The sequence below is a fragment of the Neophocaena asiaeorientalis genome, unplaced genomic scaffold, assembly GCF_003031525.2.
Source record: "Neophocaena asiaeorientalis asiaeorientalis breed wild unplaced genomic scaffold, Neophocaena_asiaeorientalis_V1.1 scaffold209, whole genome shotgun sequence".
NCBI lineage: Eukaryota > Metazoa > Chordata > Mammalia > Artiodactyla > Phocoenidae > Neophocaena > Neophocaena asiaeorientalis.
This window is the reverse complement of record NW_020172366.1, coordinates 2176455-2248543: the sequence shown is the minus strand read 5'-3', so window position 1 is coordinate 2248543 and position 72089 is coordinate 2176455.

Sequence of the window (72089 nt, the reverse complement as noted above, 5' to 3'; positions counted from 1 at the left end):
GAAATTTGTGACAGAATTTGAGCTAATAAAGATGTTTAGCCACTGTGAGATGAGAAAGAAAACAAGTCAAGGACAAGAGGATTCCTGAATAATGATGAGCGCACAACAGAGGCTGGATATCGGACACCTGAAATAGTGCCACATGGCCCAACCATTAGTTTTGGTTCATTGCTTGCTAAGCTGGGTGTGTGAGCTCAAAAAAATAAGTTTGAATGAAGCTAGAGTTGGAGATTTACAGGGTGAGAATAGTAGAAGATTAGTAGGGCTGAGAAACTTGTGCTGGTGACCATGTCACATAATACTTAGCCATGGAACTCAGTTAGTAAGGGTGGTTAAAACAATAAGGGAATTAAAAGATCTTTGTTAGTGCTAGATACTGATTTAGCAAGGATAAGAAAAGTGGTTGACAAAAAGTGGTTGAAAGTTGTTTGTGGTTAGATAAGAGTAGTGACTGGACTTATCCAGACTGCCTGAGTTCTCATCAGAGCAAACCCACGTAAAACTTGGCAAATTACTTTGCCTCTCTATGCCTTCATTTTCTCTTTTTTTCTAAATTTTATTGGAGTATAGTTGATTTACAATGTTGTATTAGTTTCAGGTGTACAGCAAAGTGATCCAGTTATACACATACACATATTCATTCTTTTTTAGATTCTTTTTTCGTATAGATTATAACAGAATATTGAGTAGAGTTCCCTCTTGATATACAGTAGGTCCTTGTTGGTTATCTATCTTATATATAGTAGTGTGTGTGGTCATCCCAAGCTCCGGATGTATCCCTCACCCCTCCACATTTCCCCTTTGATAACCATAAGTTTGCTTTCGATATCTGTTAAGTCTGTTTCTTCTGTTTTGTAAATAAGTTCATTTGTATCATTCTTTTAAATTAGATTCCACATATGAGTGATATCATATGACTTTTGTCTTACTCTCTCTAACTTCCCTTCTCTCTAGGTCCATCCCCTATACCTTCATTTTCTTAATTGCAAAGTATAGTGAGGATTAAATAAGAATAGTTAATTATTTAATGAGTTCTTAGGATAGTGTCTATCATATAGTAAGCACTATATGTTAGCTATAATTATTACTATTATTATTAATGGATAATATACTTACTTTAGGAGGAAAGTATGGCTTTTCCATCCCTATATCCATAACACACATTCCAATTTCTCCATATTAATATTTAACTTATTCATTGATTCTGGATATGGAATACTTAAACATGGAGGAAACATGAGGATGGGTAGTTTTATTTATTTTACAAATTAAATATTTGAATGCCTACTATTTGTAAGGCATTATAGTAAAGCATTATGATCACGTAAAGAACTTTGATATAATCCATTAAGATATTCACAATATTAGACAATTCATACATGAAAATTTAAACAATGACAGCTCAAATAGTATACAGTTGTATTGATACCATATTTTAAAATTTAATGAAATTTTAAAGCCCTATCATTTGTCTTCCTTCCTCTTGCTCTTTCTCCCTCTGCCCCTCAGTACTATAAGTATTATCTTCTTTGAAGTAATGGAATTTAATTAGATATATATTCCTTGAAATTTCTCCATTGAAATATTCTAAAACTTGATAAGGCAATGGTTACACAATTCTATAAATTTATAAAAATATCATTGAATTATACATTTAAAAAGGTGAATTTTATGGTGTATAATTACAACTCATAAAGGTAGTTTAACAGTTTATCTTGCATAAGACTGTAACTAAGACTCTCCATTGAAAAGGTGGATCTAATGGCTGGCAAGTATCGGTATCCCAGTCTCTAAACTGACATCCACTTATTTCTGGATTAAATTCAGCAGAGGCAATGGCCAGCCAAACGTCCCCTCTACCACCTGCCAAGCCTCTCAGGGGACCCTGGAGGAAGAGAAGTTCATTCTGTCTTCAGACTCATTAACCCTCTCACCTCTCTACTTAGATGGCCAAGTGGTGAGTGTTCAATGTGATGGTGATTGTTACCACCTGGAAACCAGAGTGAGGTGAACAACTTTTCCAGAGATAGTATTTAATCGTTTTTAGGTGATAATCATTTTCAATTACTTTTGTCCTAAGTTGTATGAGAACCAGTAACATAAAGGTGAAAGGCTCTAATTTTTGTGGCAAATCCTCTGAGCATCTGGTCCTCTCCATTAGAATTTAAGCAATTTCCTTTTACCTCAGACCTACCCAAGAAAAACAGTCATTTTTACTTCACTCAAAGTACAGGCATCCTTTATGCCTTTATGTTATCTCTAGTGATTATTTTATATCTGAAAATTTCAGTACTTCTCAACTGTTTCTTATTTGAAAGTTTTGCAAACTTTCAGGTGCAAGATCTTGTAAGAAAGAATCAGGTAGCTGAGCTTATCGTAATGGAGTCATTCTGAAAAGATTGCAGCGATTCTTCAGAATAATAGTTAATAATAATAGCACACTGCTTTCTACAGTCTAGGAGAACTATTTTATACTGCCTTTCAGGAAGGTGACTATGAAGGATAAATGCAAGTTTTTTTAAAAGACTTAAAAATTAAACAAAAAAATTTAAAACAATGTATCTGTCAACTTTACCTAAATGAAACTCAGGTCTCTGGCAAACCTTGCCAGTCCAGAACCAAGCAGAGAGCCAGAAAATGGGGTAGCGGGACAGGGGCAGGGGCTTTTTTATCATATAAAATTTGTCACAAAGCCCATGGGTTAAAGCCTCTTGTAATATGCTTATAGGAAGTTACCTCCTACCCCCATCACCTATTATATATAGTAGCTTGAATGGTGGTCGCCCAAAAGATATGCCCATGTCCTAATCCTTAGAACCTGTGAATGTTACCTTATTTGGGGAAGGTCTTTGCAGATACAATTAGATTAAGGATCTTGAGGAGATCATCCTGGATAATCTGGATGGGTCCTAAATCCAATGAGAGTGTCCTTAGAAGAGAACTGCAGAGGAGATAGTCACAGAGAAGAAAAGGCAATGTGACTGTGAAGGCAGAGATTTGAGTGATACAGCCACAAGTCAGGGAATACCAACAGGCACCAGAAGGTGGAAAAGACAAGGAACAGATTCTTCCCAGAGAGTTCAGAGGAAATATGACCTTGCCAACACATTGATTTCAGACTTCTGGGCTCCAGAACTGTGAGAGAATAAATTTCTGTTGTTTTAACTCACCTAGTTTCTGGTAATTGGTCTTGACAGCCTTAGGATACTGATAGATCTATTCAGTTTTTTTAAAATGAGTTCTCAATGATTGCAGATGGGAAGCCGCAAATCACATGGCTGAGGGATTGCTTTAGAACAATAATTGGCTTATATATATACCACCTATTCAAAAATAGGATTTGAGGTAGTTAATAAAAATACTTGTGTTAAATGAAACAATACTTGACAAAAGCAAAAAAACAACAAATCAGAACAGAAAAAATCCATGACATTTGAGCTCAGACCTTAGTTCTTATGTTCCTAGAAGTAGCAAAAGCAAAGAAGGAAAGATGTTAGGTATTTATAATTCCATAAAGTTTGAATTGTTTTTACTAGTTAGAAATCTATAAATGATGGGTATTGAGTAACATTTTGAATAATATACTTGGAATCCAATTTTAGATTAACTACAAAGGGCTTTCCTAGATAGTTTTTTCCTATGGATAGCAATATGTCATTGTAATGAACATAGACCTTGGAAATAGGCTGCCTGGGTTTAGATCTCTACCTGCCAGTCACTTGCTGTGTGACCATGGCAAGTTAATCTCTTTGTGCCTTAATTTCCATTTCTGTAAAATGGGAATGATAATAGTGTCTGCTTTCATATTGAGAAGATTAAATGGCTCATTACATATAAGGTATTTAGAACATAGCATATAATAATCATTCAATAAATGCTAGCATTTCTATTTCTTCAAAGGCAAAACAATAGCAAAGGAGAGTGATGTGTTCCATATACAAAACTTTGCAATAATCTAGATTAGTACAAAGGTTCTGGTGGACACTAACACTGAACTGAGGTTTTCTAAAGAAACTCTCTAACCAGGAACCAATGTGTTCCTTGGATCAATGTTAGTAAACAAATGCTTGTTACCAATCCATAAAGAAAGATATAGGAATTGAGAGAAAGTGCTTAAAAACTTCAGTGTCAATTTGAATAATTTTATATCTGAAAAATATAATATAAAAAATATGGGCTTGTATTTGACATTTTATAATTTTTATTTCTCTAAAAAAATGATTTTAATTTTATTTTATGAAACTAGTGATCCATGACTGATTGTGGGGGAAATAACTTTTCCTTCATCACTTGTAGTTTGATAAGCTTTGTGCTAGACAGAACCAGAACTCTTCACAGAAAATTTGTTATCTGCAAGTACCCTGATGAGTACAAGCTAGATACTCCCAAATTCTCATTTTTTTAAAAAAGGGATTATACTGACTTGGAACATTTTAAAAATAATTAGAATTTATGTTTTACATGTTCAAGGTCAAAGCTAAATTATTCACATAGGGCCTTGTCAGAGATGCTGATCTATTCAAATTGCATTGTAAGATGACCATGCCAAGTTATTGAAGGACAAATTGTACAGGGTGGGGAAGTTGGCTAGGATACTACCCTGTTACATATTCTTTAGGTAGAAAGGTCTTTGGAGTTGCATAGGTTGAGCCCACTGACAATAAAGAAACAGGCAAAGGATGGCTCAAAAGACTATAAAATGCCTATTTACTAAAGCAAAATAATCTGGGTGCTTTAACCATAAACCTAGTCATACCATATTCTGCTGTAGGACATAAAGTTTTAACCTGAGAATAATAATTTCTCGTATTTTGGACTTTGAACATATTTGAATTCTAGACTCAAACTCCATCATTTATGAGCCATATGACCTTGGGCAAGTCACTCTCAAAACTTCAGTTTCATCTTCTATAGTATAGATTATAGTAAAGCATATCATTGGGAAGATATGACATTACAGTATGATAATATCAAGACCATCACTGGAAGGGTACTGGCCCAAGGCAACTCAATTAATTTAGGAGGAGGAGGCAGAATTGAGCTATTATGACTATATCTAATAAATGTTACAGCAGGTAGCCTTCCCAACTCTTCCTTCGGCCCAATAGAAGGACTCTCCTAATTGCCCCACCCAAAGGACAAAAAGCTCTGATAATATTGGGGTGGGTGAGTTATCATTATGATAGATTATAATGCTTTAGGATACTGCTTGTGTAAAAATTAATGACAGTTGTCTTCAAAATGAGCCTTTGCAATATTACATTTCTAAATTCCATATAGTGTATAATTGTGGGGTTTTTTTTCCAAGGAAGTTCTCTTTAAAACTAAATTATAGAGAAAAAAGAAGGTGACATAAATTAACTTTGGAAAACACTGTTTTGACTACTGTAAGGGAAAATAAAGAACTATACATAAACACTGTAATCTAATTGGTAAATTTATTTTTCACAAGGGTATGGGCTAGGAATTCTGCAATTCTGCTAGGCTACTCTGCATGTCCCACAATTGAAAAAGTAAGTAAATAAATTGTAGACAATGGAAGCCAGGTTTCTGGCTGTCAGAGATTGAGGTTATAAATAAGCAATGGGGAAAAGATAGCATAGACCCTGTGGTGCTAGAGTCAGAGATAGGAATATGAACTCAGGTACACACACACACACACACACACGTACACACAGAAATATCAATGCCAAAGAATGTGTATACATTTGTTTGTTTAATACATATATTTCTTAGCTCTGTCTGCTGAGAGGATAGGGAAGAAGTGACACCCCAGTAACAACAAGCATACCCAGCACCCAGATCTTAGTTTCTAAACACTATTCCCCAATAAAAAGAACCAGGGCTCCTTGAAGAAATGACTGATTCAAGGAGTGGCTAGGGGAAATTCAAGATAAGCCTGGAGCATTTTATAGTGCCAGAAAGTAAAACAATGATTTTTAAAAAAAGAATATGGGGGCTTGTCAGAAGGACCACAGGAGCCTCAAGTCGTCCTCAGAAAGAGTCCTCAAATGGTCAAAGCAGGAATCATTTGAGCAATAAAATAAATAAGAGTAGTATTGGACTCTTAGTAGTAGTAGTATTTATAACCCAAAAGAGCAAAGTAAATATCAATGAGTATACCCAAATGTATATAATTGATTGAACAAATATGTAAACGGGGAGAAGGGAAAAATCTTCCTTCAGAAAAGTTCCAAATAATTTATGTAGAGCCTCCTTACTCTAGGCAGTGGGGCTTAATTCTCCTCCACTGAAATGTGAGCTGGATTTAGTTACTTGCTTCCAAATTATAGAATATGGAAAGCAGAAGAATAAGAAATTTATAGTGGAGAAACCTGTCAGACTCCATCTTAACTAAGCAATCAAAATTAACACCACAAGTGACAAGACATGTTGATATGAGGTACCCCTTGATATGATTTGATAAGAAGCATACTTCACCTCTGAGAGTCTTTCCCAAAATCCACTGAGAATTCCTAATTATGAGAAAATATCAGTCAAAACCAGATTGAAAGATGCTCTACAAAATACCTGACCAAGTACTCTTAAAAATTGTCCAGGTCATGAAGTACAAGAAAAGACTGGGAAACTGTCACCAACTGAAGGATACATGATGACTAAAAGTAAAGTGGTGTCCTAGAATGGATTCTGGAATAAAACAAGATGAAATATTAATAAAATATCCAGTTCAGTTAATAGTATTATACCAAAGTTAATTTCTTAGGATTGATAAATGTCCAGAAGCTGGGTAAAGGTATATGGGAATTCTTTGTGCTGTCTTTGCAACTTTTCTATAAATCTAAAATTATTTGAAAATAACTGTTTTTATGTTTATGATGTTAACTAAGATAAAATATTAATATTTGTTGATTTTGGAGAGAAAATGCGTGCAGGTTTCAAAAACTATTTTTCTATGATTTTAATTTTTTCTAAAAGAAAAATTATTGCAATATTCATTTCCCCCCTTTTTTCCCCAGCGGTGTTTAGTGCTTACAAACCTTAATGTTAATAAAAATATATGCTAATATTTTAGTAATATCATAGTTAATCAAAAATTTCTGACTCTTATTGGAATTAAGTGTAATAGATTTTCTGAGCTTAACTCTTTGAGTTTACAAGGCTGCCACTTAGTTATCTGGTGGCATAGTGTTCTGAGAAATTTAAAGGAACTGCTACAAGTACCTAATTAATCCTTACAAAGTTGAGATAATCTGATTCATTAAAAGAACAATGTGTGCCTGTCACCGAACTAGAAATTTTTAATTACCATTTGTACTTTGCTGATAACTTGATCTTCAGTGAAAAAAAGTGACTGTGTTTATGTGATGTACCACAAAGTTTAAAGTACAGAACTTTAGGAAATATAGAAAATCACAGATAAATGGCCTAGATTTTAAGAATTTTTCTCCTTTTGAGATCATTTTCCCTATACTATTATATTTTTAAAATAATTTAATAGCAACTCCTCATTCTACTTGTCTTTCTAACTAGTTATTTCATTTTAGTAGCTAATACAAAAATTTCACACAACACTGAGAAGCGTAGGCCATTGAATACTTGGAAATTGCTTTACAGTTTGTTAATTCTTCCACTATTTGCTTCCGTCTATTTTCATTCAAATGTTTCCATCTTTTCTAGAAATGTCTTCTATTTTTCAAGATTTTCTTTTCTTTTTATTAGCAGTTGTAGTAATGCCTTTAAAACTTGAAATGACTCACAGTATTCAAAGACAATGCAATGAAACACAGGTTATTAACTTGATATTGGTATTAAAGGATTTTTTTTAACAAAGATTCTGTCCTTACATAAAATTAACAATCTAGGTATAAACTTACCAATGTCAAAACTTCTTTTGAGAACTTTCTTGAGATAATTAATCTTGCAGATATCCCTGCTTGCCCACATTTATGAACACTTCCTAAATTAACTATTATGTGGGAAGGTAACATTTCCTAGACCAACCATATTAAATTATTTCATGAGAGCGTTTATCATTTTACCTGACTCACTGTTCTACTAGTTATACTGTACTTCTGAGCTAAAAAAACTGTTTGACAGAGAAAGGTTGAAACTTTTCCTTAGTAGGATGAGGTCAGAAGATCTAAGAATAGCTCCAATATAAAAGGATTGTAGAGATGGGATTTGAGGTACACATTTCTGTGAAGTTATCACTACTTATTAAATGACAGATACTCGTGCAGTATCTAGGTTTGTTTTTTCTTTTTCTTTTTTTGTGAACAGTATTTGGAATAGAATTTCTTGCTCATTAAAATCGATACTTCTCCAGAGTATGGGGAATGTAGTTTAAATTAAAAATATATATATGTGTATGTAGAAAGAAACTTTGATTCAATATTTTACCATAAGCTGAATTTTCTACAAAAGAACTATGCATAGAGTTTCTTAATCTTCCTATCACCCATCTCCATTGTTAAGATCAACTGGGACTTCAGCCTCAGGTCAGATGGAGTAACAAGTACTGGATTTACTGTCCTATATGAAACAATAACAACAATAAAAATATCAAATCAAGGTGCTGGGCATCAGGCAACCAAAGAAAGTGATCCCTGAGAGATGGAAAACAAACGAGGTGAGCCTATAAATGTCCTAGCTTACTGCCACAAGAGAATTTCCAAGCCACAGTTCAGGGATGAGGAACATAGGCAGAATGTGGCCTGAGGAAGTGGAAGCTGAGGTCCAGAGAGAACAAGAAGGCTAGAGTTCATAGGACAACACCATAAAGGAGAGAACTGCACAGAGAAATAACCTAGAGTCATTCACATGGTCCCTGCTGAGTATTCCACAGAGTACTGATCAGTCTTTTCATTTGAGGAAACTGCTAGAGACGGTGAAATAACCATTCAAAAGAATTAAAGAGAAGAGTGCTTAACATTCACACAGGGCCAGGAAAAATACTGGTTCCCTTCAGCCAGACTAGAAAAACTCATAATTCATGTGGCATTGTGTAGAGTACTCAGGAAAACCTTGTCTCAGTAGTGGGGGATAATTAGCTCTTTGCTGGGTGATTTTCTGGAGCCAACTAACGACTCCTAAAAGCAAGACCCTAAGGATCTGTTTCCAAGTAACTTAATTGCATGTATGAAGGAAGCTTAAGAATATTTATAGGAATAAGAAAACATCCTCTCAACAAGTAAAGTTTACAAGTTCTGGCATTCAATCAAAGATTTGCAGACGTGCAATGAAGCAGGAAGACATGACATGTATTGAGGAGAATAATCAATCAACCAAAAATGACTTAAAACTGACACAGGTGTTAGAATTAGCAGACCCAAGGACAAAATAGCAGTTATTATACCTGGAATACTTATGTCTAAAAAGTTAAGTAGAAATATTGAAGATATGAGAAAGACCCACTCAAACTTCTTGAGATAAAAACTGCACTGTTTAAAATGAAAATTTAAGGTATTAAAGAAATAGCAATAGAAAATATGCAAAATTTAAAACAGAAAGAATAATTTTAAAAAAGAGAATGCAAAGAACACCAGTGAGCTGTGGAACAATTTTAAGCAAACTTTTATATATGTAATTAGATTCCTGAAGAAGTGAAAAGAGAAGGAGCATACAAAAAAATTTGAAGAAATAATGATGAAAATTTTCAGAATTTTATGAAAAGTAAGCACCCACATTCTAAGAAGCTAAATGAGACTTAAGCACAAAAAATGTGAAGAAAACTATACCAACACACTTTGTAATGAAATTGCTTTAAACCAGTCTCATAAAGGGAAAAATTTTCAAAGCAGCCACAGGAAAAAAGTCATATTGTGTACAGACAAACAAAAATAAGGAAGACAGCAGATTTCTCATTGGAAAAACTCAAAAAGTAGAGAAACATTTTTAAAGATGTGAAAGAAAGATTGACAACCTAGAGTTTAATATTCAGTGAACATGTTCAAAAATGAAAGCAATAAAAGATAGTTCATACATACAAAAGATGAAAGAATTCATTTTGAGAAGACCTACGCTACAAGAAATTTAAAATTTGTCAAGCAGATGAAAAATGATGCCAGATGAAAATATGCATCTAAAGGAATGAAGAGCATCAGGAAAAATAGCTACATGGGTAAAAAAATATGAATTTTTTCCTATAATTTAAATTTTATTCAAAAGATAACTGACTGTTTAAACAAAATAGTTGCAATGTATTGTGTGTTTTATACCAAGTAAAATGAGTTTAAAAATAGTATAAAGACTAAGAAGTAAAAACAGAAGTAAACTATCTTCAACTTACATATGGTGTATAAAATCACTTGATGTCATAAAGTGATAAGTTAAAGATATATACAAAAAATATTAATACAATTAGTAAAATAACAAAGAAAAGAGGTATAACTAATAATCCAACAAAGGAGATGAAATGGAATTGCTAAAAAAATACTCAATTCAAAAGTGGGCAATAGGGGCTTCCCTGGTGGCGCAGTGGTTGAGAGTCCGCCTGCCGATGCAGGGGACACGGGTTCGTGCCCCGGTCCGGGAAGATCCCACGTGCCGCGGAGCGGCTGGGCCCGTGAGCCATGGCCGCTGAGCCTGTGCGTCCGGAGCCTGTGCTCTGCAAAGGGAGAGGCCACAACAGTGAGAGACCCGCATACCAAAAAAAAAAAAAAAAAAAAAAAAAAGTGGGCAGTAAAAGGAGGGAAGCTGAACAAAGAACAGGAGGAACAAGAAGAAAACAAATAAGAGATTATAGACTTAAACCTAACCATACCAATAATCATATTAGATATAATAGGTCCAGATATTTCAATTAAAAGGGGATTGTCAGATTGGATAAAACAAAAAGACCCAACTCAATGCTGCCTATAATAAATTCAATTTAAATATAAATATACAAAAGAGATGCTACGCTAACACTATTCAAAAGGAAGCTGGAGCAACCATACTAATATCAGACAAAGTGGATTTTGAGACAATATCACCAGGGACAGAGAATATTATTTCATAATGATAAAGGGGTCTATTTATCAGGAAGACATAATAATCCTAAATCTTTGTGCATCTATAAACAGATTTTCAAAACACATAAAGCAAAAACTGATAGAACTGCAAGAAGAAATAGACAAATCCACTATTATAGTTGGAAATTTCAATACTCTTCTCTCAATATATGATAGAATAGACAGAAAATCAATAACAATATAGAATATTTGAACATTATCAACACATTTAGCTTAGTGAACACCACTAAAGCACTCCATCAAACAACAGTAGAATGCACACTGAGTACACATGGAAAATTTACCAGGAATTTATTTATAGAGACAATAAAATGTCTCAATCACTTTAAATGGATTAAATTTTAAAAAATGTGCACTCTGACCACAATGGAATTAAATGAGAAAACAATAAGAGATATCTGGAAAATCCCAAAATGGTTGATAATAAATAACACACTTCTAAATAAGACATGGATTAAAAAAGAAATCAAAATAGAATTAGAAAATATTTTAGACTAAATGAAAATAAAAGCACAATATGACAGAAATTTAGTGGGATGCCACTAAAGCAGTAATTAGGGGAAAATGTATAGCACTTAAAATCTGTATTATAGCAGAAGAAATTCTCAAGTCAGTAACCTCAGCTTCCACTTTAAGAAGTTAGAAAAAGAAAAGCTAACTAAGCCAAAGTATGTAGAAGAAATTAAAAGATCATAACAGGAGTCAATGAAATAGAAAACAAAATTAATGGAGAAAACCAAAGAAACCAAAACCTAATTTATTGAAAAGATTGATAAAATTGGTAATTTTTAGAAAGTTAGCAAATTCATTCCAACAATATATAATAAGGATTGTAATCATGAGCAAATAGGGTTTATTTAAGGAATGAAAGGTTGGTTTATCATTTAAAAATTAATATAATTTATCATATTGAAAATCTAAAATGAAAAGTAATGTGATTATTCTCCATAAACACAGAAAAAGAATTTGACAAAATCCAATATCCATTACTGATAATAATTCTAAGACAACTATAAAGAGGAGGGACCTTCCTCAACCTGATAAATACCATCTATAAAAATCCTTCAACTAACATACTTAGTGGTGAAAGACTAAATGTTTCCCTTTAAAATCAGCAACAACACAAAGATGTCCACTCTCACCACTTTCATTCAATATTGTACCGAAAATTCTGGACAGTTCTATCAGGTAATATAAATACATAAATAATCCTTCTAAACTGGAAAGGAAGAAGAAAGTCTTTCCTTATTCAAAAATGATGTGATTGTCTATGTAGATAATTGAGTGGAAACTTCAAAAAAGCTACTAGAACTAATAAGTGAGTTTAGTGAAATTACAGAATATCGATCAAAACACAAAAATTAATTGTATTTCTGGACACTAGCAACTCATGAGAGAGAATTAATTTTTTTTAACTTGCAACTATAATAGCATCAAAAAATATGAATTACTTAGGGATAAATTTGGCAAAAGTTGTACAAGGTCTGTATGCTGAAAACTGCAAAATATTGCTTTAACAAATTACAGAACACCTAAATGTAGACACATACCATGTTCAATGATAGGAAGAATCAATATTGTTAAGATGTCAGTTCTCCCATACTAATATATAGAATCAATGCAATCCCAATTAAAATCTCAGCAGACTTCTTTTTCAGAAATTGAAAAATTGACCCTAAAAAATTCATATGGAGATTCAAAGGACTTGGAAGAATCAAAGCAAGATTTAAAAAGAAGAAAAAACATGGAGGACTAATACTACCTGATTTACAATACTTATTATAAAGCTATAGTTATAAAGGCAATGTAGTAATAGGGCCAAAAGAGAAATATAGACTATAGGAACAGAATTGATAGTCTAGTAATAGACTCATACCTACGTGGTCAATTGATTTTTGACAAAGGTCCAAAGACAATTCAGTGAGGAAAGAATAATCTTTCAATAAATTATACCTGAACAATTGGATTTCTGTATGCAAAGGAAATGAACTTTGATCTATACCTCTCACCAAATATAAAAATCGTCAAATAGGATCAAAAAACCGTTAAACCTAAAACTGTATGAATTGTAGAAAAAAACATAGGAGAAACCCTTCTGACTTGGGTTAGGCAAATACTTGATTCAAAGGTAAAAGCATTGCCCACAGAAAAACATATTGATAAATTTAATGTAATACAATTAAAAATCTCTTCCTTGAAAGACATTCTTTTTTTAAGAGCATAACTATTCAGCATATTTATTTATTTTATATAACATTTGAAATATAGTCCTTTGCCTTCCTTGTCATTTCTTCTTTTCCTTTGTTTTTATTCAAACAGAAAGTCACAAAAATTATAATCATCCTCATCAGTTCACTCAGTCCCATGTAATTAATTTTTTTAATCTTTTGTTAGCACATTTATGAATTCATCAGTTTTCCATTAGAGTTCTTAAAATGCTTATTTATTCAGTTCAACAGTATAGTCAGTTACCAAAAACCTGTACTCATCAGAGTCTTTTCCATGAATTCGTTGAAGATGAAACCCTTTTATAGGAACATTTTGGCAAAAGCATCAGAGTACACCCAGAACTGTCTGTAAATGACAAAAGACTTAAAAATGACCACAGTTAAAGATTTGATGAAAGTTTATAATAATGCAATTGACAAGGAAATTTAGTTATTTCTGAGATATACATTTTAAAGTAATAACTAGAATTATGACTTATAACATTATACCAGAACATACAAGATTTTTAGAAATTTCATGTAATGTCTGAAACATTTATATTAACATATTTCCATACAAATAACCCAAAGAAAGTTTAGTATTAGTAGGTTTTTTTTTGGTTGTTTTTTTTTTATACTGCAGGTTCTTATTAGTCATCAATTTTATACACATCAGTGTATACATGCCAATCCCAATTGCCCAATTCAGCACACCACCATCCCTACCCCACCGTGGTTCTCCCCCTTTGGTGTCCATACGCTTGTTCTCTACATCTGTGTCTCAACTTCTGCCCTACATACCGGTTCATCTGTACCATTTTTCTAGGTTCCACATACATGTGTTAATATACGATATTTGTTTTTCTATTTCTGACTTACATCACTCTGTATGACAGTCTCTAGATCCATTCACATTTCAATAAATGACTCAATTTCATTCCTTTTTATGACTGAGTAATATTCCATTGTATATATGTACCACATCTTCTTTATCCATTCGTCTGTCAATGGGCATTTAGGTTGCTTCCATGACCTGGCTATTGTAAACAGTGCTGCAATGAACATTGGGGTGCATGTGTCTTTTTGAATTATGGTTTTCTCTGGGTATATGCCCAGTAGTGGGATTGCTGGATCATATGGTAATTCTATTTTTCGTTTTTTAAGGAACCTCCATACTGTTCTCCATAGTGGCTGTATCAATTTACATTCCCACCAACAGTGCAAGAGTGTTCCCTTTTCTCCGCACCCTCTCCAGAATTTGTTGTTTGTAGATTTTCTGATGATGCCCATTGTAACTGGTGTGAGGTGATACCTCACTGTAGTTTTCATTTGCATTTCTCTAATAAATAGTGATGTTGAGCAGCTTTTCATGTGCTTCTTGGCCATCTGTATGTCTTCCTTGGAGAAATGTCTATTTAGGTCTTCTGCCCGTTTTTTGATTGGGTTGTTTGTTTTTTTAATATTGAGCTGCATGAGCTGTTTACATATTTTGGAGATTAATCCGCTGTTCATTGATTTGTTTGCAAATATTTTTCCCATTCGGAGGGTTGTCTTTTCGTCTCGTTTATGGTTTCCTTTGCTGGGCAAAAGCTTTGAAGTTTCATTAGGTCCCATTTGTTTATTATTGTTTTTATTTCCATTACTCTAGGAGGTGGATCAAAATAGATCTTGCTGTGATTTATGTTAAAGAGTGTTCTTCCTATGTTTTCCTCTAAGAGTTTTATACTGTCTGCTCTTACATTTAGGTCTCTAATCCATTTTGAGCTTATTTTTGTGTATGGTGTTAGGGAGTGCTCTAATTTCATTCTTTTACATGTAGCTGTCCAATTTTCCCAGCACCACTTATTGAAGAGGCTGTCTTTTCTCCATAGTATACCTTTGCCTCCTTTGTCAAAGATTAGTTGATCATAGGTACATGGGTTTATCTCTGGGCTTACTGTCTTGTTCCATTTATCTATGTTTCTGTTTTTGTGCCACTACCATACTGTCTTGATTACTGTAGCTTTGTAGTATAGTCTAAAGTTAGGGCATCTGATTGCCCCAGCTCCGTTTTTTTCCCTCAAGACTGCTTTGGCTATTCGGTGTCTTTTGTGTCTCCATACAAATTTCGAGATGATTTGTTCTAATTCCGTAAAAAATGCTATTGGTAATTTGATAGGGATTACATTGAACCTGTAGATTGCTTTGGGTAGTATAGTCATTTTCACAATACTGATTCTTTCAATCCAGTACCATAGTATATCTCTCCATCTGTTGGTATCATCTTAATTTCTTTCATCAGTGTCTTATAGTTTTCTGCATACAGGTCTTTCATTTCCCTAGGTAGGTTTTTTCCTAGGTATTTTATCCTTTTTCTTGCAATGGTAAATGGGAGTGTTTCCATAATTTCTCTTTCAGGTTTTTTATCATTAGTGTATAGGAATGCCAGAGATTTCTGTGCATTAATTTTGTATCCTGCAACTTTACCAAATTCATTGATTATCTCTAGCAGTTCTCTGGTGGCATCTTTATGATTCTCCATGTATAGTGTCATGTCATCTGCAAACAGTGACAGTTTTACTTCTTTTCTGATTTGGTTTCCTTTTATTTCCTTTTCTTCTCTGATTGCTGTGGCTAGGACTTCCAAAACTATGTTGAATAACAGTGGTAAGACTGGGCATCCTTGTCTCATTCCTGATCTTAGAGAAAATGCTTTCAGTTTTACACCATTCAGAATGATGTTTGCTATGGGTTTCTCATATATGGCCTTTATTATGTTGAGGTAGGTTCCCTCTATGCCCACTTTCTAGAGAGTTTTTATCATAAATCGGTGTTGAATTTTATCAAAAGCCTTTTCTGCATCTATTGAGATGATCATATGGTTTTTATTCTTCAGTTTGTTAATATGGTATATCACATTGATTGATTTGTGTATATTGAAGAATCCTTGAATTCCTGGGATAAATCCCACTTGGTCATGGTGTATGATCCTTTTAATGTGTTGTTGGACTCTGTTTGCTAGTATTTTTGTTGAGGATTTTTGCATCTATATTCATCAGTGATATTGGTCTGTAATTTTATTTTTTTGTAGTATCTTTGTCTGGTTTTGGTATAAGAGTGATGGTGGCCTCATAGAATGAGTTTGGGAGTATTCCTTCCTCTGCAAATTTTTGGAAGAGTTTGAGAAGGTTGGGTGTTAGCTCTTCTCTAATTGTTTGATAGAATTCACCTGTGAAGCCATCTGGTCCTGGACTTTTGTTTGTTGGAAGATTTTTAATCACAGTTTCAATTTCATTACTTGTGATTGGTCTGTTCATAGTTTCTGTTTTTCGTGGCTTAGTCTTGGAAGGTTATACCTTTCTAAGAATTTGTCCATTTCTTCCAGGTTGTCCATTTTATTGACATAGAGTTGCTTATAGTAGTCTCTTAGGACACGTTGTATTTATGCAGTGTCTTTTGTAACTTCTCCTTTTTCATTTCTAATTTTACTGATTTGAGTCCTCTCCCTCTTTTTCTTGATGAGTCTGGCTAATGCTTTATCAATTTTGTTTATCTTCTCAAAGAACCAGCTTTTAGTTTTATTGATCTTTGCTATTGTTTTCTTTGTTTCTATTTCATTTATTTGTGCTTTGATCTTTATGATTTCTTTCCTTCTGCTAACTTTGGGTTTTGTTTGTTCTTCTTTCTCTTATTCCTTTAGGTGTAAGTTTAGATTGTTTATTTGAGATTTTTCTTGTTTCTTGAGGTAGGCATGTATAGCTATAAACTTCCCTCTTAGAACTGCTTTTGCTGCATCACATAGGTTTTGAATCATCGTATTTTCATTGTCATTTGTCTCTAAGTATTTTTTGGTTTCCTCTTTGATTTCTTCAGTGATCTCCTGGTTATTTAGTAACATATTGTTTAGTCTCCATGTGTTTCTGTTTTTTACGTTTTTCTCCCTATAATTCATTTCTAGTCTCATAGTTTAGTAGTCAGAAAAGATCCTTGATATGATTTCAGTTCTCTTAAGTTTACTAAGGCTTGATTTGTGACCCAAGATGTGATCCATCCTGGAGAATGTTCCATGCACACTTGAGAAGAAAGTGTAATATGCTGTTTTTGGATGGAATGTCCTATAAATATCAATTAAAGCTATCTGGTCTATTGTGTCATTTAAAGCTTCTGTTTCCTTATTTATGTTTATTTTGGATGATCTGTCCATTGGTGTAAGTGAGATGTTAAATTCCCCCACAATTATTGTGTTACTGTCCATTTCCTCTTTTATAGCAGTTAGCAGTTGCCTTATGTATTTAGGTGCTCCTATGTTGGTGCATATATGTTTATAATTGTTATATCTTCTTCTTGGATTGATCCCTTGATCATTATGTAGTGTCCTTTCTTGTCTCTTGTAACATTCTTTACTTTAAAGTCTATTTTATCTGATATGAGTATTGCTACTCCAGCTTTCTTTTGATTTCCATTTGCATGGGATATCTTTTTCCATCCCCTCACTTTCAGTCTGTATGTGTCCCTAGGTCTGAAGTGGGCCTCTTGTAGACAGCATATATATGGACCTTGTTTTTGTATCCATTCAGCAATTCTGGGTCTTTTGGTTGGAACATTTAATGCATTCACATTTAAGGTAATTATCGATATGTGTGTTCCTAAGACCATTTTCTTAATTGTTTTGGGTTTGTTTTTGTAGGTTCTTTTCTTCTCTTGTGTTTCCCACTTAGAGAAGTTCCTTTAGCATTTGTTGTAGAGCTGGTTTGGTGGTGCTGAATTCTCTTAGCCTTTGCTAGACTGTAAAGCTTTTGATTTCTCCATCGAATCTGAATGAGATCCTTGCCTGGTAGCATAATCTAGTTGTAGGTTCTTCCCTTTCATCACTTTAAGTATATCATGCCACTCCCTTCTGGCTTGTAGAGTTTCTGCTGAGAAATCTGCTTTTAACCTTATGGGAGTTCCCTTGTATGTTACTTGTCATTTTTCCCTTGCTGCTTTCAATAATTTTTCTTTGTCTTTAATTTTTGCCAGTTTGATTACTATGTGTCTCGGCATGTTTCTCCTTGTGTTTATCCTGTATGGGACTTGCTATGCTTTCTGGACTTGGGTGGCTATTTCCTTTCCCATGTTAGGGAAGTTTTTGACTATAATCTCTTCAAATATTTTCTCTGGTCCTTTCTCTCTCTCTCTTCTCCTTCTTGGACCCCTATAATGCGAATGTTGTTGCATTTAATGTTGTCCCAGAGGTCTCTTAGGCTGTCTTCATTACTTTTCATTCTTTTTTCTTTATTCTTTTCCACAGCAGTGAATCCCACCAATCTGTCTTCCAGGTCACTTATCCGATCTTCTGCCTCAGTTATTCTGCTACTGATTCCTTCTAGTGTAGCTTTCATTTCAGTTATTGTATTGTTCATCTCTGTTTGTTTGTTCTTTAATTCTTCTAGGTCTTTGTTAAACATTTCTTGCATCTTCTCGATCTTTGTCTCCATTTTTTTTCCAAGGTCCTGGATCATCTTCACTATCATTATTCTGAATTCTTTTTCTGGAAGGTTGCCTACCTCCACTTCATTTAGTTGTTTTTCTGGGATTTTATCTTGTTCCTTCATCTTGTACATAGCCCTCCCCCTTTTCATCTTGTCTATCTTTCTGTGAATGTGGTTTTTGTTCCACAGGCTGCAGGATTGTAGTTCTTGCTTCTGCTCTCTGCCCTCTGGTGGATGAGGCTATCTAAGAGGCTTGATGGGAGGGACTCATGGTGGGTAGACTGTTGCTTTGGTGGGCAGAGCTCAGTAAAACTTTAATCCATTTGACTGTTGATGGGTGGGGCTGGGTTCCCTCCCTGTTGGTTGTTTGGCCTGAGGCAACCCAACACTGGAGCCTACCTGGGCTCTTTGGTGGGGTAATGACAGACTCTGGGAGGGCTCAAACCAAGGAGTGCTTCCCAGAACTTCTGCTGTCAATGTCCTTGTCCCCAGCGTGAGCCACAGCCCCCCCTCTCCGCCTCTGCAGGAGAGTCTCCAACACCAGCAGGTAGGTGTGGTTCAGTCTTCCCTGGGGTTGCTGCTCCTTCCCCTGTGTCCTGATGTACACAGTAATTTGTGTGTGTCTTCCAAGAGTGTAGTCTCTGTTTCCCCCAGTCCTGTTGAAGTCTTGTAATCAATTCCCACTAGGCTTCAAAATCTGATTCTCTAGGAGTTCCTCCTCCTGTTGCTGGACCCCCAGGTTGGGAAGCCTGATGTGGGCCTCAGAACCTTCACTCCACTGGGTAGGCTTCTGTGGTATTAGTGTTCTTCAGTCTGTGAGTCTCCCGCCCAGCAGTTATGGGATTTGATTTTACTGTGATTGCCCCCATCCTCCCATATCATTGTGGCTTCTCCTTTGTCTTTGCATGTGGGGTATCTTTTTTGGTGAGTTCCGATGTCTTCCTGTTGATGATTGTCCAGCAGCTAGTTGTGATTCTGGTGTTCTCGCAAGAGGGAGTGAGAGCATGTCCTTCTACTCTGCCATCTTGGTTCCTCTTTGAAAGACATTCTTAAAAGAATGAAGTGACAAGACACAGGCTGAGAGAAAATATTTGCAAAGCATTTATCTGATAAAGGACTTCATCCAGAATATATAAAGAACTTTCAAAACTCAATTATAAGATAGTTTGACTTTGCAGCCCACTATCTGCTCTCCTGGACAGTACAAAGTGTGTTTTGGAGTCATCAAATACACCAACTAAGCTGCAGTGATAAGTTTATATAGGGAAACTAGGCTGCAACATCTAATTAAAGCATAAGGCATGCTGGAACCAGGAAGTAACACTGAAAATGGTGGAGAAAAATGATCCAGGATCTGATGGGTCAAGGGAAATTGTTCTAGTTAGATTGTGCAAATAGCTTGACCAGTCTAGCAAGGCTGTTCAAGGTTCAGGGCCTACAGGTTGCAGCATATATTTTAGTCCTGGCGTGTGTGAACAATGGTGCCATTCAGTGGACAGTGAGAGGCTTCACATAGAGAGTGTCAATAAAGAGTCAATCAGAGATGCATCATGGCTGTGGGGATCTGTGTATTCATCATGCAACCCCAGGCTGTGGAAGTTACAGTATGTAGCTCTACTGGAGTAAAAAGGTTTTTGCTGAGAGAATTTCCTTTAAGGGTCTTATTCCTAAAGGAGACTAAAGTAATATATGCAGATTTGGGCTCAGGTTTGAAGACTTGAACCAAACCCTCCCTTAGAGGGCAAGTGCAGAAGAGCCAAAAAAGGAGACAGAGGAGACAGAAGTGTTGAAAAAGGCAGAAGAAAAAGAAGAGTATTTACAGATATCAAAGGAAAAGAATGCTTCAAAACAGACTTAATTAAAAATTAAAGAGCAGGGCTTCCCTGGTGGTGCAGTGGTTGAGAGTCTGCCTGCTGATGCAGGGGACACTAAAAAAAAAAAAAAAAAAATATATATATATATATATATAGTCATAAGAAGAATATATCCACAAAAAATTATGTACATTCTTGTGATTATGCTATCTTATTGCCCTCAATCTTCTTTACCTTCACCTTGGTCTTCCACTCTAGCAATAGAGAGTAGGGAAGACACAAAAGTAAACATTCCCACAAATATTTATGCAATCACAATAAAATCTGATCAACTAAAGCTCTTCAAACAAGCAAACCTGGTAAATTAATCAGTTAGTAAGTTGGATTCTGGCAAATTGTGTTCTCTGCCTGCCCTTGGGTTCCTTGAGATTCCTTTGTATCCTTGTAAGAAATTTCCTCTCTTTTTATTTAAACTAGTTTAAGGTTAGTTTTTATTGCTTTCAAAAAAACCCTTGACTATCACACACTGTCACATATGGCTACTTTCCATATGCATGTAAACATGTTTCATATCTTCCCTTTAACTGTCAAACTTCTTAAATGAGTTTATATTCTATAATCCCATTACCTCCCTTCTCAGTTATTCCTGGTGCTTTCTACCTATGCTACACTGTCAAAACTAGTCTTTCCACGGCTGCCAGTGAGTACCATGTCAATAACTCCAGTAGAACAATTCTAGTTTTTATGTAGCTTGATTTTTCAGTAGCATTTGACATTGTTGATTTTCACTCTGGAAATGCTTTCTTTGGTTTCTTTAACAAGTTTTCTTTTTTTTAGATTTTCCTTGTACTGATTGTCTGTACCTTTTTGATCTCCTCTGTCACCTCTCTCTTTATTACTTGATCCTTAATGTCAGAGTTCCTCTGGAATTTTTCCCATTTTTGTTGTTTTCCCCCTTTTTTTGTTTGGTTTGGTTTTTGTTGTTGTTTTCAGAAATGGTATCACTACCTACCCAGTTGCTCAAGAGGGAAAACTGGCATTCATGCAGTCATCCTTGATGGCTTCTTTTTCTTCATTGAGCATATAAATCTTAAAAAGTCAACCTCCAAATTGCTCTCAGATTTATCCACTTTTCCCCTGCTTTCCTGTGGGTGCCAAGCACCCTTCTCTATTCCCAGCATGGTGGTCCCCACTGGTGTACTCCAATGGCTTTCTCAGTGGTCTCTTGCATTCAGTCAATCCCTTCTTTAATCTATTCTTTACTCTCAGCTAGAATATTAAAAAAGTAAAAAGTAAAAGCATAAAATGAGTTAAGTCTTGCTTAAGACAATTTAATATATTTCAATGTCTTTTAGAATAAAATCCAAGCTACTTAAATGGCTTACAGGGCCTCCCACAATGTGGGTGGTCCTCACCTAACATCTCAGTCTTGTCTCTTACATACCTTCTTATATTTCTTTCACAGTTAGTTTCTTCTAGCTTTAGTGAGGTACTGTTAACACTCTGGCCTCTGGGCCCTCAAAAAGACTGACTTTTCCCTGAGCCTGGAAGTCCTGCTCCATTCCCTACTTTCACCAAGTTACTATGCACCCATCTTTGAGGTTTCAAATAAGATGTCGTCTCCTTGACCCAACCCTAGGTTGTCAAACACTAGATTGGATCCCATAACATCCTGCATATCTCTTTTATAATGCCTACTACACATACAATTACTTATTTAATGCCTATACTCTCTACCGTACTATAAATTCCATGAGAGCAAAACCTAAATCTATTTTATTGCTATCTCCCTAACACCAAGCCCAGGCCAGGCTGATAACAGATGCTAAAAAAGATTATGAATGAGTAAATGAATGGCTTTTTCTCTAGAATCTACTGTATGACTATTATAAAGTTTTCTTTGAGATGAAGCAAAAGCTCTCCCTAAATCTAGGCTAGTCCTTGGCATTAATGACTTTAAGTTCTAACTATACACTGTGGATAGATGGAAGGTCCACCTTCCCCAAAATATCTTACCTGGTAACCTGTCATAATTTCTCTCCTTTGTTATTTGTTCTAAAACTGCCCTGCCTCTACCCAACTCACTTAAATCCCTAATTATAGGATAAAAACAAAATATTAATTGCTTTCCCAAAAGTCAGTGTTAAATGCATATCATTTTTTTTTCTGGGGGCAGAATCTCACTTCCCTCTCTTTGTCCAATTGGAAGGATAATATTATCAGATTTGCTTATTGCTAAAATGCTATCCCTAAGAATATAAGAGAAAGAACACACAGCTTTTAGTAGGAGCTGTGGGCTTTACCCAGAATAATAGGGCACCCTCTGACCTTTATGTTTTGGAATACTAAGTAAGAAAATTAGCCATCAGGAAGAAGGGTGACACTGAAGACTAACTTTTCCTCCCTCACAATTTTGTAGATCTTAGCCCAAATGCTTTTAAAATTGATATGTATTTTTTTCTTATTTAAACCTTTAAATATTTAATTTTAAAATATTTCAAAATCATTAAAAATTATAGAAACTAACATAACGAATGGCATGCTACTCCATAAAATTGATATGTATTTTTGAATAATTCTTTTAATCTGGGATAACAAAGTGGTTCCCAAGTACTGGACTCATGTGCCAGCTCTCTCTGATATCTGTGTCACTGGCCAACTGAAGGCAGAATAAATGAAATTAACTCTGCAGGAGTAAATAGTGCCAAGATCCATGACATACATTGGAGAGAACCCAAGCACAGGCCTTAAACTGCATCCTAAAATCAAGGCCATATCAGCAAAATTACTTGCACATAAATTTGATTTAAGAAAAGAAGAGTGAAAGAAGGCAGGTAAGTAAAATATCAATGTAATATGCTTGGTAGTTGACACTAGAAGTACAAGAGGAAAAGGCACATCAACATACATACGTTCACTACATTTCATCAATCTGTGGTGCCCTCCTTCTCCATGTCTTTCATCTATGAAATGGAGGTTCATCTTACAAGTGATGATGTGTCAAATTTAAATGGAAATATGTTCTCTTTCTTAGTGATGCATATAATGATGTGCCTTATAATCAATGGCTGACTGACTGATTAAAATACAGTCGATTGGAATAGATGATGAAATACAGTTACAATCGGCCTTCTGTATTTGCTTGTTCCGCATCCACAGACTCAACCAACCTCCCATTGATTTTCGATTTTCGATTTTTTTTTTTTTTTTTTTTTGCGGTACACGGGCCTCTCACTGTTGTGGCCTCTCCCGTTGCGGAGCACAGGCTCCGGACGCGCAGGCTCAGCGGCCATGGCTCACGGGCCCAGCCGCTCCGTGGCATGTGGGATCTTCCCGGACCAGGGCACGAACCCGTGTCCCCTGCATCGGCAGGTGGACTCTCAACCACTGTGCCACCAGGGAAGCTCCGATTTTCGATTTTTGATCTGCAGTTGGTTAAGTCTGCAGATGCAGAACCCACAATATAGGGGGCCAACTGTAGTACACCATTTTATATAAGGGACTTGAGAATCCGTGTATTTTGCTATCAAGGGTGAGGAAGTAGTGGTCCTGGAACCAACCCCCTGGTGGATACGGGAAGGGGAGCACTGTATTTGCTTGTAAATATGTACTGGCACTATATGTTCATTGCCATATTCTCAATTCATGTCACAACTGGCCATTCATTTTTACGTTTGGCAGAATTTCTGCATACCTTATAGCCTAAGAAAGAGAATGAGAAATGTAAGTAATAGATATATTTGATGGAGAGATATAATGTGTCAAAACCTCCACAGCTAGCAACAACCCAGAAAAGGCCAATAAACTCTGTAGCAACCATTACCATTGAATGGATCAGTAAAGACCCTGTATTCTTGAGAAAGAAGTCTTTAGAGAAATAGATATAGAAAGAAAGAGGGTGGAGGTAGAGAGAGACAGACAGAGAAGCACACAATATGCAGATATGTAAAAGCACCAATATAATTTTCTTCTATTTAAAGATGTCAGGAATATCTCTCAAGTTAGGCAGCAGGACTTCAAGGTTTTTTGTGCTTTTTTCTTACTTAGAACTTTCTTTTTTAATGTGTACATTGACTGATAACATAATTAGTTGAGTTGGAAAATGCCAAATGAAAATGAAAAATCTAACACATGCTGCATATGAATGTCTTCTCAGGAAATTCTTGTAGATACTTTTTTCTGTCAAGCAGTGTATGTCAGAGAATTGTACCTAAAGAAAGAAGACTATCAAACAATGGCACCAAAAATAATCAAAATATGCTCAGTGGTACTCAAGAATTGCAGAGGAAGAAAGAAGAGCTTTATGTTAAAAATTTTTAAAAAGAAAAAACTAATCCCTTAGAGCACACACACACACAAATAAGAACTAATCACAAAGAAATCTCTATATTGCCTTCCCACAAATGTTCCTTACGAGGTAGCACATTATTTTACAAGTCACTATCAATCAAAAGTCACTTTTAGTAAGGTATGGCTGTGACTGACAAAGGCTTACCCCAGTGGACTCAGTTATTTGTATTTTTTTTTTTTCCTGAAAAAATAGCAAGATTTTTAAAATATTTGTTCTTGCATGTTTCAGAAAGCTCCAGAGTAAGTCAGAGGAATTGAGAGAGGTAGAAAACAGCTTGCTCTTCTTCCCAAACACATCAGATTAAGCATTGAGCATAAGCTTTCAAAAGAGGCTCTATGTTAGGGCTGCAGGACATCAAGAAGAAAGTGATGGTGTACACTGTCCATTATCTCTAATGTTCCATAATTGGTTCCAAAGCATGATACTCTCAAAGTGTTTTCCTCTGCCTCATGGTGGATTTGGCTGGTGATTGCTTTGCTGATCATGATTCTTGGACCTTGGATCTGCTGCTTGCCTGCAGTTTATTTGCCTTTTTCTAACTCTTTTCCAGAAGAAAAGAGGGATCACCCTGCAGGGATACCACTTCATGACTGGGATAGCAATATTCAGTTTTTGTATATAGTTTTAACCCTAACTTTTCTGGTTGTCAGAGTGAGCTGCTCATCACAGATGCATCTCCCAGAATGTTTTAATGAGAAATGAGAGGAGAGAGAATTTATTCTCATTGACTTCTTTATTCCTAAGTAGCCTTTCCTGAACGTGGAGACTTAAATTTTATTTGTTGCCTCAATTGATGTATTTTAGCCAGTGAAGCAAAGTTTAGCAATTTTCTTTGTAATTAGTACTAGCCAACCCATACAAGGGTGTTAGTTTATCTTTTTTTTTTTTTTTTTTGCGGTACGCAGGCCTCTCACTGTTGTGGCCTCTCCCGTTGCGGAGCACAGGCTCCGGACGCGCTGTCTCAGTGGCCATGGCTCACGGGCCCAGCCGCTATGCGGCATGTGGGATCTTCCCGGACTGGGGCACGAACCCGTGTCCCCTGCATCGGCAGGCTGACTCTCAACCACTGCACCACCAGGGAAGCCCCAATTTATCTTTTTGTTTTTTTAAATCAAAGTGATTTTTATCCATAACAACTTGGTGTATATATATATATTCTCTTTTTCTCATCTCCATCAATGAAATAATAACAAAAAAGTTTTTAAATTCCTTGGACAAATGGATATTTTAAATTTCAAATCTGTTGGCATCAACAAAGATGTTAAATATTGTCATTAAATTTTGTAGTTTGATATTTTTATTCTAGCACAAACTTAGTAGGAATGTTAAACAAAAAATGATTTAATGTGTGGCTAATTTTTATTAGAAATAAGCAAGGTGATACACACATTCAGCTTTTTTGAAAAAATCATTTAAAAAAAATAAATTTATTTTTTTATTTTTGGCTGTGCTGGGTCTTTGTTTCTGCGCACGGGCTTTCTCTAGTTGCGGTGAGCAGGGGCTACTCTTCATTGCGGTGCGCAGGCTTCTCATCGTGGTAGCTTCTCTTGTCGCAGAGCGCGGGCTCTAGGCGCGTGGGCTTCAGTATTTGCAGCATGTGAGCTCAGTAGTTGTGGCTCATGGGCTCCAGAGTGCAGGCTCAGTAGTTGTGGCACATAGGCTTAGTTGCTCTGCCGCATGTGGGATCTTCCTGGACCAGGGATAGAGCCCATGTCCCCTGCGTTGGCAGGAGGATTCTTAACCACTGTGCCACCAGGGAAATCCCTGAAAAATTCATTTTAATGGCAATTATTAGTCAAGATTCTTACCTACTTCAGAAAAATTTCTTATCTCTTTCAATTTGCTAGGCTAACATAATAGGGCTAAGCTTACCTTCAGTCAGCTTTTGGATCTTTTACTTGGCCATCCTGGAACCCAAACTAGTTTTTAAGTATAGCACCACCTCCACATTAGTTTCCTGGATTTGCATGAATTAATGTGTCATTGCACCTATTTCTCAAGCTGTGTTTTTTCCATTTTTGAAAAGTAATATTCTTGGCCAGCACTGTATGATATAGACTAATGATAGGACTCTCCATCCTCTGACTGCTGTATATGTAACATAGCTCTTAATTGGCAAAGTATGCTTTTGACAATTGAAAACATAAGCATAACAGAGAGGATAATGATACCCACAAATCAATTAAACTGATTTGAGCCTGCAATGTTGGTGCATCATTTAGTTTTGCAGATGGGTATCCTTAATCAGACAGTATAGGAGATACCTCTGGTCCCAGAGAACTTTTACTTAAATCACTGAACCTCAAATACACTTTAGCTTTACATTCATTTTAATAGTCAGAGGTGATGCTTGGATTTAAAGAGTACTAACATTCAGTTGTAATTTTCTCAGTAATTTTAAAGTGCTTTGTGGTTTTTGCTTTTGAACAGAGGAAAGAAATATATCAGAGCTGTCACAAATCTTTCATACCCTGATATCCTACTCCCCCTTCAATCCACAGATCTTTTATTAAATTCCACCATGCCTCTGCGGGAAATGTGAATAGTCATTGAAACTCGTTCTAAGCCAGGATTTGAAAGCTGATACACTGAAAAATGTACTCAGTGTATGTTAAATGAACATCAAACTCCCTGACAATGAGATGACTAATATAAGACTATGACACAGTTAAATTTAGAAATAGGATTAAAAATAGTCCCTGGGTTTTCATTTCAAGGTCATTCACAGACACAATTCTCATAGTCCTGTGGAATTCCATCCCGGTTAGATTCCATTTCACATGTGGAGTAGTCTTTTGTCTTTTCAGCCTATTATGACTTTTGAAGAAATACAAGAAAGGTAACTAATATATATTAAGTATCCACTATATTACTGAGATTATGCACAATGCTTTCCTTTATATCTGATAATGATGATGATGGTGATGATGATGATATTACCTGATGTTTTTTGGACCTAAGTGTGCTAAGTATTGATAATTTCCATTCTTACTCATACTTTTTCCCATCAAAAGACTGTGAATTTTGCAAATGAAGAAATTGGTGTTTACAGAGGTTTCATAATTTGTTGAAAGTGGCTGCCACTTTTACTAAATGTAAAGTAAGATTTGGAACTCAAGTTTCTTTGTCTCCAAAGCCCATATTGTGAAAAAAATGTGAATGCAAAAGTTTGGGATTCAGACTGTCTTAATGTTTTTCATTCATGAATTGCTGATAATGATAATAATACCTACACCAGAGGATTGTTGTGAGAATACAATTAGTGAATACATATAAAGTTTTCATAATAATTGTACATGGCACATGGTAAATATTTAAGAAACATTAGCTGTTAATACTTATGTTTAATAATAAAAATAATTATTAGGTTGTTATATTCCAAAAGACAGCAATCTTTTCTTCATATATCTTATTTTATTATTGCAATACAATAGAATACAAAACACTAAAAAAAATCTATCTATAAACATTCTCCTTTCATTCTATTTTCCCAATACATTAAAATGGCAAAGTTTGAAATATTTATGCAAAGTATTATCTAATTAAATATTTCTGGGATCTGTGACCTATTTTGTAAAATTAGCATGTCAAAGATAAGGATATTTCGAAGCCAACATTTACTAAAAGCTTTAATATTTGATCCTCAACCACTGTTTCATTTTCAAAATGTTCATCATCCTAGAGAAATGGGAAATTGAATATGAGGCATTGTGTGAAACTAACTTTGTTTTTGGTTGTTCCCACCACACAGATAATGTTCAAAGGTTCAGACACTGCTGTATTTTTGAAACAGCCCTAAAATCCTTTTCTTTCATATCCTTGATGGACTGGGAAAATTTTTCCTGTATTTGAGACTTAAGTTTGTTTCTCAGTTTATTAGTAATACATTATCTAGTGACAGCCAGTCAATAAGCATTTTTGCAGGACACCTGTCCTTAAAATGGCTAAGTTTTCAGCAGGGCCTTGATGAAACAACTTTGAAGGCTGAGATCATTCTCAGTTTAAGACAGTGATAACAGCATGTAAGGTTATTCCCTTCTCCAGAAATTGGTTTCCCAGTGAGACAGATAGCTTGCCAAGAGCTCACCACTCTTGCTGAAGTGTTTTTGTAACTGACATCACTCAACAAAATAGCAGTTTTACCCAAGCTTACAATTAGTAGAAGGCTTTTGAAGTACACTGAAATCATAGCAAGGAATCCCAGCAGAAGCTGGCTCTTAAGAAGGCTTCTTTCACTCTTCTAGGCCAACAAAAATGGCCTTTTAATATTACTTTTTAGTCATGGTTGTGTTTCAAATGAGTTATTCAATCAATAATAGTTGCCTTTAAAACAGGTTGGTGCTGTATGTACAGTGTGGAAATCATTAGTGCAGTTCACCAACTGTTTCTGATCTTTGGCTGCCTGGTAGGATTTTCTTTTCTGATTTCCTCTTTACTTGGCTTCCTGAGGTGAGTCCATGTGACTAGTTCTGGCCAAAGGAGTCATGAACAGAAGCAACATGGGTCACTTCTGGGCCAAAACATTTAACTGACAGAGTGAGACTTTCATGAACTGTCTTTCCTGCTGTCACAGTGATTGGAAGCATTCCAGATAATGGTTGCAACATCCATCGGTCTGGTCTCTGAAAGACAATGAAGAACAATACCCTCAAATGATCTGCACCAGATGTACAGAGTGAGCAAAACAATAAACATTTGTTATGTTAGCCACTGAGACATTTAGGGTTGTTTGTTACCACAGCATAACCAAGCCTATCCTGAGGGATTCATGCAATAAGAATTACAAACAAAAATTTGTGGCCATTCAAAGAGCAAACTGGAAGAGGCAAGCTGGCATTTTTAGCAAGTTACTTTTACAGTCTTTAATGACATACTTATACATGTTGCAACAGGCAGTCAAATTTGTTTCATGGGAAGTTAGATCCTAAAACTGGAGCTGTGATTTCTGAAGTCAATACCGAATACCTAAGTAGTCATCATGAAGCAAATACTCACTATGAATTTTTGCAATATCTTAAACTTTATTTTAAATATACATGTGATTATAACATGTATATGTATATATATATATCTGCTTAGAGTGAAGAACTAGAGTAATTGTCTCATAAATCAGTTATTACTTATGTTCATTCGAAATATTACTTTAGATCATTTTTCATGATAGACTACATTGTAAAAATGTATTATATTCTCAAAGTGAAAAAACGAAACATAATAATTAGAGACAAATTTCTCATCTATGCAGTATTCTATTGCACAGGGGCACCAAACTTTGGTTGCTCTCCTTGCTTTGATCAGAAGTACTTGTCTCAAACTTCTTTATTTCCTGTAATAAGCCAATTGCATATCATCATTCATCACATATCTAAATCTTTCATGGATTATTTTGTATTTTTACTGTACACTACTTTCTAAGGGTGACAAATTGCCTATGTTTAGAACTCACTAGGAAAATCAGTGCTTAAAAAAGTGTCTTAAATTTCCTTTTCTAAATGTCTTATAACATTAAAGTTAGTGGAAACATCAAAGTTCAGCCTATCAAAACTTCCCTGTTTTAATGTGTTTCAATCTTATTTCCTCTTTTTTTCAGTTTTTCCAGGTGTAACCGCACCAGTAATTTTAGTCCATTCTATTATGGTATCACTTTTAATCCCCCATTATTTTCAGTATCCATCTTAGGTACTTCTCCAACATTGTGCTGTCACACATTCAAAACGTAAACAATGACCAGGTTTCAGAAACTGCATCTTACAATGATGCATGATTATGTTACACTGAGAATAAAGACCTAGATTGTTATTTCTAAAAGAACTCATAGGGCTTCCCTGGTGGCGGAGTGGTTGAGAGTCCGCCTGCCGATGCAGGGGACACGGGCTCGTGCCCCGGTCCGGGAAGATCCCACGTGCCGCGGAGTGGCTGGGCCCGTGAGCCATGGCTGCTGAGCCTGTGCGTCCGGAGCCTGTGCTGCGCAACGGGAGAGGCCACAACAGTGAAAGGCCCGCTTACCGCAAAAAATAAATAAATAAATAAAAGAACTTATAATTGTTAATCTTACAGTTTTATAAGGCCTATTGATTTAAGCAGTATTTTCATAATAACCTAAACTGAACTTTCCCTCAGGAAATATTTTAAAAGTTTGTAATTGTCCTTTTTCATCCATGCAATAACATGCTATTTTTGTCTGCAAAATGGTATAAAAACAAATTTCCTGTATTAATGGATTTCAGAATTTACTAAAGCTCATAACAAGGCACACTCTATGAAACAAACCATCTTTTTTTAAGGAATGAAATCACTCCATCTTGGATGACTCAAAATAAGATGTGTGAAATTAATTTATTGAACAAGTAAAATTTGAAGTAAGGTACTGAAATTTAGTTCTTTCATGGAAGGGTAGACAGTGATTTCTTTCAGAATATGTGTCTGACTTTGATTAAAATTCTTCTGTTATGCTGCACAGATGAAAGAACAAACTATATTTGTTTTAAATGATAGCACTGGATTCTGAAACTGAGCCCAGAAGATTAGATGCAGATTTTAAAGGATAGTACACATCTGTGCACTATTGCAGGTTCTTAAAACTCCACACCACAAGGTCAGATGAAAATACCAATGACCATTTGCTGTTCATTCTTGTGTGACAAAACAGATTGGCAATAGCTAATATTTCTACAATTTGTCCCTAGGCAAATTTAAAAGCATATGTTAACTTCAACACAAAAGCTATGTTGAAACAATGACTCATTTCTACTTTTGCCTGTTCATTAAAACACACACACGCACACACACACATCTACCCACCTTTATTATTTTTGAGTATACTTAAATAATCGGTGTGTATAAGAAATGGTACCCAATGTATACTCAGTTAGGATTTTGGAAAGTCGAAGCAACATAGTCCTAAATTACATACAACAAAAACTTTGTCATATGTTTTGAGTTGGATGAATTATCTTTTGTTTATATAGTATATGCCAAAAATAACAAAACGAAGCAACTCAGGAAAGTTCAAGGTAATCAGCCATATATGACAACATTATCATGGATAATCTACAAATTAGAAAATTTATGTACAAGTAGTTGTAAGTATAACTTTAATCCACCTATTTTGAAATAATTTTGAGGCATCTTCTAATAAAAGCACAGGTACATGAAATATAAAACCATTAGTCCAAAATTAAAATATAAAATTCAAATTATAAAGGTGAGGATGGGGTAATTAAACAGAAGACAACCTCTGTTAACTAACCTCCATTTAATACCTTACCCAAATAAAAAGCCTTGTGTATCAATGAAAACATTAACAAATTAATATTTATGTGCTTTCAGTTTAAAGAATATGTTTATATGTATGTAATTTTTAATAATTTCCATATTTTTCCGAAATTTTAGATAAACAACCAATTAGATCCCAATTGTGTAAGGATAACAAGGTAGCCTAGTGCATTAAGAAACAATGATAGAGGAAAATAGTAGCAGCTGGGCATAAATCTTAGTTCCAAGCAGAAGTGGATTTGCCATGTAGCTAATAAAGGTTAAGCTTCAAGGCTCTGAACTTACACGAGCCCCTTCCTTAGCCCTGCACTTAATTTTTTTTTTTTTTCGGTACGCGGGCCTCTCACATTTGTGGCCTCTCCCGTTTCGGAGCACAGGCTCCGGACGCACAGGCTCAGCAGCCATGGCTCAGGGGCCCAGCCGCTTCGTGGCATGTGGGATCTTCCCGGACTGGGGCACAAACCCGTGTCCCCTGCATCGGCAGGCGGACTCTCAACCACTGCGCCACCAGGGAAGCCCCCTGCACTTAATTTTGTGTTCATAATTTTGAATTCTCTTTTCTTAGGGCTACCAAAATTATATAGACCTGTGGTCGCATAAAGCTTGGTTCCTGGCTCCAAGTTTCCTGTCAGGGAAAAATGTAGTTGATCATACAATGCTCAGTGTTTAATAATAGGGAATTTGCCAGTTCATTAGGAATAATAGCCTTTTTTTCCAGTTGATATGCTCATAGAGAAATTTACTATTAAATATATTGAAAAAATAAGTCCCTTGGCAATGATGTTACAATATGGCAATATATCACAGAAAAATGAAGTGTTATTCTACATACAGTGTTCCTTTATATAAGCAGCAAAGACATGCTATTAAAGCATATTTCACACAGTGTTTTTTTTTTCAGGATGGCACAAAGGGGTCCTGGAGTCAAGTTTGCTGGGAAAGTTTGTTATGGGATGGAGGGTGGAGAAGAATAATAGCAGCCTCAAGGGGAGGAGAGAGAGAATAGAATAGAAAGAAGATGAACTAAAAGAACAAGCATATCATGTACAGAAAGGCTATTATCCAGCTACAGTAGAGTAGAATGATGAACCGTCTCGTGGAACCACAAAATTCAATGACTTGTGTAGAATTTTCCATTGCCACCATGTATAAAATGAAAGCAATAAAATCAAAGCATTACTAGTAATGAAGAAACTGGATTTTCAATGCCACTAACTGACAAGATGATATAAAGGTAATTGGTCATGAGAATGTTTAGCATTAGTAATGGATTTTAAAAATTGCTTTACCATAATTAAGTTACAAAAGTCACTGTTTCATTGCAGTGCATTCCAATATACCATATTAAAGAAAACAATAACTGTTTCAAACACAGTATGGATATTATTTCCCAACAATAAGCATTGAAATTAGGACTTGTTCATTGCTATATTACTGGCATATTGAGGGTGACTGACATATACCAGATTCTCAGTAAATATTTTTTAATAAGTTAAAAATTCACATGAAACACTTACGAAACTCTAGAATTTTAAAGTATTATTTTAAGAAAGGCATAATATAGGTATTAATATACTTACTGTACACAGTAATTATGAAAAAGGACTCATTGTACAATAAACTATATACACATACTAAAATTCACAACTTTACATTATGAATATAATATATTGTAAACTATTAGCTAATCATTGTAAACATAAATTACACTCTGCAACCAATAATTTGCTTAGGGAATGTTGGGAGTGAAAGGTGATTTCGATTATTTATATCACTTTAAAAAACTACGGAAATTTATTATCTGCCTTCATTTTCTCATGTAGCAAATAGAAATAATTAGAATTATTCACTAGACTGTAGAAAAGCAGTAAAATTTTGTTTTTTTGTTTTTTTTTTTTTGCGGTACGCGGGCCTCTCCCTGTTGTGGGCTCTCCCGCCGCGGAGCACAGGCTCCGGACGCGCAGGCTCAGTGGCCATGGCTCACGAGCCCAGCCGCTCCGCGGCACGTGGGATCCTCCCAGACCGGGGCACAAACCCGCATCCCCTGCATCGGCAGGCGGACCTTCAACCACTGTGCCACCAGGGAAGCCCTGGATAATTTTTATAGAATTAACAATTGAGCAATCTATTGATAATATTTAAGAGCTTCATCAAAGGCTTTAGTTGGGAGACTCTGAAGAAATCTTTCTTAATGAGTTTAACTTTATTTTTCTTTGTACCTTTGTACTCCCAAAGAATAGCCTTGAAGGCTAAAAGAACTCAAAAAAAGAACTAAAACTACTTACTCAGAAGTGTGTTTAGAAAGAAGAAATATAATGGCACATACTCTTCAGTCCTGGCAATAATTAGTGTTTATATGTGTATTATATAGTATTGTTTATTTAACTACTCCCCGACAGAGTCAGTTTCTTATCATCTATTCTCTACTTGAGTCTTTGTCTAGTGCCAGCAGCTTGGGACTCTGCCATATACATTATGAAATAAATTAAAGGTAGGGTTATTTAGATTGTTTTGAATGAAAAATGCAGAAACTCAGAGACTTTTAGTTAAGATAATTATTTCCTATTTAAGTTTTTATACAATAAAAATATACTTTTCCATCTACCCTTTTTTCCCTTCAGGCTAGAGATAACCTCTCGATGATACACCAAGAAAGAGGAAAAAAAAATGGCGTATTTCTCACTGGTATGTCCCTTTTACTGATGAAAACAATTAATATGTCAATATGTGTGTCTAAGTGGTAAAAACACATTAATAAATTACTACCTGAGTCAGCCATTTGGACCTTTGCATTTAGTTACGTCATTACTGAATTTAAAGTTTGCTAAAATGACTCCTATGTGTACATCAGTTAATTTACTATAATTTTATAATTTTGAGTTATGGAGTATCATATGATCTTTAAGTTATGTAAGTAGAATGTACCTATTTTTGAGTAACTAATAATTAAAACTTTGGAACATATTTTAAGATGAAAATTCTAATCCCCTTTATTTTAAGAAATATTACAGATGTTTAGATACAAGAATATTGCTATAACAAGAGGATTTGTGATATTTGATATAAAATATTTCTGGTTTAAAACAGAGACAGAAGTAGAAGTGTATCATCCTATCCATTATTTGGGACAGAATTGTTAAAAATCTTACAGGGCAGGATTGGGCTCTTAAAGAGAATTATCAGCTAAAGTAAAGTGCTACTTAGGTACAAGGAAAAGGGCACAAAAGCACAAGAGCAAGTATACATAGGGCAGGTAGCACACACATTAGAAATAATCTAGGGGCTAAAAGTAGGCACTTTCCTGAAGCAGATACAGAATTAATCAAAAGATTGACGTCTAATTACAGGAAAGTCCTGGGCTAACAAATATAGAGGGCTAAGAAAATCAACATTTAATCTGAAAGGGTTAAACCTGGCTATGATTATCTTAAAATTGAAATGGAAATGTTCCTTTCTGGCTGTAATGAATCAGCTTAAAATTCTGAAGTTGTTCAGGACCAAGGACAAATGCAATTCAATACAGCCTCATAGATTTTCTCATCCCACTTGTCTGAGAATCATATATAGTCATATAGCTGGAAATGACTTTAGAAATTATCCATCCCAACTCCTTTACTTTACAGGTAAGAAAACTGAGGCACAGAGTTATTACTAACTTATCCAGCCACCCTGTTAGAAAGGGGTAAGGTTCAGTTTAGAACCTAAGTTTGCTTATACCTGGTACAGTATTCTCTGAGACATACAAATATATAAAATTACATGCACAGAAGATTTTGGCTGTTTTTATATTAAGAAGTTAATTTATATTTAACTTTTGTGTATGTATTTCTAAGGGTGTGTGTGTGTAGAGGTTAATAGTCTAAATGAACAGAAAGACCTTTTTCTAAATAGCCCAGATTGTCTCAGACTAAAATGTACCCTTCCTAGTTTTGGTATGTTTATTTGGAAATGGCCAGAAGGAAGCTGACCAAATTTAAAATATCTCCTCAGATCTTTTTTTCCTTTGTTTAGCAATGTTTAAAGAAATTTTAAAAATATATTTTAAATAGTCACTTGCTATTTTAATCTCTTTATTCTTCAATTTTCCAGTCTAGTATCTGAGAACTCTTCTATATTTGTCATTTTTTTTTATGTTGGTCTGTGTTTTTGTATTGTCATTAATTTAAAAATGTAAATAGTTTTGCTAAATTGATTTGTTTTTTTTATTTGAAGGTTTGGTCAAGAAGAATTAGAATTTATAAAATGTATACTATTGTTGAGATTTTATGAGAAAGCATCAATTAAGGGAAAAGTTGTATTATTGTTAGAGAATATTTTGTCTACTTTAGGCAGAGAGACTAAGAGGAACTTAAGCAAAGGCTAAGTTCAACTAATAGTATAAGATCCAGAGGCTTATTTTATGACCTATATAGTCACTGAAAAAATAAGCTAAATTAGAAAATGGAAAGATGAATCCTAATTTGGGAACAGTGTTTTTTTAAAAAAACAAAACCTTGTGAATAGGGAATATTACAACCTCTTGATATAGTGGAAAGATAATGAATTTTGGAGTCTGAGTGCAGATGTTAGCTTGACTCTCTCTACATAATGTTGGGAAATTTTCTTAGCCTCCTATCAGTCCCAGTTTCTCTCTTTGAAAAATAAGAATATGCTTTTGGATAGCATTAAATCATACAAGTAGACATATTCATCCTCCCTGATGAGGATTCTAAATAGCTGAAATGTAAATATCTGTACTTGTCTCCATTCCTCCTCCTAGAGCCAGCTATCAACACTCAGGCCAATCCTTTAAGGTCTTTGGCTTTGATCCAATTTGCCATGAACTCTGGTGCAAGGTTCCAGAGAATTTATAAAGATATGGTATCCCGAGTTCCCTTTCACCAGTCTGTCTAGCTCTTGGAGTTTGTGATAAACTCCCAGAGCCAGGTTACTAACTCTTATTTTAGACATAGTATTCTCCAGAAAGGAATCTGGGAGAATCTTAGGGATTTTAGATCTAATCTTGGACTAAATGTTGTCCAAAAACTTCTGCCTATTTCTGTGTGGATCCCTAGGTTATTTTATCCTTCAGCACCTGCTACCTCATCCTACTTTTCTGTGGGGTTTTTGGAAGGGAGTTGGCTGTTGAAATTTGCCTGGCCATTGAAAAAGAAGTTTTCTTTCATTTTGCACTGGGTATACCATTTCTAATTTGGACTAAGCTGTTTCTACATGTCAAACTACCACACTTTAACCTAATCTAAAATAAAGGGACCCCACGTGGAGATCACAGACATATTTTTCCATAGATTATAATAAAGTTAAACATAAAAAATAAACAAAAAATTTTAAAACACTCTCCCTTTTCTTAATGTATATGGTCTGGGAAAAATCAAGCAACAACATTAATAAGAAGGAGATAGGAGAATTTGGTTTTGCTGTGTTTCTTTTAAAACTTTATTCAGATTTTAGCAGGACCAGTTGACCATTTGTACTCAGGTAGGTTTATCTGTGAGAGGGTATTCTTCACAAGTGGGTGTGGTTGCATAAAAAGATGAGACTTGGGCTTCCCTGGTGGTGCAGTGTTTGAGAGTCCGCCTGCCGATGCAGGGGACACGGGTTCGTGCCCCGGTCCGGGAAGCTCCCACATGCCGCGCAACGGCTAGGCCCATGAGCCATGGCCACTGAGCCTGCGCGTCCAGAGCCTGTGCTCCGCAATGGGAGAGGCCACAACAGTGAGAGGCCCGCATACCGCAAAAAAAAAAAAAAAAAAAGATGAGACTTGAATTTACACTTCAACTTCAAAGTCTAAATATTAGTTTACGTTATATTTTCTAACCTGCTCAGGGCGAATTTATGTGTGCAAGTGCAATGGAGCTTGACTCCCTAACGTCAAAAAACGTTCAGTTTTACTTTCTTGTGAAATGTACACATGGAACATATTTCCACTTATTCATTCCACTAGTAGTCTGTGATGTAAAGTTACATACTTTAGCAAAGAAACAAATTACTTTCTGAAATCTTAATTAGAAGTTAATACTTGAATTTGATCACTGTCTTTACATCTCTACAGTCCTACCACAACACTCAAACATGTATACATTAAATCCAAGGAAAATTGTGAAAACATCTACCATTCGAGTTAAAAAAGAAAAGGAAACTATTTTAAAACTCTGTACTTTAGGACTTCCCTGGTGGTGCAGTTGTTAAGAATCTGCCTGCTGATGCAGGGGACACGGCTTTAAGCCCTGGTTTGGGAGGATCCCACATGCTGTGGAGCAACTAAGCCCATGTGACACAACTACTGAGCCTGCGCCCTAGAGCCTGCAAGCCACAACTACTGAGCCCATGTGCCACAACTGCTGAAGCCCACGCGCCTAGAGCCCGTGCTCCACAACAAGAGAAGCACCACAATGAGAAGCCCGTGCACCACAACAAAGAGTAGCCCCCGCTCGCTGCAACTAGAGAAAGTCCGCACGCAGCAATGAAGACCCAACGCAGCCAAAAGTAAATAAATTAAAAAATTAAATTAATTTTTTAAAAGTGTATACTTTAGCACAAAGAAGAGGAAAAGCTATAATATTTAATTTTTGCTTCTGTGTACCTTGCTGTCATATCAGTTATTATCTTGAGACAATTTGGGACAAAAATCTGTGTGATTTCCTTTGCTTGCAGATTGCATACCTACATAATCTCATTAACATTTCCCTGTAGGTCTCAGTTTGCTTCTTGAACTTCAGAGCTGTAATTAATTGTTGAAAAGCGTTTTTTATTTTTTCTTATATTCAGCCAAAATCTGCTTCCTGGAATCTCTACCGATTAGTACTCCTGAAAGTCCCTGGGTTCTGGGAGTCAGTAAGACTGGGGTCACATTACATCATCTCTGGAAATATATGAGACTTACCTGATAGTTTTGAACCTTAGTTTCCTTATCTGTAAAATGGGAATAGCAGCATACACATAGTGTTTGATTGTGGAATATAATAAGAGCTTTCTACTTATCAATTTATCCTGCCTACTCCTTTCTCCCCCTTCCTCAAGAACGATCTGGTATCACTGAAGAGACAAGATGGAAATGGTTGAAACACTTAATGAACAATATGTCAGTATGTAATCTACTGTGTCTAAATATACATGTGGTTTGTGGTACACATTTAATATGCATAATGTGAATTTAAATTAGAACTCAATATTTTTCAAAAACATTATAATAATTTTCGCCTGCAATACCTGCATGTCCTTCTGTTTTCTCTTTCTCTGTTTATGGCCATCTCTGTTAACTGCTTCTCCCACTTTCTCATGCCCATATCCAATCAGTTACCAAATCCTATTGATTCTATTCTTGTGTTGTTGCACATTTGACCCCATATATTTTTTTCCCACTTCCTGCTCTAGCCCTGGCCCTCCTCAACTTTTGCCTGTACCATCATATTTCATTCCCAACTGGTCTATTTGGTCCAGTTATTTCCTTCTTTAATTCATTCAATAGATTCCAGCTGGTTTAATCTTCCTGAGCAGAGCTCTGATCAAGAAATTTCCTTGTTCAAATATTCTCAATTTCATACTTCTTGGAAAATGAAGTTCAAGCACCTTTTTTTGGAAATTAAGACTGTATATGACCAAACTTCACCTTGACTTACTCCTGTCTTATTCCTCACTACCCTGCTTGACAAACCCTAAAGCCTTGCCAAATTTTATACTTGCTGTTTTCATTTTGCACTTTCCAACTCTTGTCTTTGAATAGTGCTTAACTTTAGTCTTGAATTGTCCTTCCCTCTTTCCAGAATGTTTACCATCTTTAGTTGCTTACAACAGATACTACCTATGTCTCTCTCTTATTTGTGCTCCAACAGTTCATTGTGGCCATTTTAAAACGCTCATGCCCTGTTAACATGAACATGTTTAATCTCCTCATCTGTATTATAAACTGCCAGAAAGCTGTCTTTACATCCAGCTCCTTAGCTAGCAAAGTTTTTAACTTTTAGATACAGAATATTTCTTTTGAAGACTCAATAGTAAACTGTGAGTTGGAACGGCAGAGTTTGTTTCATATGGGAGGACAGTCTTTGAATTTGGGCAGAAGAGAATTTACGAAAAGACTTTTCATGACAGAAGTTTGTAAAATAGAAGATAATCACCGAGTAAAGATTTGTGTTGAGGGTAGACTTGGAAGTACTTCCAAGTAATTATAAAGATGTCTCATTGTAGAAATCTCAAAAAAAGAAGAGTTTAAAAAGGTATAGGATGGGAAAGTAGAAAGAACATTACATCAGGAGGCAGGAGACTAGTCACAGTTTTACTTCTGATAGTTATGAGAATTTTATAGACCTCAGTTACCATTGTGTGAAATTAACAGAAAAGATTCAGTGGTTTCTAATCTCTTCTAGCTTTAAAATTCTATACCTATAAAGAAATAATGGCTACTCTATGTTTTTGAGCAATTAGTGGCATATAAAAGCTGTACTTAAGGAAGATAGGAAAAAGATCAAAGAGGTTTAAAAAAACTTTATAAATACAAAATTTTACCTAGTTTATTGTTTTATATAAGTAAAAATAGTTAATAATGTTTGTAGAAATCTGTAGTTATATAAAGAATTACAGGTTAGTGTATGTATATCCTCATATTGTCACTTTATCATTTACTATTTGAATGTTTGAAAATCAATAGGATAGAACCACAATAGTCTGGAGGGGTTACAACTGTTATCCAGGCCCACACTCAAACCATCCCAGACAAATGAGATTCTATCTTTGATTTTAAATACCTCAAGGCAAATGGCAGTCTTTTCCTAGCTCAAATAGATCCAATTACCTCTAATGACCCTGTTACAGTTTATTGAGTGTCTGTGATCCAGGTGCTTTTGCTGAAGCCTAAAGTAAAATTTTGCAACCTTTTGTGAAATCTCCTGGGCAAAATGAATAAAAAATACTGAGAATTTTTTTCTACAAAAAATATTTTTTCATCTGAATATTTATTGAGCACCTACTGTGTGAAAGAGGATGTGGTAGGCCCAACACAGAAGATAAAGCTGAGTAAGATAGCCTTTGATCTCAGGGAGATTATACTTTGCTAAGATACAACAAACATGTGAAATAGATTGAACTTCTGAAGGGCTGACGCATGGCAGGTATTCAATAAATGACTGGTTTATTGTTTTGTTTAGTTTTGTTTTTTTACGGTACGCGGGCCTCTCATTTTTGTGGCCTCTCCCGTTGCGGAGCACAGGCTCCAGACACACAGGCTCCAGACGCGCAGGCTCAGTGGCCATGGCTCACGGGCCTAGCCGCTCTGCGGCATGTAGGATCTTCCCGGACCGGGGCACGAACCCGTGTCCCTTGCATTGGCAGGCGCACTCTCAACCACTGCGCCACCAGGGAAGCCCAATGTATAACTGTTGACAAACCAAATAAGGTAGAGGTTAAAATATGTTAGGTACTACCAGAGAGATACAAAAAGCAATAGGAACTCAATATCTTAGGGTTACCAGAAAAAGTTTCTCAGGACAGTTGTATTTGGGCCTTGAAATTAAGTTCTTAATATAAGTAAATGTTGGAAGGTCAACAGGGTTTTGAATAATAGGAGAGAAAAATCCCAGAAAAAATTTAAAAGGCAGGTTAGCCTAGAGTAAAATTTGAAAACAAGGAATGGCCTAATTTGGCTGTATTATAAGGGAATAGTGGAGAATAAAGTTAGAATGGTAAATGGCTAAAAAGATCTTCATTCTGTGGGCAACTTGGGAGTTATCAAGTATTTTTAAGTAAGGAAGTATTACATGAGATCTTTGCTTTCTCTTTTAGCCACTATACTTTAATATGACTATAGTGATTTTTAAATAGCACCTTCAATGCTAAGAAATGCATGTACTGAAAACACAAAAACAAAACAAAAAATCACGTATCAGCCTTTTTATTTCTCACCACTCTGGGCAGCAGTGTCAAGAATCAAACGGATTGTTGGTTGAAGTTCTCATTGAGCCCTAGAAGGGGGTGTCAGGGAAGTAGCCGTCTGTGGTGACGATTATGGACTTCACATTCCAGTGCATATTAGTTTTTATTAACATTAGATTTACTATCATTATAAAATAAAGCAGGCCTAAATAACATAATTTTATAATAGAACATCATAAAATCATATTTTAAAAGTATATTTCCCTAACATAACAAAAATGCTAGATTTCTATTATTGGGTGCTTCTTGCCCTAAAATTACGCCAGAAAAAAATTATTTTGTTATGCCCAATCATCAAGAGGGAAAGGTATGTTTTTCAGACAATGTCATCATTAAATAACTTAATTTTTCAAGTGATGCTGGATGTTATATTCATTTGGTTCTGGGAGATATAATCTAAATGCATCCCTATGTTAACAATCCGATTACATGTTAAATGTGTGTTTAACCTCAACGCTTACTATAAACTGACAAATTCTAGCCAAATTTTCAACTTTAAATTCTTATTATAAGTGGATCATTTCACCTTACTGATCAAGAGTTTTTTCCTCAAGGTGTGCACATGTATTTTCCAAATTTAAATTAATGAACATCTATTGTAAAATATTATGGAAATATTATGGAATATCTTCATTCTCCCTATCATTGAATTATACACTCAAATCCTTTGCCAGGTAACATTTTCTTATCTTCTACTAGGATAGGTGGAGTATATTTTGCAACCACGTAGATGTTGGGCTTGGTCATGTGACCTGCTTTAGCCAATGGAATATGAGCAACCATATTACAAGAAGAGTGGTTTTGAATGTAGCAGTGTAGGTAAGCATGTGTTCTTGAGCTTCTGCTGTCCACTGTGAGAGGACTATGCCCTGAGTAGTCTCTGATTCTAGAGGGATGAAGACAGGTGGAGCAGAGTTGAACCTGATCTTCTGGAGTCCAATCCAGACTAACCGAGCCCTGGTAAGCCCAGCTGAAATATGCAGATCTGCAGCCAACCCATAGTTTGATGAGTGAGAAAAAAATTGTTTGTTTTTATAAGCCACTGAGACTTTGTGGTTGTTTATTATTCTTATTCAGCATAATTGTAGCTGTCATTGACTAGTAATGTATTACTTTATAATATTTTGATAGTTATGTTTCCCAAATAATGGTAAGAAATAAATGGAGTGTTAAGACCATGAGATTTATTGTAATAAATTAAATGTTAAATAAATGTCTCAATATAAATAGGTCTCAGTGATGGTAATAAAATTTTGGTTACTAAAAATATCATCTTCTCTGGAAACCACTTTTAGTCTCATGAGGCCCACAAGAAAGTTCAAACTGAAAAGGGAATCAGGCTACACAGTTTTCATATAGGCGGAGAGCTGAAAATCATTTGAAAGTACTACTCCTCAAACTACATTTTATAAAGTTTCCCTTTTTATCTTAAATAAAGCACAGCATTAAAAAATTGCTTATCTCTTTAGATCATTTGTCAGCTGCACATTGTCATCTCTTTATAATTTAGTTATTAGGGACCGTGATGCAGGGCATGAATTACCTTTGTTCTAATGGAGACTTGCTTAGAATCAGTGGCCAAAAGATGTAAATTATACACAAAAGTTTTGTAACCTTAAAACTATGTACAGGGCTTCCCTAGTGGTGCAGTGGTTGAGAGTCCGCCTGCCGATGCAGGGGACATGGGTTTGTGCCCCAGTCCGGGAAGATCCCACATGCCACGAAGCGGCTGGGCCCGTGAGCCATGGCCGCTGAGCCTGCGCGTCCGGAGCCTGTGCTCCGAAACGGGAGAGGCCACACCAGTGAGAGGCCCGCATAGCGGAAAAACAAACAAACAAAAAACTATGTACAAATGTTTGACAGGAAAAAGTTCCAATGTCATATGAGGATATGCTTATGAATCATAGACCCAGTTAAATAAATTCCTCAATTTTAATGGATGGCCTACACCATTCAAATAAGCTCATCTAAAAATTTTCAGCACGAATACATATATATGAAAAAATATGTATTTATAAAGTTGTGTAATTATTGAGTGAATATTTCCATTTCAGAGACATCTTGTCAAAAGCCAAGAACTATGAGTAAGTGGATGAAAATACTTTGCTTCGTAAACAAGTTGGCCTATTTTATTTGGCCTACTTTTTTAGGAAGGCAATTTCCTTTTACAGCAATTGTTGAACAATTAAAATATTTCACAATAAGATGGAAAAGAATAGGGATATTAAGACCATTTCCTTTCAATGAGACTAAAACCATTTTTTTAACATTATTTGTCTATCAATGCATAATAGACCTATCAAGTAGATGTTTTATTATGCATCTCTAATTCACATTTCTCAGTTTTAGGAAGAATATAGTTTTGAAAATGATACGTAGGAATGAAAGATTTTTGTTTGATAAGATTTCCACATTAAAGTTTGGTATAATGTAGAACTGATTTAATAAAAGCTATATTTAGTTAGTTGGTTAATTCTTAGATGGAAAAAGAAATAATTATAGCTAGACATTTCACTTTTTAAAGCATATAGAGTTTTTATTTTGAATATCATAATTACTTTGTTGGTTTTTTTTTTCAGGATCATAATAAGTTACCTCTATCCATCCTCCAATTAAGCACAGATACTTACTTAATTTTGGAATTGGTTACACATATTTTTAAAAAGTAAAGCTCTCAGCATCTAAAACAACATAATTAGGGACAAGAAAGATAAACTCAACTAATGAACATAGTGTTGAGAATAGAATTTTGAAAAATTAAATGATCTCTTGCTTTGCATGTCAGTGAAAACCTTTTGTTATTTTCTGGCAGGTATCTGGATAGACAGACGCTTTCCCATGTATTGACAGAACTGTGCAAAGCCCAATTAGTTCTTCAGCTTTACCAACATCTGTTCTTTCCTGAGAAGTAATTCCAAACAATTCCTAAGCAAGCAGAAAGTTATTCATGTTATAAAAAGTTTAAGACTACTTTAGCTTAGTTTTATTTTTTATTTTTTTAAATTAATTAATTAATTTTTGCCTGTGTTGGGTCTTCATTGCTGTGCGTGGGCTTCCTCTAGTTGCGGTGAGCGGGGGCTACTCTTCGTTGCGGTGCATGGGCTTCTCATTGCAGTGGCTTCTCTTGTTGCAGAGCATGGGCTCTAGGCACATGGGCTTCAGTAGTTGTGGCAAACGGGCTCAAGAGTTGTAGCTTGCAGGCTCTAGAGCTCAGGCTCAGTAATTGTGGTGCATGGGCTTAGTTGCTCCACGGCATGTGGTATGTTCCTGGACCAGGGCTTGAACCCTTGTCTCCTGCACTGGAGGGTGGATTCTTAACCACTGTGCCACCAGGGAAGTCCCTAGCTTAGTTTTATTTTTAAAGACAGACAGAGAATGTCACAAACACCAGCTTTAGATAAAATCTACAGTACATTAGGCCTGGTGCTTCACCCACATTAAAAAGATCAATAACCAAGGTAATGGAGAGGAAGTGTATGTACAAAAGAGGAAAGCAGAAGGGAAATAAAATATTAGAAATGTATGAACAAGTGTACATTTTAGATTGCAAGTAAATTTAGCATTTAATTTGTATAGTACCTGTATTGTGCTGTATTATTTCAAGGCTAATAGTCATCTCCTCAACTATGGTGTAAACTCCTTGAAACAGGCTTTGTGTTTTATAGTCCCTCTGTATTTCTTTTTTTTTTTCCTCTGTATTTCTTAACACAGGGCCAAGCCTAGTGCTAAAGACCCAATAAATAATTGTTGATAAATTGATTAAGCTTGTAATTCAAATTTGACAGGACACTGCAATGTTAGAATGTTCACTGCAAACAACACAGCCATTAGGGATTCAAACTGAGGTTACGTACAGCTTTTAGTTACCTCACCCTTTTTTATTTCTAATTTTAAGATTGCATTAAGTGCTACTGACTGAAATTTCTAAGACAATTTTCACTGCAGTTTAAAAAATATTTCTTGCCCATTTAAGTGTGCGCTTAAGTGTGTATTTAAGTGTGTACTTCTCTTTGTCTTCTCTTCCTTCGGTTTTGTGCAAAATGGAAAGGTACATTATATGCTCTTTAAGAATTGCTTTCTTCACTTTCAGACACACACTAAAATCCGATGAAGTGAGAAGACTACCTTTTTTGACAGTCCTTTCATCTTCACTCTCCAACTAAAGTTTGAGAGAAAGAATTATTGAAATTCAATAAAGAATTATGGCAATCCCAGCCTTCACTCCCCTTGATGCCCCATAGGAAGAGTGGTAAGTCAAAGACAGTCATAATGGCACACAGTTTTCATTATTACATGTTTCAAAGTTAGGGGATAGAAGAGGATATATCCTCTCTCAGACCCAGATCGGGTCACAAAGTTCCAAACAGTGATATGGTTATGGAAGGACTATCCTGTCTTCTATGGACCACATAGTATTCTTAGGAAAATTCCTAGAAGACCACTGACTTTTAGTTCTGTGTATTTAAGTGTCATACCTTTGTTTTAGACATAGGTAATTGAATCTGTCTGTAACTCAGTTTGTGTCAGATTACTTTTCTGGAGTTGAGTGGGTATCAGAACCCAGCTTTTCTCTCATTGGGGCCTGTGGTGGTAGCTGTAATGCCCTTTTGAGACAAAGAGGGTGGCTTAAGCTATGCTTTCTAAGTTGGGAACTTTTTCTTTTAATTTTTTAAAAAAATTTATTTATTTATTTATTTATTTATTTATGGCTGCGCTGGGTCTTTGTTGCTGCTCACGGGCTTTCTCTAGTTGCAGCAAGTGGGGGCTACTCTTCTTTGCGGTGTGTGGGCTTCTCATTGTGGTGTCTTTTTGCAGTTGCAGAGCATGGGCTATAGGTGCACGGGCCTCAGTAGTTGTGGCACATGGGCTCAGTAGTTGTGGCTCATGGGCTCTAGAGTGCAGGGTCAGTAGTTGTGGCACATATGTTTAGTTGCTCCGCGGCATGTGGGATCTTCCTGGACCAGGGCTCGAACACGTGTCCCCTGAATTGGCAGGTGGATTCTTAACCACTGCACCACCAGGGAAGTCCAAAGTTGTGAATTATTTTTACAGTCTTGTGTTGAGGAGTATGATCTTTACAAAAAGAGTAATAATTTTTACTAAACAAAATATCTGGGAGTATTACTGGAGAAGGGTATCTGGTGATTGTGTTGCTGGTTATATACGATTCTAACCGAGGGGTATTGTTTTGAGAAAACTACTGCTAATAGACGCTGGACAAAGATTTTCAGTGCCACTAATCATTGAAAAGCTGCCAAGATTTCAATGTGTAGTAAGTGCCATATTAACTAATATTCTTGTTTACATGTGAATTTCACATAGCTTATCTTTTGGCTCATTGGACATAGGTCAGTGAAAAGTGTGCATAGTTAGCACTAGGAAGCTTTCCACCCTTTATGTCTTTAAGCTCAGTGAATCACTCTAACATCCAAACTGTCAATGCACTATTTATACTGTTTAATCAGGAACATAATTTCAAAACATCGAGTTTGTAGCACAACAATAGCATTGCAATTTAGCACTTATTTTGTTAATGTGCTTTGTATCGCATTGAAGTCTCATCTTTGTAACCCAGTGCCATATGTTACTGGTCTAGAGTAAAACTCTTAAGCAAGACAACATAAAAAAGAGTAAAATTACCATGTGACATGTGCTATTGGTTACCTACCAACAACCAGTCCCTTCTTCTTCTTCTTAATCAATCCCTAATTTTGTTCAAGTTTGGGAAAAATATGCTCAGGGAAGATGAGCCCCAGTCCCAGCCAGGGGTAGAAAAGATGAAGGATATAGGTCATAATCTCATTACCCTTTCACCAGGGATTCATTTGGAGTTTGTATGTAACTCAGTTCTTGCCAATAGGACCTGAAAGAAAATCTATTGTAAGGCTTCTGGGAAAGGTTTCTTCCTGATAAAAGAAATATACATGAGGAGAAAAACACCTCAATCCCCTTTCCTTTCCAGCCTTCGTATGTTATTATGAGGATTTAATGCATAGAGTTGCTGCTGCCTAGGGGCTAAGGATGAGGGAGATTGATGACATGCAGAACATAGCAAAGCCGAAGGTTAGAAAGAGCTTAGGTACCTTAAGGCATTGTTAGGCTGCTGAGCCAATTCTTAGATCTGCTTCTCTCTGGACTTCTTGCTGAATGTCATAATAAGTGTCCTTATTGTTTAAGCTGCATTTAGCAGGGTCTTCTGTTACTTACAGACAAAAGCATTCCAACTGATAAAAGAAGTTAGTTAAAAGAATGCAGTTCATACCAGTGTGGTTGTTTCTCTCACAGGCAAAGGCAAGGCAAAGAAAAGAAAGGGCATTACTTGTTTACTAATGAGCTTTTTGTAGATCTGGTAGTTTAGAGCTTGAAATGCATTTCCCCCATAGAAATGTTATAAATGGTGTCTGGGTTCCCAAGGTAAGCCCATAACGCCTATTTGATCCAATAATGCCACAAAGTCTGTACAGTTGAGTAGAATTGAATCACCTTGGAAAATAATGTTTCCTTTGGGACAAAAATGAATTCAGGAAAAAAAAATGAAATTCAGAAATTCAGCTTGGCAAAACAGAAAATCATCACCCCAACAGCAATAAGACTGAGGACTCTCCTCCTCTTAAGGACTGGGCAGTGGGAATAGTTATTAACCCATATCCCAAAAGGCAATGGTAATACCTGTTGCCTGGGAGTCAGCCTGAGAGAGGTCAAAGGCTACACAGTGATACAGGAGCAGGATAGAAGCTTGGAAGGGGTAGGGTTACATATTTTCTTTCCCCTTTACCCCCTAGTTTCAGAAGTTTACCTGCCTGTCTCTATTTCTATACCTACTGTTTCTAATAAGACAATTCTCTCCCTCTCTTTTCCCTGAAACATTCATGACTTGTGCCACATTGAGGCAGAACAAATAGTATTATGTAAATATCGCTGCTTACCTGTTTTGGTTTATTCTGAACACCAGTAAGAGATATTGGCCACTACTTAAAATATCTAGATATAAAAATAGCTGTTGGGGGGCGGTATTTAACTTGGGATGAAATGACAAGACACTCTGTTGATTTTAAATTAATCTGTGCTATGTTCTCCCCAGTAAAGTTGGAAGAGGTGAGAAATCTTATAGCTCACTTCTCCCTAAAACTCGAGAATGTTGCCAGATTTTGTGTTCCAAGCTCTGAACTTCTTGCCTTGTGGAGTTTTTGACCACCATATGGGCAGGGCCATGTGCTGAAGTGCTTAGGACCCCAAAGGCAACTCCTACTCCCACTCTACTCTTTGTTGGTTTCTTTTCTCTTTAAGCCTAAATTTGTGCAAGGAAAAGGCAGACAAACTGGGAAGGAGAAAGACTTTTCAGGAGTTTTCTCAGAAAATTAGGAAGTAAATGATGATATGGGAGGCTTTTGTTGAATGGTAGAAACCTGAGGCCTTTACCACCCTCAAGGCTTGAGATGTGTCAAGATCTCTGATGGGATATTTGGAGTGGGCGATAGATTAATTCTTGTGATAGACAATAAAAATTACTAAAATGATTACAATTGACCTTTGGACAACATGGGGGTTAGGGGTGCTAACCATCTCCATGGTAAAAAATTTGACCATAACTTTTAGTTGGACCTCTCTATCCAGTGTTCATATCATCAGTTCTCATCTGAGAATTCAAACAACCACTCTTCACCTAGTATTATACTATTTACTATTGAAAAAATATCCCCATATGAGAGGACCCACACAAGTACAAACCTGTGTTGTTCAATGGTCAACTGTATAATGAAACTATGTACAGCTGACCACATGTAAATTACACATAAAGGGTATGTATCTGATATGTCTCTGAGGACTTCTCTGATTTTTGACATTAATCACTGAGTCCTTGTGAATATAAGATGATTTCTAGTATACCTCACTGAACATCTCCTTTATGCATAACCCAGTATCACGTGGGTTCCTTAGGAACACCACTCCTTTGAGGATTACTAGAGATTTTTAACTGATGATAACCACAAGAAGTAAGAGGTAGGGATTAAGTAAATGGTTCCTCCCTTGCTATTTCAACATTCTTTTTCTTTACTTAGACCTTCACTTCTATCCCCTGTGTCTTAGTCCATTCAGTATGTTATAACCAAAATACCATAGGCTGCATGGCTTACAAACTGTGAGAGAAAGTTATCTCTCACAGTTCTGGAGGCTCGAAGTATGAGATCAGGGTTCCAGAACAGTTGAGCTCCGGTGAGAGCCCTCTTCTGGGCTGCAGACTGCCAACTTCTTGTGTCCTGTCCTTGAGTAGAGGAAGCAAGTTCTCTCATGACTCTTACAAGGGCACTGATCTCATTCATGAGGGCTGTACCCTCATGACCTTACTTAATCCTAATTACCTTCTAAAGGCCATGCTCCTAAAGTCATCACATTAGAGGGTAGGGTTTTAACATATGAATTTTGGGGGGACACAAACATTCAGTGTATAACACCCTATAATTCCAGGAGCTGTGTGTCCTCTGCCACTAAAGAAAGAGACAGGAATTAGTTCCTTAGAGTTTTGAAAACTGATGAAAAAGAGTACTCTGTTACATCTTATAGAATTATACTTTATGCAAAAAGCTCAAGAAATACATTCTCACCAAAATACATGAGAAAATATTAGGTGGGGGGAAGATCCCTAGTGAGGCTTCTCCAGGATCCCAGTTTCCTTATAGGAAACATAGTTGGATTCCTTGCTGGGTCCAAGTTGGAGCCTGCAAGGCTGGGGAAGTCCTCAGTGGGGATTTACCAATTGTAACAGTGTAATACTTTTCTATTGCTATGTAACAAATTGTTTCAGACTCAGTTGCTTAAAACAACATATATTTCTCATTTCACAGTTTCTGTGAGTTAGGAGTCTGGGCAAAGTTTAATAGGTCCGCTGCTTAGGGTTTCATAAGGCTGCAATCAAGGTGTCCAGTGGTCTGAATTCTCATTTGGGGAAGCATCCACTTTGAAGCTCATTTAGCTTGTTGGCAGAATTCATTTTCTTATAGCTGTATGACTGAGGCTGGCTTTGCCACCCGCAGGTCCTAGAGGATACTTGGAGTCCCTAGAGGCTCTCCACCCCAAGTAGTCCCTACCCCCAGTTCCTTGCCACATAGACTTCCTCAACATGCTGCTTACTTCATCAAGCCAGCAAGGAGACTTTCTTCAGTCTGCTAAAATGGAATCTTGTGTAGTGTGATATAATCATGACAGTGACATCTTAACACTTTTACCATATTCTGTTGGTTAGACTATGATACACATGTTCTAACACATTCACAGGGGAGGTTCCATAAAGGCATGGACACAAGCAGACATCAGGAAGTGGAAATTATTGAGGGTCATATTAGGGTCTGTCCACCACACCAAGGTCCTTAAACTCTAACCACACCCTAAAACTCTGAAATAATTACTTTATATGACTGTAAAAATTCTCTTTAGCATTTCTCCTAGATCTGGATTCTGGGTTCAATTTCTTACTATGTCATTAGCATCATCTCGTACCATCATATTTCAACAATATAATCCTGTACACAAATACAAATTAGACCAGGAGGATATTGGTCTTGCAAGGCTTTGCCACCACCCACAAGTCAGCCCTGCTTCTGAAAGCCAGGTGGAAAGAGGGAATACCCGAAGGGTCCAGTCAGTTCACTGCATTTTTTACTGACATAGAGTTACTATTGAATGTTCTTGGTTTTCTAGTGAAAGTGCATTAGATGGTTCAGATCTTTATGCAAACTACGCTGGTGCTCCATATTTGAGCCCCAAGGTTACAGCTTTCTGACACTCTTTCTAGAGTCATAGAGCAGGACAACTGTAGCCTTCCCTCCTTAAGAAATCCCACTGAGCCCAGGTCAATACTATAGTCTCTCTCCCCCCAGCCCAACACCCCCCCACCCTCACCCCAGCAAATTCCCCTTAGGGTCTCTGGGATGTCAGCAGAATTTAGTCAGGTGTACTTCTCTCCACTGAAGAGCTTTCCTTAATTTCCAGTATCAGGGAAAAGTGGTTGAGATTTTGCCTCCTCCATTCACCAAGGGTTCCTTATGCAAATTGGTGCACCCACTTCTGAGGCTCTGATTACCAAGAGTTAGGTGCAGCCCTGCTAAATCTACCAGAAGATTTGTTCAGTGAGGAATGACTTTATGCCTTACATTTTCATAACTGCACAGAGTAGAGAAGAATGCCTTTAAGATGAATTTTTTTACCTCTTCCTAAACAGAGAAGCAGCTGGTACTCTGCTCAGTAAAACAAATTAAAGCCCTGCCTCACCAGTCATTCCAGGCACCCATTACACTGGTATTTTATTATACACGTCTTCAAAGCAGTCTTTAAGTACTAAGTCTTTATCAGTTAAATACTATGGGACGTTTTACTCTTCTCCGTTATGCTCTGCCAAATGCTGGCTGGAACTGTGTGATTCTGCAATTCTCTTCTCCTTCCATTCCCAGAAATCTTTGTCTGCTTTCTTATGCATGCTGTGGCTATAGGAGTAAGTGTTTCAAGGTCTCTTTGTTGGGAAAAGCCTAAACTGAAAACAGCTGCCCCACTGGGCAGAAACAAGGAGGCCACGGCATTTCCTATGTAGCATGTTAAACAGTCATTTCACATGTTATTGTTTAACTTTTTCACACAGCCTCAGTATCATGTGTGTTACTCAAGCACATGGGAATTTTGAGATTTTTCTAGAGCCTTTAACAGTGAATAAGTACAAGGAAGTAGGAAATGGAGGTTAGGTAAAATTTTTTCCCTGCTTTGCTATTTATACTTTGCTTTCTACCTATGCCTCTCCATGAAAACCCAGAGATCCAAATTTTTCCCTATTTGAATCTATGGAAGATATGAACATTAATGATAATTTTTGAGTACTAAAGTTAGATGAGGTTAAATTTCAGAAAAATCTTGACTGATATCTTCTTAGACATTTTATTATAGCAGAGAAGATCTAGTACCTTGAGGTGAAGAAAAAAAAAGGATAGGAAAGTGGGACAAGTGTCTGAGTTTGGGAGGTTACCCCTTTCCTCATAAGAGCAGTGCGTGAGCACTGAGAGACTGGGATTATCGAACGAAAACAGTTGTTATTTGTGTCTTCCTTGCAACTGTTAAGTCTCCTATTGTTGGGTGAACCTGGACATAAGAGACAGTAACAGGAAGTAATAGTTGAGTGGAGCAGAAATAGAAATCAAGAGAAAAATCCTAAAGCCGCAACAGAGAAAAAAGGAGAGATTGAAAGTTCCTGTAGGCACTGCTCTTCACATGTGAGATAGCTGTTATGATATAGCTAATTATATATAAGACATTCACACACACATACATGCACACACACACACATGCACGCGCACACACACACGCACACACACACCCATTGGAGACTGCCGAGGCATTATTTTGGCTGACACAGCTAATGCAACTCGTAATGATCAGGGTTTTTAGTTACAGATGACAGAACTCTAGCTAATGAAAGCAGAAAGTGATTTATTAAAAGATAATGGTAGCTCCTAAATCAATGGGAGGGCTGGAAAAAAAAAAAGAGACTCAACGCTGAATGCTATGACAACACCCACAACCATACCATAGAAATGGAGTACCCAGACAGCTGTTGCCTCTTCTATAATCAGAAATTTCCTGAATCAGGAAGCTGCTCTTATAAGCACTTGCTGCAGAATAGCCAGCTCTGCCAGAAACCATATCAGTAATAACGGCAGACCAGTGATATGGATATTATACTGCCTGTTTTTCCATGTGACTAAGTTCTAAATTAGGAACTTTTGCCAGTATGACTGGATAGGTAAACCTAATTCACATCTTGGAGCTTAGTCACAAGGGAACCTGGGAAATATTGTTTTTTCTAATTCTCTCAGCATCTGCATGCTAGGAATTAGAACAAGTGTTGATCAAGACACTACTGTATTCTGCTACTCTATTGAACTTAGTAGATAGCAAAGACTCCTTATTCAAAATGGAGGAATGGCTGGTGAAATTTAAGTAAAAAGATGACAACAAAACAAAACAAAGTAAGCTCTAAAGTGACCTCCCAGTATTCACATCCTTGTATATACCTCTCCCATATTTAATCATTGCTGGTCAGTAAGATCAAGAGAATATGGTGTGTTACTTCTAAGACCATGTCATAAAGACACTGCAGTTTCTGCCTTGATCTCTTGGATTGTTTGCTCTGGGGAAAACCAACCTCCACATTGTAAGACACACAAACAGCTCCTTGGAGAAATCCATCTGGAGAGGAGCCAACTTACCCACGTCAACTTGCTAGCCATGTGAGTGAGCCATCATGGAGGTGGGTTACCAGCCTCAGTCAGGCCTCTGGATAGCCCCAGCTGACATCTGACTGAAACTTCAAGATTCTGAGCTAAATCACCCAATCCAGCTTTCCTGAAGTCCTGACAGAAATGGTGAGATAAATAGATGATGGCATAGCAACCATATATTATTAATATTTTAAACCACAACATCTTGGGGTGATTTGTTACCTAGCTAAAGATAAGTAATACAAGCATTTTACATAGTGAGGTCAGGAAAGCCTCCCAAAAGAGATGATATTTGATATAAACTGAATGAAAAGTAACTAGCTATTTGATACTTAGGAAGTTAAGTGTTCCAGGCAGAAACAATAGCAGGTAATGGCCCTAAGGTTGGGAAGAACTTGGCTTTTCAAGGAACAGAGGAAGATGTGTATGTGTAGAGCATAATGTGTGTGATTGAGGGAGGATGAAATGGGAAGAGGTAAGTAGGAGCCAGGTCCTTTAAAATACTGTAGCTCATAGTAAGGAATTTGGATATATTTTTTTAAGTGCAATAGGAGCTATTAAAAAGTTTTAATCATCTTAGTGACATGAGGCAAGAATGGAAGGTAAAGGAGTTGAGACTTCCTGATATACTCAACCAAGAAGTTTTCTTGTGATAGAGGAGCAGATATTTGATCAAGCAAGGTTTTTTTCTTTTTTAAAATGGGTACAATTAAGGCCTGTTTGTATGCTGATGGAAATGGTTTTAGAGTGAGGGAGAAATTAATGGTGCAGGAGATCAAAGGGATAATTGCAGAACAATTGCCTTTGCATAGACAAGAGGGATGAATTGGGTTGACAACAAGAGAGGCTGTTAACTCAGTAAGAGCAAAGATAGAAAAGAGGCCAAATACACAGGGACATTGGCAATTAGACTGGGTAATCTATAAAAATGAGGTGATTTTGTCAGATTGCATCTATTTTCTCAATAAAAAAAAAGAAACATTTTATTTTCTCAATAAAATGTTTGGTTTGATTATGAGTTTAAAGTGGGGATAGAGGAAGTTTGAATAAAGATGAAATAGATATTTGTGTTGCATGTCTGAATAAGTGGAACACAGTTGGAATTTCTGTTTCTTTCCACTTCTAGGGGAAACAACAAAAACAAGAAAGAGTAAAACAAGTTGTTATATTTAGTCCAGAAAAGCATGGCTGGTGACAAGGGAGGATAAAAGGGAAAGAAGAGAGTGAACTAAAAGAGAAGCTGATCTTATTTTATTCCCCCTAGATTCTAGAATTTTAGACTTAAAGGGAAACTTAGATGGGTATATTTAGACAAGGGCACAGTCTTTGCAATGTTCCCTTGTCCTTTCAGTTCTTTTTTGTTTGGTTGTTTCATGTATTTATATTTATAAAATGAATTGATAATTTCTGTTTTTATCACTGGTGGAACCAATATGGTCATAACTAAAAAGTTGGGACTTTCACTCCGACAATAGGCACCAATGATTATCTGGTTGGATTTACTCATTCACCAAAATTGACTAAATGGCTACTTTGTCCACTGCAGTGTTCTAGGTCTAGGTGATAGGAAACAGCAGTGAGTGAATAAGACAGACAAGCTCTCAGTCCTCCTGGGTCCTTTATCTACCATGGAGATAATCCATACACTACTATGCACTGTGGCCTTCATCTACCCTGTAGATAATCAGGAATGTTTTCAATCTTTTAAAATAAAACACTTTTACTATAAAACATGCTTCTAAGGTACACCTATAGTTTAGTGTTAAGTGTGTGGTCTCTGAGCCTTACAGGGTTTGAATCCCTTAATCTCTCTGTGCTTTGTTTTCTCATCTCTACGGTTGGAACAATGATAGAACACATTTCATTCATTTCTTGACATAATTAAATGAACTTTTACACATGAAATGCTTAGCACAGAGCCTGGCACCTAGTAAGTGTTATACAAGTAGTTCTTATTAATTAATATGAATGTATCTTCTTCATATTAATTGAAAAGACTCAGCCTTCTCAGGTACATTTAAATCTTTGTTTAAACCAGACATAATTTAGAAACTAAATGATCTGACATAACACCCTCCCCACTCACACAATTGCATAAGGACTTCAAAAGCAGATATTTGTGTGTGTGTATGTGTATATATTTGCACATTTCACTGCTCCTGTGGAAATTATATATTCACTAGAGGAATCAGATTCTGGTTATGACATTACTTTTATTCTGATGAAGTTTATTTTCACATTACAACTTTAGAACTCTATTTTACAACTTAATACTAAAATTTCAGTTAGTTCTGGAACTAAAAACATCAAATCAAAATCAAACAACCCAAGACTGGTTCAAGATGGTGGAGTAGAAGAACATGTGCTCACTCCCTCTTGCGAGAGCAGAGAAATCACAACTAACTGCTGAACAATTGTCGACAGGAAGACACTGGAAATCACCAAAAAAGATACCCCACATCCAAAGATAAAGGAGAAGCTACAATGAGATGGTAGGAGGGATGCAATCACAATAAAATCAATTCCCATAACTGCTGGGTGGGTGACTCACAAACTGGACAACACTTATACCACAGAAGCCCACCCACTGCAGTGAAGGTTCTGAGCCCCACGTCAGGCTTCCCAACCTGGGGGTCCGGCAACAGGAGGAGGAATTCCTAAAGAATCAGACTTTGAAGACTAGTGGGATTTGATTGCAGGACTTCAACAGGACTAGGGGAAACAGAGACTCCACTCTTGGAGGGCACACACAAAGTAGTGTGTCCATTGGAACACAGGGAAAGGAGCAGTGGCCCCATAGGAGACTGAACCAGACCTATCTGCTAGTGTTTGATGGTCTCCTGCAGAGGCGGGGGATGGCTGTGGTTCATCGTAAGGACAAGGACACTGGCAGCAGAAGTTTTGGGAAGTACTCCTTGGTGTGAGCCCTCCCAGAGTCCTCCATCAGCCCCACCAAAGAGCCAGGTAGGCTCCAGTGTTGGGTCGCCTCAGGCCAACCAACCAACAGGGAGGGAACCCAGCCCCACCCATTAGCAGACAAGGGGATTAAAGTTTTACTGAGTTCTGCCCACCAGAGCAACACCCAGCTCTACCCACCACCAGTCCCTCCCATCAGGAAACTTGCACAAGCCTCTTAGATAGCCTAATCAACCAGAGGGCAGAGAGCAGAAGAAAGAATAACTACAGTCCTGCAGCCTGTGGAACAAAAACCACATTCACAGAAACATAGACAAGATGAAAAGGCAGAGGACTAGGTACCAGATAAAGGAACAAGATAAAACCCCAGAAAACCAACTAAATGCAGTGGAGATAGGCACCCTTCCAGAAAAAGAATTCAGAATAATGATAGTGAAGATGATCCAGGACCTCGAAAAAGATCGAGGCAAAGATTGAGAAGACGCAAGAAGTGTTTAACAAAAACCTAGAAGAATTAAAGAAAAAACGCCTAGAAGAATTAAAGAAAAAACAAACAGAGATGAACAATACAATAATTAAAATGAAAAATACACTAGAAGGAATCAGTAGCAGAATAACTGAGGCAGAAGAATGGATAAGTGACCTGGAGCACAGAATGGTGGAATTCACTGCTATGGAACAAAATAAAGAAAAAAGAATGAAAAGAAATTAACACAGCCGAAGGGACCTCTGGGACAACATTAAATGCAACAACATGCACATTATAGGGGTCCCAGAAGGAGAAGAGAGAGATAAGGGACCCGAGAAAATATTTGAAGAGATTATAGTCAAAAACTTCCCTAACATGGGAAAGGAAAGAGCCACCCAAGTACAGGAAGCACAGAGAGTCCCAGGCAGGATAAACCCAGGGAGAAACACTCCAAGACACATAGTAATCAAACTGGCAAAAATGAAAGACAAAGAAAAATTACTGAAAGCAGCAAGGGAAAAATGACTAATAACATACAAGGAAACTCCCATAAGGTTAACAGCTGATTTCTCAGCAGAAACTCTAGAAGCCAGATGGGAGTGGCATGACATATTTAAAGTGATCAAAGGGAAGAACCTATAACCGAGATTACTCTACCTGGCAAGGATCTCATGCAGATTCAAAGGAGAAATCAAAAGCTTTACAGACAAGCAAAAGCTAAGAGAATTCAGCACCACCAAACCAGCTCTACAACAAATGCTAAAGGAACTTCTTTAACTGAGAAACACAAGAGAAGAAAAGGACCTACAAAAACAAACCCATAACAATTAAGAAAATGGTCAAAGGAACATACATATCGATAATTAGCTTAACCATGAATGGATTAAATGCTCCAACCAAAAGACACAGGCTGGCTGAATGAATACAAAAACAAGATCCATATATATGTTGTCTACAAGAGAACCACTTCAGACCTAGGAACACATACAGACTGAAAGTAAGGGGATGGAAAAAGATATTCCATGCAAATGGAAATCAAAAGGAAGCTGGAGTAGCAATTCTCATATCAGATAATATAGACTTTAAAATAAAGAATGTTACAAGAGGCAAGGAAGGACACTACATAATGATCAAGGGATCAATCCAAGAAGAAGATGTAACAATTATAAATATATATACACCGAACACAGGAACACCTAAATACATAAGGCAACTGCTAACAGCTATAAAAGAGGAAATCGACAGTAGCACAATAGTAGTGGGGGACATTAACACCCCACTTACACCAATGGACAGATCATCTAGACAGAAAATTAATAAGGAAACACAAGCTTTAAATGACACAATAGACCAGATAGCTTTAATTGATATTGATAGGACATTCCATCCAAAAACAGCAGATTACACTTTGTTCTCAAGTGCACACGGAACCTTCTCCAGGATAGATCACAACTTGGGTCACAAATCAAGCCTCAGTAAATTTAAGAAAATTGAAATCACTTTAAGCATCTTTTCTGACCACAACGCTATGAGATTAGAAATCAATTGCAGGGAAAAAAACATAAAAAACACAAACACATGGAGGCTAAACAATATGTTAGTAAATAACCAAGAGACCACTGAAGAAATCTAACAATACCTAGGGACAAATTATAACAAAAACAGGACGCTCCTAAACCTATGGGATGCAGTAAAAGAAGTTCTAAAAGGGAAGTTTATAGCAATACAAGCCTACCTCAAGAAACAAGAAAAATCTCAAATAAACAATTTAACCTTACCCTTAGAGGAACTAGAGAAAGAAAAACAAACAAACAAAACCCAAAGTTAGTAGAAGGAATGAAATCATAAAGAGCTCAAAAAAAAAAAAAAGGAAAGTGGGCATAGAGGGAACCTACATCAACATAATAAAGGCCATATATTAACAAACCCACAGCAAACATCATTCTCAATGTTGAAAAACAATGTTGAAAGCATTTCCTCTAAGATCAGGAAAAAGACAAGGATGTCCCGTCTCGCCACCATTATTCAACATAGTTTTGGAAGTCCTAGCCATTTCAGGCAGAGAAGACAAAGAAATAAAAGGAATACAAATTGGAAAAGAAGAAGTAAAACTGTCACTGTTAGAGACCTAAATGTTAGACTGGACACTATAAAACTCTTAGAGGAAAACATAGGAAGAACACTCTTTGACATAAATCACAGCAAGATCTTTTTTGATCCACCTCCTAGAGTAATGGAAATAAAAACAAAAATAAACAAATGGGACCTAATGAAACTTCAAAGCTTTTGCAAAGCAGAGGAAACTACAAACAAGATGAAAAGACAACCCTCAGAATGGGAGAAAATATTTGCAAATGAATCAACAGGCAAAGGATTAATCTCCAAAATATATAAACAGCTCATGCAGCTCAATATTAAAAAAGCAAACAACCCAATCCAAAAATGGGCAGAAGACCTAAATAGACATTTCTCCAAAGTAGACATACAGATGGCCAAGAAGCACATGAAAAGCTGTTAGGCATCACTAATTATTAGGGAAATGCAAATCAAAACTACAGTGAGGTATCACCTCACACCAGTTAGAATGGGCATCATCAGAAAATCTACAAACAACAAATGCTAGAGAGGGTGTGGAGAAAAGGGAACCCTCTTGCACTGTTGGTGGGAATGGGAGTTGATACAGCCACTATGGAGAACGGTATGGAGGTTCCTTAAACAACTAAAAATAGAATTACCATATAACCCAGCAATCCCACTACTGGGCATATACCCAGAGAAAACCATAATTCAAAAAGACACATGCACCCCAATGTTCATTGCAGCACTGTTTACAATAGCCAGGTCATGGAAGCAACCTAAATGCCCATTGACAGACGAATGGATAAAGAAGATGTGGTACATATATACAATGGAATATCACTCAGCCATAAAAAGGAACGAAATTGGGTCATTTGTTGAGACGTGGATGGATCTAGAGACTGTCATACAGAGTGAAGTAAGTCAGAAATAGAAAAACAAATATCGTATATTAACGCATGTATGTGGAACCTAGAAAAATGGTACAGATGAACCGTTTTGCAGGGCAGAAATAGAGACACAGATATAGAGAACAAATATATGGACACCAACGTGGGAAAGTGCTGAGGGTGGGATGAATTGGGAGATTGGGATTGACGTGTATACATTAATATGTATCAAAATGGATAACTAAAAAGAACCTGCTGTATAAAAAAATAAATAAAATTCTCAAATTCAAAAAAGAAGAAAAGAAATTAAGCATAAACCTTGATAATTTATCTTGTAAAATATTAAACTGAATTTCCAAATGTTTGTTTATTGAGAAAAAAATCACAATTTTTTCACATTTCTAGCTAGGGTCTTTGGCTGTGAGAGTATATATCTATATCTATGTATAGATATAATTGTATATATATTTCATTACATTTGTAAATCATTATATACAGATGAATTTTCTTGTAGACAGAATGGACTGATTAACTTTTAATTAATATTGAGGAGAAGAGTATCTGAGCTATTTAAACAAATTACTTTTCAGACTATTGTCCAAGATTAAGAAGGATTTAAACAATTCTACTGTAAACCATTTTCCCTGTGTTTTTTTTTCAATTTAATGATAAATCAGATTTACTATAATAAGTAAAATCACTCTATGCTTCATACTGAGAAATCTAAAATCTAAAAACTGAAAGGTGAATATTTCAGGGCTCTAAAATAAGTATAATCAGTAAAAACTGCACTCCAGATTTATTATTTCTGAATCTCTTTCATGAGTATCTTTGTCTCCTGATGTTCCTGTGATATTGTTATTGATGTCCAGGCCTAGACTCTTTCACTGAAAAGTATAGTATCTGTTATAAAAACTATGTTTATTTTTATACATGCTTTTGACACAATATTGTTTAGGTTCTTATGTTTTCAATTAAAGATACTACTTTTCTAAGTATAAAAAAAAAAAGACTGTGTATCTGGCTATCAATGGATAATATGTTCAATAAATATCAGTATATCTGCTGCAAAAGAAAAGAAATAACCCCCACAATCAATGGCTGCATAATTTAACGTATATGTTGTTCTACAAAAGCAAATAGCATGAACATCAGGAAGTCTCCCCATTAACACCATCCTTCCAAGTATAACTGCTTCAATCATATTTATGCATTTACATCCCTACCCATGATAAACAGGTATAAGTTGTTTCCATTTAAGCCTGTACAGATCAATTATTTAGCTTTTTGCAGGTTTCTTTTCAACACAATTACCTTGAGGAAGAAAGATGAGTTTATGAAAGCATCTAAGGAATTTATGCAAAAAAGCAAAAAAAAAAAAAAATGGTGCCCAAGTTGCCTTTCATTTTTAGAGTGCTTATGTTTTCTCTATATTTAAAGGCTGCATTATGCCATCAATCATTCTGTAAATTAAACCTTTTGATTCCTAGTAGCATTATGCAAAGCTAGCTTATTGTACCTATTTGCAAATACACTATATTAGTGAATGCTTTCTTTTTCTTTTCCCAAATTGCCAAAATGTGTCACAACATACAAAGAACATCTTAAATGTTACCAAAATAGGAAGTTTTGTGTAAGTTGTGATAAGCACAATATATGGTATAGTCAGTCGCTCCAGATGCCCAAAGAGATGCAGAACATGAAATGAAAAAAAAAAAAAAAAAGTGAAAGCACTCTGAAAAAGTTAAAAGCACAAAGCACAATATATAAATATTATGGAAAAGTCACCTAGGTGCACCTACTTATTGAAGGACAACTACTGAACATGAAGGAAGTTTGATGAAACTAGGCTTTAGGGAATTTTTCACAATCCCACCCTTTTCTAGCTCCAAAAGTAACTTCACACTTCAGATCTCTTAGGTCCTGTAAGGTGGGCAACAGACTTTATGGGACAGATTTTCAGAAACAGAACAGAGGAAATGGGGTAAAGCTGAGTTGCTTAGATATTTTGGACTATTATGTCACAAATTTTGAATTACGATGGCATAACCCTTCCTCCTTTATTCTATTAATTGTATTTAAATAATTGTATTTATTTGGGACAACACAAAATCTCAGTGATAGGGCAGAACCTGAGAAGGGGAGATGGAATTTACATAGCTAAGATATTTCTATATCTCCTTACCTAGGCATTAACCACTATCTTTAGTAAATAGAAAATTTTAATTTAAAAAAAAATGACTTGAAAAGGCATTAATACTATTTGTGCCTAGGGAGTGGAGGTCTGCAAGGGGCCAGGGGATCAAGGAGTAAAAGGAAAAGGGAGCTGAGTGTGGACAAGAAAAGAATGCTCTTTCCTCTAAGAATTTAAGAAGGAAATTTAGGATTTAGGTTATGTTACCCATTCTAAAGCATTGTTCGTATAAAGGTGCATTGGTGGAGTCAGTATACTCTCAAATACAAACGCATTGTACAGACACAGAAAATATCTATGAGAAAATACCTAAGAAGCGTTATCGGACAGCTATTATTAAAATAAAAATGCAATTCTGGGCTTCCCTGGTGGCGCAGTGGTTGAGAGTCCACCTGCCGATGCAGGGGACACAGGTTCGTGCCCCGGTCCGGGAAGATCCCACGTGCCGCGGAGCAGCTAGGCCCGTGAGCCATGGCCGCTGAGCCTGCACGTCCGGAGCCTGTGCTCCGCAACGGGAGAGGCCACAACAGTGAGAGTGCACCCAAAAAAAAAAAAAAAAAAAAAAAAAAAAAAATGCAATTCTAGCTAATAATTATTTACTGTAATATTTTAAAGTATTATAAATTAGTTATTAAGAGAAAAAAAGAGGGCTTCCCTGGTGGTGCAGTTGTTGAGAGTCCGCCTGCCGATGCAGGGGACACGGGTTCGTGCCCCGGTCCGGGAGGATCCCACGTGCTGTGGAGCGGCTGGGTCCATGGGCCATGGCTGCTGGGCCTGCGCATCCGGAGCCTGTGCTCCGCAACGGGGTAGGCCACGGCAGTTAGAGGCCAGCGTACTGCAAAGGGAAAAAAAAAAAGAGAGAAAAAAAGAGATTTGGATTATTTATTCATGAAAGTCAGGAACACTCTAATATTCAATATCCCTATCTATCTATCTATCTATCTATCTATCTATCTATCTATCTATCTATCTATCTTTCCTCCTGGGTGGTTTGTTCATTCGCTCTACAGTATTTACATTTCTATAGCCTTTTGGAATTTGCATAGCCCATCTCCTCTTTATCTCACCTCCTTTAACTCTCAGAGACACTGATGTGGTCTTTTTTTGAGAAGAGTGTGAGAGGAAAATATTTAAGCTCAGGATATGAGATTTACATTGCACAACGGAAAAGTGTGATGATAAAAATATAAATTCATAAACAAATTACTGATGGTTTTAGGATCTTCAGTTTTTTTGTTGTTTGTTTTGTTTTTTTTGCGGTACGCGGGCCTCTCACTGTTGTGGCCTCTCCCGTTGCGGAGCACAGGCTCCGGACGCGCAGGCTCAGCGGCCATGGCTCACGGGCCCAGCCGCTCCACGGCACGTGGGGTATTCCCGGACCGGGGCACGAACCCGTATCCCCTGCATCGGCAGGTGGACTCTCAACCACTGCGCCCCCAGGGAAGCCCCTTTTTTTTTTTTTTACAGAGTGTGTGTATGTGTGATTTCAGTATAGTTTTAACAATTGTATTGCACATGTTCAAATCTAATTGTCTTTAAAAAGTTGCTTTTGCCTACAGAGAAAAAAATAGCATGTCAGGATGAAAATAGATACTGGGTATAGGTGTTACTTGGGTTCCACAAGTGAACCTGGGGTCCTTTATATTAATATACTTGTTCAATACTAACTTAAGGGAGATACACAAATAAATTCACACTGCAGAAAAAGCTGCTTTCAATGAGGTCTATACAGTTGATGGATACAATGCAAAGGAAAGAGAAGATTTTAGTCTCTGGGGCACGGTTTGTAGAGATTTTGATCCCCACAGTCCTGGTTTTGGCCTTACGAGTTCTCCAGCGGGCCACAGCAGCACCGCCAACAGCCCCCAGCTGGTCTTTTTTTGGTCTTGAACCGTATCTGTCTGTTTACCTTAAAGTATAGTGTACAGCACAAATATTACCATTTTAAGACAGGAAAACATTGCCCTAAGTAGCTAGGACTTTCTAGGTCTGAGAATTGCTTTGCATTTCTCTCCGTAAAGAAATAGACTTTGATTGTACTCTTTGTCATTTCTATGCCTACATCTATTTCTATCTTTATTTTAATCTATATCTATGTATCCTACGAATATTTCTTGAGCACACACAATATACCATACAGAGTACAAAATAATCAAAATCTGATTTTGATGAATGCTATGCAGACAAGGAAAATATAAAGTGGAAACATAATTTGCAACAAATAATGACTAGAAAGTTTGTCTGAGTTATACAATATTTGTTTGTTATGAAGTGAATCTTTTGATTCTTTTTTTTCAAAAATGCATCTCTTCTTTCTTTCTGTGCTGTAATCTAGGTAAGTTTAATTTCCTTGCCCTTCCTCTTCTAAATGTGAAACTTTATTTCTTGTTCATGTTTATGAAACTGGAGAACAGGAACTGGATTATCTGTTACTCTTAATATTATTGGTTTAAGAGATCCTCATCTTGTTATTTCTAAGGAAAGAATTAAAATATCTTAGTATTTCTGTTTGTGAAGAGTTAAAAGCTATTTCCCTTGAATGCTGTTATATACGACAAAGGAGCTAACTGCTTAATTCCAGGGGTCTGTTATTATTTGTAAACTGGTTCTTAAATAAGGATACTTACAGATGCCTCTTGCTCCAGATGGTACCATTTAACTGCCTGTGTTACTCATGAGTGGTTTTCTGCTTTAGCGTTAAACAAATACTTAACACAGCAATCCTGTTATCAAGAATTCTCTCTTAAAATTGGAACAGAATCCTAAAGTGCTGCATGAAGTGGCAGCACAAGCAATTTCCTTCAGCATGGGACATATGGGTTAAAAATAAATGGAGCATGAATGTACCGGTGGGGATAAAAAAGAACTGTAGCCAAGTGGAAAGAGAAAATGTCTCTGGATTTAGCCTGAAGATCTGAGTGCAAATCCTTGCTCTGCTACTTATTAGCTTGGTGATCTTGACAGGACTCAAAAAGGTAAGGATGAGGTCATCCCTTTCACAGGATTTGTTTGGGGACTAAATAAGACAGTATTGTCCAACACTATCTCTGGTGAATGTTAATAGATATTACCAGGAAAAAAGAAAAAGTGGCTATCGTTGCACCCATCTGAGAAATGTCAAGTTAAACCAGGAAACAGGTTTCTTCAGTGAAAAGACTTCTCAGTCTTTAAGATGCTAATATGTTTTGTGAATTTCCAAAAAGATATAATGTGTCATTATGTTTCCTAAATTTATTTTATTCCCAGCCAGCACTCTTGTTGGAAAGATATTCCCCGGAACACATTTTGCGAAATGTTACTCTACTCTTTAAAGTGCTTTTCAAGTGTAAGCTGTTAAAAATTTAGTTGTTGACAGTAGACAGTAATCTGGGACCTGTACATTACTAATTTGTGTTCTGAAGACCTTTCTTATCTGATTCTCAAAATTAATCCATTATAAATAACATTTTAAAATAAATGGGAAATTATGGTACACTGTACATCAGATATTTAAGAATAAACAAACAAAAAGCAAAAGAAATTAAAAAAAATTGGGGTCCACACGTTCAGAGACCACTAGCTATACTTCTCAGTTTTATATTTAAAACATAACCAGATAGATATTTTGCCTCTTTTATGGAATTTTTACTGGAATTTTATTAGTACAGCTTAAACTGAAGGTCTGTGAAAATTTTACTGCTATTTTGGCATTAGTAATACCTGAAAAATATAAGAGTATTGGAGAAACAGCATAAGTACTGGATAAATCTTAATTGAAATCCTAAAGGCCACTAACTTACTCTGTGATGGCTATAATTTATCAATACATACCACTCCAGTTTCAATTTTCTCATAAAGTCGGTATAGTAATACCAACCTTTCAGAATATTTGGGAAGCACAAAGGAAATCATCAGATGAAATCTACTGACGTGCAACTGTTACTTCTGAATGGTAACAGAAAGTCATGTATTTGTCTATTTAACTGAAGATGTATGTAGGACTGAGAAATAGTATATGATCACAAATCCCAGTTTTTAAAAATTGGAAACAGAAATCTTTATTGAAACAACTTTAATGTAAGTGATGATGCAGTTGAATTTCAATTTATATTGCAAAGAATAAAATGAAACACTTAATCTGTGCTACATATATGTATCTATGGGAATCTTCCCTTAAGTATTTCTCTCATATTTCTTCTCTATGCTCTTTTGCATGCTCATGGTTACTTAGCTCTTATACTGGGATTTGAATTTTGGTAATTTTCCTTTTAAAATTCTAAACTATCTTATTGTCTCTTTTTATTTTATGTTTGTGATGGTTTCAGGAATAATGCAAAGTATGTTAATTATTCTCATCTTAAAATTATTGTCTGCATTTTGAATTAAGTGCTGCCTGATCATTGGCACGTATGAACATCATTGTGAGCATTGGTTCAGATTACCGGGGCTTCACTGATGTAAGGTGGAGGACTAAGAGCTGGATTGGTGTGTTTAAAGACCTATATGGCACATATATACAATGGAATATTACTCAGAAATGAAATTGACTTATTTGTAGTGAAGTGGATGGACCCAGAGTCTATCATACAGAGTGAAGTAAGTCAGAAAGAGAAAAACAAATACCGTATGCTAACGCATATATATGGAATCTAAAAAAAAAAAAAAAATGGTAACGATGAACCTAGTTGCAGGGCAGGAATAAAGAGGTAAACATAGAGAATGGATTTGAGGACATGGGGTGGGAGGGCGAAGCTGGGGCAAAGTGAGAGTAGCATCAACATATATACACTACCGAATGTAAAATAGTTGGCTGGTGGGAAGCAGCAGCATAGCACAGGGAGATTGGCTCTGTGCTTTGCGACAGCCTCTAGGGGTGGGATAGGGAGGATGGGAGGGAGGCTCAAGAGGGAGGGGATATGGGAACGTGTGTATACATATGGATGATTCGCTTTGTTGTGCAACAGAAACTAACACAGTATTGTGAAGCAATTATATTCCAATAAAGAGTGTACTAAAAAAAAAAAGATAAACAATAAGGTCCTACTGTATAGCACAGGGAATTATATTCAATATCTTCTAATAAACTATAATGGAAAATAATCTGAAAATGAATATATATATATATGTATGTGTATATATATATATATATCTCTGAATCACTTTGCTGTACACCAGAAACTAACACAATATTGTAAAGCAGCTCTACATCAATAAAAAAATAAAGTACAAAAAAAAAAAAAAGACCTATATGGAGGTTGCCTTCGGAGTTCAAGTATTTGTCTATTAGCAACTGAAACTCACCTAGATTAAAACACAGCACCTGCTCTGGTGTCTCCAGTAGTGATGCCAGATTCCCCTCTTCTTTTTAGAAACCTGCCCTAATGCTTATCCTGGGACGAATATTGTGGCAAATCTGAGAACAGGAAGCTGGAGTGGCTATTCTTAGCCCCGTGACTAATTTACACCACCAGTTGCCCCAGTGTTCCTGTTTCTTAGATTAGATATTCTGGAGTTCTGATGGAAATACTCCCTTCAGAGCAAGTCTCTGTTTTTCCTGTATTGTACTAAAGGTTACTCAGGTCTGTTAAACTTCCCCATCTATCTCCAATTGTTCGGTATATTCAGAAGTTCTTTAACTTTCTGGTCAATACTATAAATTTATTTTAATTTTCCAATTGCTTCTTCTTTCTCTCCAATAGGATTTTTGGGAGATGAGAGGGAGAGGTAAAGTCCATTCTGTGCCAGTCACCTATATTTAAATGGAAAACCTTAAAATGAGTTATAATTTTTTCTATTATCACTTCCTTTGAGTCTGTACATGGTCACAATGAGAATTTTCCTTCTCATTCTCCTTTTTGAACATATTTGACTATAGTCACCAAGAATCGTATTTCTCAGCTTTTGACTTGGTTTAATACCTCAAAAAGGAAATTTCTCTTCAGAGCTGAATATGCATCATTCACTCATTCATCAAATATTTGTTGAGCACCTCAGATACCAGGTGATGAAGAAATACAGACACTGCCTTGCCAGCACAGAGCTATACTCACTCCTTTTCTGCAAACACAGAGCAGATTTTCTTTAGTTATTTCCTTGAGAAGAGTAAACCTGTCTTTACCTTTCTGGCTATTTAACCTATTGGCACAGCACATGTTTAGTTTTTGATTAAACAATTACTTACTTCTTGTGAAATAAAAATCTTCATTGTAACTAGGCAACTGAAAAGAATATTTAAGGTTAAATATTAAGCTTCAAATACAACCAAAAATTAAACTGACGTCTTAATTTTACTGTCAATACCGTGTATATTCTAGAGACATTCTAATAAAATTGTTGCCATTATATGTATAACTGATTCACTTTGTTATAAAGCAGAAACTAACACACCATTGTAAAGCAATTATACCCCAATAAAGATGTTAAAAAAACAACAACAACAACAACACAGGGAACTCTACTCAATGCTCTGAGGTGAAATCCAAAAAAGACAGATATATATATATATACACATGGCTGATCCACTTTGCTATACAGTAGAAACTAACACAACATTGTAAAGCAACTATACTCCAATAAAAAAAGAGTAATCACACACACAAAAAAATTGTTGCCTTTATGTAGGATATAACTGATGGCCTTTAATGGAAGTGGCTATCTTTAAATTATCTGAATGTATTTTTTATGGTCTTCCAAGACATGTAGAATTAAAATGCATTTTGTTTATATTGAAGAAGGCACTTCCTGATACTAAAATGGGATGAGTTTCTGAGCTTGGCTATGGAATCCCTTCTTTGCAGAGTTTATGGAACAATCTGTGTTCTCATGGCTTTGGAAATTTAAATGTGGTTGTATTCGAAGGCCAGAGGCTAGACAAAGTACCCTGCTTAAGGTCTCTTTCAATCTTATGACCTGTTGCTATCTCAGCCTAGTCATCTCTAGTAAGTGAAATGTTTGTAAAAATGCCCAAATGCACATGAAACTACACTGTGCCTATGCAAATGAGTATATCGGAGAAGAGATGGCATGTCAACCTGGAGGTCTCTGCCTCTCAAACTTGGGCATGTGTGACCCCAGGGGTACAGAGTGTTATGCTGGGGTCTATGTGAAGCTGTTAGAATGCACACGGTCCATCTTTATGCCATGTCCATAATCTTAAAAATATTAGAGAAAAATATTTTGAAATTTTATTTTATTTTTATTATAATAAATATGGATGTATAATAGAGTACAAATCACAAATTTTTGCACTGATTAAAAAAAAATAAGACATAAGTTCCTCAAAATGATCTTGGACCACTTTGGATTATTCCTCCAGTGCCTCCCCAGGGGCACTCATTCACTCTCCTCTGCTATATTTTGGTGACAATGCTTGCAGGGCTCTTCTGTACATGAAAATGTATGGCCTAAAATACTGGTTTCATTACCCATATCATTATCACAGCTTGAGTAACAATTGTTTTTTTTTTTTTTTTAGTGGTTAATTTATCTAGATTCAATGAACATTTGCTTTGAGACTAGCAGATTAGAACTTGGTATTTTTTAAAAAGTTGTTAAAAGAGAATGATAGGCTAGCCTCATGATGATATCTGTATCTACATCTGTATCTACATCTCTTTATATATATATTGGTTATTTAATTTGACATATTAAAACATTATTAATGTCTTATTGAAAGGTAAATGTCAAAATGCATCAAGCATGCAAAACCTTTACATGTTATGCTATTTGTGGTTGGTTACCAGCCTAGCACCCATAGCTCTTCTTCACTCTAATTGTACTTTTTTTTGAGGGGGAGGATTCTCTAAATTATCATCTCAAGCCTTTCAAAGCTGAATCTCTAAATGGTACTAAAATACTCTGGAAATCATGACAAGTTTGAGATAAAGTACATGCATATTCAAATTACTCAAATGACACCTTTATTTTTAGTTAATTTTCATTTATGGATACCTCTTAATTTTCTATCAAAACCTAGATAGAGCCATGAATTCTGTCAATTTTTTCCATTTCTGGCATCTATTTTAGAGGTCTCTGCAAATTGATAAATCTGTATATATGGCTTCCCCTAGTTAATTTCATATGTTTTTCTCCCCCTGAACATCCTTAACATTTAAGTCCAGAGCTGGGGCCAGGGCCAGACTCTGAGGGGAGAGTAGGCACATTATTTTTCTTGCTTCTTCTGTTTCTCCTTTCCCTTCTTATTAGAAGACTACATGGGGAAAAATGTTTATTCTCCTTCTAGCTTTCCTTTTATACCTCTGGGGGACATCAGACTGATGGGATCTAAGCCAGTCCTGATATTTCTAAACTTCTGCCAACAGTAAAAACTCTGAGATTTACACTGTCCTGTCCAGTTCATTTTTAAGCAGCGCTGCACCCAGGCGGCTCAGTAAGAACAATTTCATGAATGAATTTTGTCATTTTTTATTTGAAATCATGAATCAAGAACCTATACAAACATCTGATAAATAACTGTTTAAACTTTAGAGTTGGAATGCATCGTTTTCTAACCAGAGCAGTTCTGGATGGCTTCTACAAAACAGCTATTTAAGGTCATTCATCCTCTTCTTAGACATTTTCAGTAAAAAGTGTCTTTTTGGATACTTTCAGTGAAAATTCATTGCTGGAATTTCACATTGGCAAATTTCACTGTTAAAAAGTGTGGTCTTGGGCTTCCCTGGTGGCGCAGTGGTTGAGAGTCTGCCTGCCGATGCAGGGGACACGGGTTCTTGCCCCGGTCCGGGAAGATCCCACATACCACGGAGCAGCTAGGCCCGTGAGCCATGGCCGCTGAGCCTGCGCGTCCGGAGGGTGTGCTCCACAACGGGAGAGGCCACAACAGTGAGAGGCTCTTTGCATACACTAGTCCTGGTGATGCCTTCTGGAATAAAATACTAAATTCTTACTCTTCTCCATGGTGTTTCTTCAAGTATTTGAAGGAATCATATCTTCCATTAATCTAGTACTTGGCAGGAGCTGGCTTATACCAGGTCACAAGCGCTAATTAAGATTTTCAGGAAGTTCGCAAACTGGTTGTTAAACTAGCCATTATTAAAAATTAAATTATATAAACTTGAAGTTAAAGAAGCTATATTAAAAGAACATAAATACAGCTTATCACTTGTTTTACTATTATCTGTGATTGAGGTTATTTACACCTATAACTGCATGATAGAAATACTATATATTGTTGTAAAAGTGCATATATCTTCCCAACCCTGCATTCAGTGATACCAAAGTGTTAGATTGAAATTGTCCATGGTGGGAGTATTTACACTATAGAAATGAACAAATGCTAAACATTAGGG